This window comes from Thalassophryne amazonica, chromosome 23 (genome assembly GCF_902500255.1).
Source record: "Thalassophryne amazonica chromosome 23, fThaAma1.1, whole genome shotgun sequence".
Lineage (NCBI taxonomy): Eukaryota > Metazoa > Chordata > Actinopteri > Batrachoidiformes > Batrachoididae > Thalassophryne > Thalassophryne amazonica.
The window spans coordinates 1,591,112-1,663,200 of record NC_047125.1 but is presented as its reverse complement, the minus strand read 5'-3'; the positions used below and the strand labels follow the sequence as shown (position 1 = coordinate 1,663,200).

The window sequence follows — 72,089 nt, the reverse complement described above, 5'->3', positions numbered from 1 at the left end:
GTGAGATTTTAGCTGATCTGATACGATCCTCAGTAATCACTGATCTGGATGATTCTTGGCACTTTATGAAACAACAGAATGAGTCTGCTTTCAGCAGAGTCTTTAACATGCTGATGCACTGTGAAGATAAATGCGGAGATTTTGCTGAGTGCAAACAAACACACAGTCACACAGTTCTTGTGTGTGTGTTTTTAGATTCTGAAGTCCAAACTGTCCACATGCAGTCAGAACTTGTTGCTCGGTGCTTCGTGTCCTGTGGTGTGTCACATTTATCACAGTCTTGTTTGGTCTTCACGCTGTGCGCCGTCTCCTCCCAGGTTTTGGAGCAGACCGGGTGAAGTGAAGGCTGATGGGAAATGTTCTGAAATCAAAAGTATATTACGGCTTTAAGAAGGACCTGAGTAAAAGTAGAAACAGGTTTCCATCAGGAAGGTGAAAAGTTTATCGGTGGCCAGCAGCTGAATTCCAACCCCATTTATAAAATAGATGATTGATATTTGAGGATCAATTTCACAGCACATGACTGTAAACATCTAAATCCACTGAAGAATCATGTTGGACTATATAAAAACACTTTGTGTCCAAAGCTGGTTTCTGGATCCTGTCTGAGGTGCAGAACGATCTGAACCTTTGCATGACGACACAAATCTGTTTCTTGTTGATTTTGTCTTCAGGCTGAGTTTGTGTGATCTGTCAGAGAGAAGCTGTGAAGTTCTGAGCTCAGTTCTCAGCTCTCAGTCCTCCAGTCTGAGAGAACTGGACCTGAGTAACAACGATCTGCAGGATTCAGGAGTGAAGCTGCTGTCTGCTGGACTGGAGAGTCCACACTGTCACCTGGAGACTCTCAGGTCAGGACTCATCCATGTGTGCAGCAGCTCCATAAATCAGAGTGAAGCTGCAGCTTTGCTCCCTGTCATGTTGTGTGAGTGTTGATGGATCTCAGTGTTTGAACCACAGTCATGAGCTCATCCTGCAGCAGACATCAGTGTGTCCGTGCTGCTGCAAAGTGGGGACGTCCTGACACTGTCCTCACATTGTGTCTGCTTGTTTGTGTGTCTGCAGGCTGTCAGGCTGTCTGATCACACATGAAGGCTGTGCTTCTCTGGCCTCAGCTCTGACCTCCAACCCCTCCCATCTCAGAGAGCTGGACCTGAGCTACAACCATCCAGGAGACTCAGTCAAGCTGCTGGATCCACTCCGGACTCTGGACTCTCTCAGGTATGGACTGGGTCTGGTGGAAGAGCTCCGTGTGGTTCCTGTGGACCTGACACACCGAGCTGACCTCAAACACTTCACACTGACAAACAGCGACTCAGCAAACTCTCTGTGCCGACTCATTGTTCCTGTTTGACATGAACACGTGACAGAGATCCAGCTGATGGTCAGCTGACCTCTAACATACATGTGTGTATGTTCTGCTCACGTGTTTGAGGAAATCATTTGTTAGTCGTTCACACATTCTGGTGCAAAGACAAAGAAAAACAGTCGTCGATCATTTTCACTGTCAGTCTGTTCAGAGTCACATGTTTCAAAGAGGAATGGAGACAAAAAGCTTCATTTCTCTGAAGCAGGAGTCACCAACTTGCTCCTGGAGATCACCTCTCACAGGCGTCACATGAAAGAGCTTCAGAAAAGCTTCTTCATGGAACATCTCTGAGCTCCAACAAAACTTTGAGTTTTTAGGCTGAAGAATTCAAAGTTTGAGGTTTGTGTCTCCAAATTACTGCAGTTTTTCAGCTTCTGGACCATTAAAGGTTCACTTGTTCTGGATGATAGAAAATCTTCAAGTACCATCAGTGGTTCTGCAGTAAATCATTAGTTTCACAGCCAGTTTTCTTTGGAGATGAACACGAACATTTTCTTGGACTTCATTTCCATCAATCCTTCAGAAATCCAAACAGTCTGATACTGTGGAGTAAATCTGTGTGCAGCAGGCAGCTCTCAAAAACTGAGTGACTGAGAGTGAGGGAAGCCACCAAGACACCCAGACAGCTCTGAAGGACTTATAGGCTTCTGTGGCTGTGATTGGAGAAACTGTGCAGAGTCAAACATTTTTCTGAGACAGAAAATCTGATCTGGTCTGTCTGTGGACTCGTGGACACCGCCATCTTACAAAGGGATCACTCACTAATACTGCATGCTGATTGGTCCAAATCAATGTGGACGTCATTCTGCACCAACTGGAACGAAAAAGCACCAAATTTAAAACAAGATTTTTTTAAATAAAAACTGCAGAAAATAATTTTTTCAAACATAAAACTTAAATTTAGTTCTTGATGATCTTTGAAACATGTAGTTTTAGTTCTGGAGGATCTGCTCCAATATGAGGGGACATGTAACGCCTGCAGCTGATTGGCTGAACACACCTGACTTAATGAGCAGTAGGCGGAGCCTGGAGAGTCAGGTGACCTCCAGGAGCAGGGTTGGTGAGCCCTGATTGGTTAAATCCACTTCAACAGATTTTCACCAGAATCTTCAAACCTGAAAAAGCCAAAAGTTGTTGTTTGCTGCTGATCAGCACAGTTAGAGGTGATCAATAATCAATTATCCATTTGGAGCGATGAGTGTGTTAGAAGAGAAGAACTAAAGTGTGTGGATGAGATCAATGTCATGTTGATGTTTCCATGATTAAAGACCATGTGTTGCTCCGCCCCCTCCTCCTTTCAGGGTGGATCCTGGTGGAGTCCGATGGCTGAGACCAGGTCTGAGGAAGTGTAAGTGTCTTTGTACTTTGATCCATCTGTTTCCATAGAAACCACCCTCTGTGACATCACTCATTCAAGTCCTACTGACACTGAAGCAGAGTTCAACATGGAGGCTGCTACAAACCATAAATTGATCACTCTGACTGTGTCGTGGTGTCGATTGATGAACTGATCGATTGATAACTGTGTCGTGGTGTTGATCGATTGATGAACTGATCGATTGATAACTGTGTCGTGGTGTTGATCGATGAACTGATCGATTGATAACTGTGTCGTGGTGTCGATCGATCGATGAACTGATCGATTGATAACTGTGTCGTGGTGTCGATCGATCGATGAACTGATCGATTGATAACTGTGTCGTGGTGTCGATCGATCGATGAACTGATCGATTGATAACTGTGTCGTGGTGTCGATCGATCGATGAACTGATCGATTGATAACTGTGTCGTGGTGTCGATCGATCGATGAACTGATCGATTGATAACTGTGTCGTGGTGTCGATCGATTGATGAACTGATCGATTGATAACTGTGTTGTGGTGTTGATTGATGAACTGATCGATTGATAACTGTGTTGTGGTGTTGATTGATGAACTGATCGATTGATAACTGTGTTGTGGTGTTGATTGATGACCTGATCGATTGATAACTGTGTTGTGGTGTTGACTGATGACCTGATCGATTGATAACTGTGTTGTGGTGTTGATTGATGAACTGATCAATTGATAACTGTGTTGTGGTGTTGATTGATGAACTGATCGATTGATAACTGTGTTGTGGTGTTGATTGATGAATTGATTGATTGATAACTGTGTTGTGGTGTTGATTGATGAATTGATCGATTGATAACTGTGTTGTGTTTTGTTCCATCAGATTTCTCTGAACTCTCTCTGGATCCAAACTCAGCGAACAGAAAACTCAAACTGTCCAAAAATAACACAAAGGTGGAACATGTGGACGAGGATCAATCATATCCTGATCATCCAGACAGATTTGACCTTTGCCCTCAGGTCCTGTCTTCAACTGGTCTGACTGGTCGCTGTTACTGGGAGGTCAAGAGGAGAGGAGAGGTTTTTATATCAGTGACTTACAGAAGAATCAGAAGGAAAGGAGACAGAGAGGACTGTGAGTTTGGACATAATGATCAGTCCTGGATTCTGTTCTGCTCTGATCATTATTACTTTGTCCGACACAATAACAGACAAACAGTCCTTCCTCGCTTCCCTTCGTCCTCTCACAGAGTCTCAGTGTTTGTGGACTGTCCTGCTGGCACTCTGTCCTTCTATGAAGTCTCCTCTGACTCTCTGATCCACCTCCACACCTTCTGCTGCACGTTCACTGAACCTCTGTGTGCAGGGTTCAGGTTTGGGTTCTGGTCTGGTTCTGGTTCCTCTGTGTGGACTGTAGGACGGAGAGTCTCCTCCTGTGGACACAAACACTCGATCATGAGTGTTTGGACAGTAAATGTCCAGCTGGTTTGTCTTTAATGTCTTAGTGGTTGTAAACTAACGTGATCTTTGGCGCCCCCTTCTGGCTGACGTATGATCCAGACACCGACGTGTTTTTGGTTCTGTGTCAGCGATATTGTGCCTTTAAAACGTACAGCTAGCCTGTGCAGTGTTACCACACAGTCCAGACCAAAATCTGGACATTGGCAGAGTCCACACTGTGTCAAAACCCAGCTTGCTGGACTTGGACTTCTTCAAACAACTGAACCGAGTTAATTACAGCCGACAAGAGACGGCAGCTCCGGATACACGTGAGCGCCGATGCCGACGGAGCTATTCACGGAACGTCGGAAGAGGATGAGAGAGAAAAGAGAGGCCGGTTCAAGGCTAGAGCTAAAAGACCACAGCTGCCTAGTCTGTTAGTAGCTCGAGTCTGCTCATAGGTTAAAACCTAGAACTACCAGATCACAGTCTAGTTTCTTACCAGCTGATGTCCACTCCTCGGCTAAAGCTAAAAAAATTGATTTCAGCTGCAGAATCAATCACTGTCGATCTGAGTGTTTGACCTATTTTTGTGTTTTATAGTTTTTAACCATCAAGTACTCAAAGAAAATAGAACAGTGCTGTTTCATGTTTTTTTTAATATATTTTAAGAAATATATTTCTTGACCCACATTAGAAACATAATTTGTTGAATGAATTAATCTTCCGGTACTACCTTAAACAGTTTCTAATGTAAGAAAAGTTTTTTAACTTCAAAATGTACAGTAATCAGAAATTAATGTTGAATTAAAAACATACAAGGTCTATTAGAAAAGAAACCGACCTTTTTATTTTTTCAAAAACTATATGGATTTGAATCACGTGCGATTACATCAGACAAGCTTGAACCCTCGTGTGCATGCGTGAGTTTTTTCACACCTGTCGGTTGCGTCATTCGCCTGTGGGCAGGCTTTGAGTGAGCACTGGTCCACCCGCCTCCTTGGAATTCCTTTGTCTGACTTCTTCCTGAGAGACTGGCGCTTTGCTAACCCTCCTAACCCTCTCTTGCTTGCCTCTACTGGTGGTTGGCTCTCACTGCGGTATTGTATCACTTCCTGTTCCGGAGCACAGCTGTGTTTTTCTGTATCTGTTAGCTGTTTAATCTGCGCAGTTAGATTGGTCTAGTTATCTAGATTACGATTTGTTTCCCAGTGTAATCTTTACATGCCTTAACTAAAGCACTCCTTCTGCTGAATCACCTCTAAATTATTTACACATTATTCACTTTGCGTGTTTTTAGGAATCCGCTAGCTTAGCGTAGCTACTAGCTCTTAGCCGATTTAGCATGGCGGCTTCTCCTGTCTCTCCCGCACTTTTCTGCTCTGGGTGTGAAATGTTTAGTTATTCCTCGGCCTCCTTTAGCAGTAATGGTACTTGTAATAAGTGTAGCTTATTCGTAGCTTTGGAGGCCAGGCTGGGCGAATTGGAGACTCGGCTCCGCACCGTGGAAAATTCTACAGCTAGCCAGGCCCCTGTAGTCGGTGCGGGCCGACTGGGTGACTGTGAGGAGGAAGCGTAGCCCTAAACAGAAGCCCCGTGTACACCGCCAACCCGTTCACATCTCTAACCGTTTTTCCCCACTCGACGACACACCCGCCGAGGATCAAACTCTGGTTATTGGCGACTCTGTTTTGAGAAATGTGAAGTTAGCGACACCAGCAACCATAGTCAATTGTCTTCCGGGGGCCAGAGCAGGCGACATTGAAGGAAATTTGAAACTGCTGGCTAAGGCTAAGCGTAAATTTGGTAAGATTGTAATTCACGTCGGCAGTAATGACACCCGGTTACGCCAATCGGAGGTCACTAAAATTAACATTAAATCGGTGTGTAACTTTGCAAAAACAATGTCGGACTCTGTAGTTTTCTCTGGACCCCTCCCCAATCGGACCGGGAGTGACATGTTTAGCCGCATGTTCTCCTTGAATTGCTGGCTGTCTGAGTGGTGTCCAAAAAATGAGGTGGGCTTCATAGATAATTGGCAAAGCTTCTGGGGAAAACCTGGTCTTGTTAGGAGAGACGGCATCCATCCCACTTTGGATGGAGCAGCTCTCATTTCTAGAAATCTGGCCAATTTTCTTAAATCCTCCAAACCGTGACTATCCAGGGTTGGGACCAGGAAGCAGAGTTGTAGTCTTACACACCTCTCTGCAGCTTCTCTCCCCCTGCCATCCCCTCATTACCCCATCCCCGTAGAGACGGTGCCTGCTCCCAGACTACCAATAACCAGCAAAAATCTATTTAAGCATAAAAATTCAAAAAGAAAAAATAATATAGCACCTTCAACTGCACCACAGACTAAAACAGTTAAATGTGGTCTATTAAACATTAGGTCTCTCTCTTCTAAGTCCCTGTTGGTAAATGATATAATAATTGATCAACATATTGATTTATTCTGCCTTACAGAAACCTGGTTACAGCAGGATGAATATGTTAGTTTAAATGAGTCAACACCCCCGAGTCACACTAACTGTCAGAATGCTCGTAGCACGGGCCGGGGTGGAGGATTAGCAGCAATCTTCCATTCCATCTTATTAATTAATCCAAAACCCAGACAGAGCTTTAATTCATTTGAAAGCTTGTCTCTTAGTCTTGTCCATCCAAATTGGAAGTCCCAAAAACCAGTTTTATTTGTTATTATCTATCGTCCACCTGGTCGTTACTGTGAGTTTCTCTGTGAATTTTCAGACCTTTTGTCTGACTTAGTGCTTAGCTCAGATAAGATAATTATAGTGGGCGATTTTAACATCCACACAGATGCTGAGAATGACAGCCTCAACACTGCATTTAATCTATTATTAGACTCTATTGGCTTTGCTCAAAAAGTAAATGAGTCCACCCACCACTTTAATCATATCTTAGATCTTGTTCTGACTTATGGTATGGAAATAGAAGACTTAACAGTATTCCCTGAAAACTCCCTTCTGTCTGATCATTTCTTAATAACATTTACATTTACTCTGATGGACTACCCAGCAGTGGGGAATAAGTTTCATTACACTAGAAGTCTTTCAGAAAGTGCTGTAACTAGGTTTAAGGATATGATTCCTTCTTTATGTTCTCTAATGCCATATACCAACACAGTGCAGAGTAGCTACCTAAACTCTGTAAGGGAGATAGAGTATCTCGTCAATAGTTTTACATCCTCATTGAAGACAACTTTGGATGCTGTAGCTCCTCTGAAAAAGAGAGCTTTAAATCAGAAGTGTCTGACTCCGTGGTATAACTCACAAACTCGTAGCTTAAAGCAGATAACCCGTAAGTTGGAGAGGAAATGGCGTCTCACTAATTTAGAAGATCTTCACTTAGCCTGGAAAAAGAGTCTGTTGCTCTATAAAAAAGCCCTCCGTAAAGCTAGGACATCTTTCTACTCATCACTAATTGAAGAAAATAAGAACAACCCCAGGTTTCTTTTCAGCACTGTAGCCAGGCTGACAGAGTCAGAGCTCTATTGAGCTGAGTATTCCATTAACTTTAACTAGTAATGACTTCATGACTTTCTTTGCTAACAAAATTTTAACTATTAGAGAAAAAATTACTCATAACCATCCCAAAGACGTATCGTTATCTTTGGCTGCTTTCAGTGATGCCGGTATTTGGTTAGACTCTTTCTCTCCGATTGTTCTGTCTGAGTTATTCTCATTAGTTACTTCATCCAAACCATCAACATGTTTATTAGACCCCATTCCTACCAGGCTGCTCAAGGAAGCCCTACCATTATTTAATGCTTCGATCTTAAATATGATCAATCTATCTTTGTTAGTTGGCTATGTACCACAGGCTTTTAAGGTGGCAGTAATTAAACCATTACTTAAAAAGCCATCACTTGACCCAGCTATCTTAGCTAATTATAGGCCAATCTCCAACCTTCCTTTTCTCTCAAAAATTCTTGAAAGGGTAGTTGTAAAACAGCTAACTGATCATCTGCAGAGGAATGGTCTATTTGAAGAGTTTCAGTCAGGTTTTAGAATTCATCATAGTACAGAAACAGCATTAGTGAAGGTTACAAATGATCTTCTTATGGCCTCGGACAGTGGACTCATCTCTGTGCTTGTTCTGTTAGACCTCAGTGCTGCTTTTGATACTGTTGACCATAAAATTTTATTACAGAGATTAGAGCATGCCATAGGTATTAAAGGCACTGCGCTGCGGTGGTTTGAATCATATTTGTCTAATAGATTACAATTTGTTCATGTAAATGGGGAATCTTCTTCACAGACTAAAGTTAATTATGGAGTTCCACAAGGTTCTGTGCTAGGACCAATTTTATTCACTTTATACATGCTTCCCTTAGGCAGTATTATTAGACGGTATTGCTTAAATTTTCATTGTTACGCAGATGATACCCAGCTTTATCTATCCATGAAGCCAGAGGACACACACCAATTAGCTAAACTGCAGGATTGTCTTACAGACATAAAGACATGGATGACCTCTAATTTCCTGCTTTTAAACTCAGATAAAACTGAAGTTATTGTACTTGGCCCCACAAATCTTAGAAACATGGTGTCTAACCAGATCCTTACTCTGGATGGCATTACCCTGACCTCTAGTAATACTGTGAGAAATCCTGGAGTCATTTTTGATCAGGATATGTCATTCAAAGCGCATATTAAACAAATATGTAGGACAGCTTTTTTGCATTTACGCAATATCTCTAAAATCAGAAAGGTCTTGTCTCAGAGTGATGCTGAAAAACTAATTCATGCATTTATTTCCTCTAGGCTGGACTATTGTAATTCATTATTATCAGGTTGTCCTAAAAGTTCCCTAAAAAGCCTTCAGTTAATTCAAAATGCTGCAGCTAGAGTACTGACGGGGACTAGAAGGAGAGAGCATATCTCACCCATATTGGCCTCTCTTCATTGGCTTCCTGTTAATTCTAGAATAGAATTTAAAATTCTTCTTCTTACTTATAAGGTTTTGAATAATCAGGTCCCATCTTATCTTAGGGACCTCGTAGTACCATATCACCCCAATAGAGCGCTTCGCTCTCAGACTGCAGGCTTACTTGTAGTTCCTAGGGTTTGTAAGAGTAGAATGGGAGGCAGAGCCTTCAGCTTTCAGGCTCCTCTCCTGTGGAACCAGCTCCCAATTCAGATCAGGGAGACAGACACCCTCTCTACTTTTAAGATTAGGCTTAAAACTTTCCTTTTTGCTAAAGCTTATAGTTAGGGCTGGATCAGGTGACCCTGAACCATCCCTTAGTTATGCTGCTATAGACGTAGACTGCTGGGGGGTTCCCATGATGCACTGTTTCTTTCTCTTTTTGCTCTGTATGCACCACTCTGCATTTAATCATTAGTGATCGATCTCTGCTCCCCTCCACAGCATGTCTTTTTCCTGGTTCTCTCCCTCAGCCCCAACCAGTCCCAGCAGAAGACTGCCCCTCCCTGAGCCTGGTTCTGCTGGAGGTTTCTTCCTGTTAAAAGGGAGTTTTTCCTTCCCACTGTAGCCAAGTGCTTGCTCACAGGGGGTCGTTTTGACCGTTGGGGTTTTACATAATTATTGTATGGCCTTGCCTTACAATATAAAGCGCCTTGGGGCAACTGTTTGTTGTGATTTGGCGCTATATAAAAAAATTGATTGATTGATTGATTGCTTGCTTGATCAAAATTTTTTCAGAAACTGTAAGGCACATCCAAGTGGACACCATTCGAGAAATTCAGACGGTTTTCTGTGAAAATTTTAACGGCTGATGAGAGATTAAGGAGTGTTACTATCGCTTTAAGGACAGCCCACGGCGCTGGACGGTGCGCCACGCCCTGAGCCGCCGTCGTCAGCCTGTTTCGAGCTGAAAACTTCAAAATTTAAGCCTCTGTTGACCCAGGATGTCGTGAGAGAAGAGAAGTTTCAGAAGAGGTCGGGATCAGCAGTTTATCCGGACATTCCACTGTTAAAGGAGATTTTGTAATGAAAGACGTGCGGACAGATTCGCGCGTCGGCACCCAGCCGCTCATGGCGCGGCACCCAGCCGCTCATGGCGCGGCACCACAGCAAAACACCTCAGTTGGAAGCATTACAGGACAAGTTTGAACATGCCCAGCTGTTAAACAATTTCTCGGATACTCACTTGACTGAAAGCCATCAAAAACCACCTGAATCTTACGGATGGTTATCAACACAGAGGTGTTTTGCTGTGGTGCCGCGCCATGAGCGGCTGGGTGCCGACGCGCGAATCCGTCCGCACGTCTTCCATTACAAAATCTCCTTTAACAGTGGAATGTCCGGATAAACTGCTGATCCCGACCTCTTCTGAAACTTCTCTGTTCTCTCACAACCTGTACCTGTGTTCTTGTTCCTGCCTGCCTCATAGTGTGTACCTGACGACCTGCCTGTTGTTTTGACCACGCAATTTTGCCTGATGATTTCTGTACTGCTGCTTTTGTTGGACTGCCTGCTCCTGTACCTACCTCTGCATTTTCCTTTAGTAAAGACCACTAACAAACAGAGCTGTCTGCCGGAGCTGTGCATTTGTGTCCTACCATCCCTGTGCATCCCGCCTGTCAGTACAAACTGGCCAACGATGACACAGCTGGCTCCGACCCATTTTGGTCAGCGGTACGCTGTCACAGTAAGCAGCTCACACAGCAGCAAGACCATCTCACTGCTCTGACTTCCGGGTTTAGCGATCTCGCTAAACGTCAAGACTCGTTTATGGAGTCGGTAAGCACTCACATGAATCAGTTGTTAACCAGACTTGATCATCAGGCTTCCCTCATGACGACCACCGACAGTACCAGTCCGTCACCACTGGGGTTGTCAGCACCTGCTTCTACACCTGCACCTGAGTACTGCAACCTGCTCTCTCCCCCAGAACACTTCTCAGACGAATCAGGTGACGTCAGACTGTTTATAACGCAGTGTGAGTTGAACTTTGAGCTCATGGCCTGTAAGTTCCCGTCCGACAGGACGAAGATAGCTTACATCATCACTCACCTGACTGGTCGTGCGTTGGCGTGGGCAACAGCTGAGTGGGGTCGTAAATCCGCCATCTGCTTCTCTCTTCCGGCTTTCACCACCGCTTTGCAGTTGGTTTTCCAGCACACGTCTCCGGGCCGTGAAGTGGCTTGATCCCTCATGAGGCTGAGGCAGGGAAAACGTCGAGTGTCCGATTACGCGATAGACTTCCGCATCCTGGCTGCTAAAAGTGACTGGAATCTCGCAGCTCTTCAGGACATCTTTTTCCAGGGCTTGGCTGAAGAGATTCAGGATCGGCTGGTGTCTGTGAATCTCCCCGACGACCTGGATCGGACCGACCGGCGCCTGCAAGACCTTCCACGGCGCGCCATCTGGCACCCAGCCAGCCGCTCCGTATCTCCCCCTCTCTGCACCTCCTCCAGTAAGGTCGACGCTGATTCTCCGTGTCGCAGCACGAAGGAGCCCGTGCAGCTGGGCCGCATTCACCTCTCCTCCGCTGAGAAGCAGCGTCGTCGTGACAATGGACTTTGTTTTTACTGTGGAGATTCAGGACACATGATTAGTCATTGCCTAGCCAGGGGTGCCACCTTGCGGCCAAAGTCAGACATATGGGCGAGTCTAAATTCTATTTCTCCATCCACAGCACAAAATGTTATTCCTGTGAGGCTCTCCTCTGAGCATTCCTCTGTTTCCTTGTCGGCCTTCTAGATGATCAATCTATCTTTATTAGTTGGCTATGTACCACAGGCTTTTAAGGTGGCAGTAATTAAACCATTACTTAAAAAGCCATCACCTGACCCAGCTATCTTAGCTAATTATAGGCCAATCTCCAACCTTCCTTTTCTCTCAAAAATTCTTGAAAGGGTAGTTGTAAAACAGCTAACTGATCATCTGCAGAGGAATGGTCTATTTGAAGAGTTTCAGTCAGGTTTTAGAATTCATCATAGTACAGAAACAGCATTAGTGAAGGTTACAAATGATCTTCTTATGGCCTCAGACAGTGGACTCATCTCTGTGCTTGTTCTGTTAGACCTCAGTGCTGCTTTTGATACTGTTGACCATAAAATTTTATTACAGAGATTATAGCATGCCATAGGTATTAAAGGCACTGCGCTGCGGTAGTTTGAATCATATTTATCTAATAGATTACAATTTGTTCATGTAAATGGGGAATCTTCTTCACAGACTAAAGTTAATTATGGAGTTCCACAAGGTTCTGTGCTAGGACCAATTTTATTCACTTTATACATGTTTCCCTTAGGCAGTATTATTAGACGGCATTGCTTAAATTTTCATTGATACGCAGATGATACCCAGCTTTATCTATCCATGAAGCCAGAGGACACACACCAATTAGCTAAACTGCAGGATTGTCTTACAGACATAAAGACATGGATGACCTCTAATTTCCTGCTTTTAAACTCAGATAAAACTGAAGTTATTGTACTTGGCCCCACAAATCTTAGAAACATGGTGTCTAACCAGATCCTTACTCTGGATGGCATTACCCTGACCTCTAGTAATACTGTGAGAAATCTTGGAGTCATTTTTGATCAGGATATGTCTTTCAAAGCGCATATTAAACAAATATGTAGGACTGCTTTTTTGCATTTACGCAATATCTCTAAAATTAGAAAGGTCTTGTCTCAGAGTGATGCTGAAAAACTAATTCATGCATTTATTTCCTCTAGGCTGGACTATTGTAATTCATTATTATCAGGTTGTCCTAAAAGTTCCCTGAAAAGCCTTCAGTTGCTCCCCTCCACAGCATGTCTTTTTCCTGGTTCTCTCCCTCAGCCCCAACCAGTCCCAGCAGAAGACTGCCCCTCCCTGAGCCTGGTTCTGCTGGAGGTTTCTTCCTGTTAAAAGGGAGTTTTTCCTTCCCACTGTCGCCAACTGCTTGCTCACAGGGGGTCGTTTTGACCGTTGGGGTTTTTACGTAATTATTGTATGGCCTTGCCTTACAATATAAAGCGCCTTGGGGCAACTGTTTGTTGTGATTTGGCGCTATATAAATAAAATTGATTGATTGATAAATGCACCTATTGTTCCATTTGAATTGATACTGAGAATTATTACTATTTTGGAGTTTTTTGAATTGTCATTTCTTTTTCGGTGTAGTATGTTTGTTTATTGAAGGTTGGTAGCACAATACAAGTTGTGTGAAAAGACTGTGGTTGAAAAAAATGACCTGACTCAAAAAAAAATATATATACATTTTTGGAGATTTTTTAGTGGGTAAATAGACCTGAAAATGCACTAGAATGCATCTGAGTTCAAATTTTACTGGCGGAGAACCCCGAGACCCCCCCTCAAGGGCCTTCGGGCCTTTGGCCCTTGCCAAAAATTTTCAGGTTTATCTTCACTGAGGCATTGATGTTGTGAAAGTGTAATGACACAGACTCACAACAGGGGGCGTAAATGAACGGACAATGGAAATGCCAAAATCTAACAGTTTAATGTTGTGAAATGTGCACAACGGAATACAGATGCTGCTTTTAAGTAACAGTCAATTAAATCACAGGTGACGTGTGGGCAGGCTCGAGGATAGGAGACGCCTGTCCAGAGAAGAGCCGGGCCCCACACGGCTGCCACCGCCAACGGAGACCTGCAACACACTGGAGCCGCCACGTCCTAAGTCCCCAGGTGGCCGCTGCCTCCAGCTGTCAGATCTGGTACTGCTGGTGGGAAGAACAAACAGGTTATGGTGGGTGTGCGAACACCCAGCAAACAGTCAGCAAAATTACAGTTCCTTTCTGAGGGGAAAAACCTCCACCTCCAAACACAGGAACTCAGAGTACGTGCAGTGCCTTATGTAACACTTAATCAAGTCAGGAGTGAGGAGTGGGTATGCCAACTCCTTCCAACTTCCACAAACTCTGCTACAAGCTGTAAGTGTACAAAAAGTTATGACTGCAAAAAGCTCTGCTGCAAAAATGTGTGCGTACGGCACAGAACGGCTGAGAACGTTTACCTGTCGGGTAAGCTGATATCTCAGCAGGGAGGTGGAGTCACTGCCCGGCTTATGTAGATGGAGGTGACGATGGTGATGTGTGACAGCTGTCATCCGATGCTCCTGGTTGCTCTTGAGAGGCGACTGCGCCCTCTGGTACCTGAAGCCCGCCTTCAGGCAGGGCGCCCTCTGGTGTTGGGCCAGCAGTACCTCCTCTTCTGGCGGCCCACACAACAATTGATGTGTAAAGCCTAGTCTGATACAGATATAAATCCAATGAGCTATATAAATGCAGTCCATTTACCATTTAGCTGCCTAGTCTGTTACTAGCTGATGTCTGCTCGTAGGCTAAAGGCTAGACCTACCAGACAGCAGCTGCCTAGTCTGTTACTAGCTGATGTCCGCTCATAGGCTAAAGGCTAGACCTACCAGACAGCAGCTGCCTAGTCTGTTACTAGCTGATGTCCGCTCATAGGCTAAAGGCTAGACCTACCAGACACCAGCTGCCTAGTCTGTTACTAGCTGATTTCTGCTCGTAGGCTAAAGGCTAGACCTACCAGACAGCAGCTGCCTAGTCTGTTACTAGCTGATGTCCGCTCATAGTCTAAAGGCTAGACCTACCAGACAGCAGCTGCCTCGTCTGTTACTAGCTGATGTCCGCTCATAAGCTAAAGGCTAGACCAACCACACTGCAGCTGCCTAGTCTGTTACTAGCTGATTTCTGCTCGTAGGCTAAAGGCTAGACCTACCAGACAGCAGCTGCCTAGTCTGTTACTAGCTGATGTCCGCTCATAGGCTAAAGGCTAGACCTACCAGACAGCAGCTGCCTAGTCTGTTACTAGCTGATTTCTGCTCGTAGGCTAAAGGCTAGACCTACCAGACAGCAGCTGCCTAGTCTGTTACTAGCTGATGTCCGCTCATAGTCTAAAGGCTAGACCTACCAGACAGCAGCTGCCTCGTCTGTTACTAGCTGATGTCCGCTCATAAGCTAAAGGCTAGACCTACCAGACAGCAGCTGCCTAGTCTGTTACTAGCTGATGTCTGCTTGTAGGCAAAAGACTAGACCTACCAGATAGCAGCTGCCTAGTCTGTTACAAGCTGATGTCTGCTCGTAGGCTAAATGTTAGACCAACCACACTGCAGCTGCCTAGTCTGTTACTAGCTGATGGCCACTCGTAGGCTAAAGGCTAGACCTACCAGACCGCAGCTGCCTGGTCTGTTACTAGCTGATGTCTGCTTGTAGGCAAAAGACTAGACCTACCAGACAGCAGCTGCCTAGTCTGTTACTAGCTGATGTCTGCTTGTAGGCAAAAGACTAGACCTACCAGACTGCAGCTGCCTGGTCTGTTACTAGCTGATGTCTGCTCATAGGCTAAATGCTAAACCTACCACACCGCAGCTGCCTAGTCTGTTACTAGCTGATTTCTGCTCGTAGGCTAAAGGCTAGACCTACCAGACTGCAACTGCCTAGTCTGTTACAAGCTGATGTCTGCTCATAGGGTAAAGGCTAGACCTACCAGACTGCAACTGCCTAGTCTGTTACAAGCTGATGTCTGCTCATAGGGTAAAGGCTAGACATACCAGACTGCAGCTGCCTTGTCTGTTACAAGCTGATGTCTGCTCGTAGGCTAAAGGCTTGAACTACCAGACCGCAGCTGTCTAGTCTGTTGCTAGCTGATGTCCGCCCCTAGGCTATGGGCTCATGTAACCCAGTAGAGAAAATGACCCTTTTCCCCCCCTTTCTGTTGTCAATGCATTTGTGTAATTTTATTTTGAAAAAATGTTTATTTTAAAAGAAGTGTAATTGTCTGTCTCTTTACTTTCGTTCCTGTTCTCACGGTCACATGGGGTAATAATGACCTCCTCACTGGTTAAGAGTGATAGTCTCGCCTTCCAAGCAGCGAACAAAATTGCGCCTTAATTTATCGGTCATTTGCACTCGGAGAAGGAACGAGAAAGGTTGTAGACGGTCCGTGCTGTCAAGATTCGGGTCGTCTCGGTGAGTTTAATGCAGAATGTGAACAAATAATTTCTCTACTCAAAGGCTAACTTGAAGCATTTACTGTGTTAGTTGAGTTCACACGAGTTCCAGGGGCCGTGTGGTTCTGTACTTTGTCATGCGCGAGCTGTTACTTGTTCTTCCTGAGTTGAGACCATGTGCTTGCTGAAGGAAACATGCTAAAATTAGCGTTATGCTAATCACAAGTGGATTTTTCTTTTCCGTTTCAAGCAATGAAAACAGACAACAGTTCAACGCGCATTCTCATTGGTCAAAAAATGAGGCCTCGCTCTCGCTGCCTCCGATGCGCTTACAGAGTCTGCGGAACACTCAGAATTAAGATTGTTTTGTTGTCAACAAGGAATGATCAGACAGAATTGTCTCTTCAATTTTACATTCTTGTATTCTGTATAGATCTACTTTGTTCATGAAAATATAATCAATTCGAGAATAACTTTTGTTTGGTGCGGAGTAATGCGTATAACCTCTTTTATCTGTGTTCAATTCCCGCCAAGTGTCTGCAATCCAGAATTCCTCAAGACAGGTATTTTTTTTGTGACAGGAATTTTTAACTTTTTATTATTTGTGGTGTTGAGCTTGTTGTTCATCAGCATATTGAAATCACCACCCCAAATCAATATTCCTTCTGATTCTGCAACTATTTTATTGGTGAGATTTCTAAAAAAAAAGGCTTGCCACTATTAGGCGGGGTGTAAATATTAACCATTGTATTGCATTTTCTAGTAAGCATTTTACAATAATATATCTCCCTTCCTTATCACAAATTTTCTGGGCGCACTCAAATTTTACAGTATTATGCACGAGTATTGTTACTCCTCTTTTGCATCCATGTCTAAAGGTACTGTAATACAGTTTAGTATAACCGAATCCCTTTAATTTGTCATTTTCTTGTCTGGATAGATGAGTTTCTTGTAAATAAACAATTTGTGCCTTTTCTTTCTTAAGCATAGACCTGACTTTCTTTCATTTTATAGGGTTATTCAAACTATTTACATTCAACGAACACTATCTTAACGTTATTATCCATTATTTATAACATGTCAAGAGTACCCTTTGTTTCCTTCCCCATGCCCCAAATGAGAACAGAAAAAAAACAAAAAACAAACAAACAAAAAAACCTGAACATCATGAACACAGAACAGTTGAACTTCCGAAAAGATGGATTACACAAATCCCTGTTGGTCTCTGTTGGTGGGGTGAGGGTATAGCACCTCTTACTTGCGGAGGCCCTCTCTAGTAAAAGAAAATCCCAAACCTGTGGTAATCCTCCCATACTAGAAATGTCCAACATTTAGTGAGGCCCTAGTCGGTGCTCTTAATGTTCTTCTCCAATTTCTCAACTAAACCTATCAATATTGTAACGATTTAAGTGTATTTGTCTCTTAAACAACCTGTATTGTTTTAACTCACTTCACATCCACCGTCCTTTATTATGAAATAATTTTAAATTATAAAATTAAATTGTTAAATTATAAGATAACTTTCATATCTGCCTTGTTTACGTGTATATACTTATTTCAAACTGATTGACGTTGAAACTCGGTGAGCTTCTCCTTAGCGTGATGTCCCACGCCGTCTGCCACACACCTCCACGGAATCAGCTCCTCCGCCGCTTTATGGCGATCCGCTCTCTTCATCCACGTTAGTTTAAGTCCTCTCCTAATCAAATTCTGCGCCGCCTCATCTGCGCTGTCATAGATCAGTAGTCTCTCTCTCATCTTCAACCGCTTAGTCCAATTAAGGGTCCCAGCAGTCATAGAGCGTGAGGCGAGGTACACCCAGGACAGGACACCAGTCTGTTGCAGGGCCACAAACAGACAAAGACACACCCACACGCACACATACAGACAATTTAAAGATTCCAATCCACCTAACCCACGTTTTTGGATGTGGGAGGAAACCGGAGCATCCAGAGGAAACCCACACAAACACGGGGAGAACATGCAAACTCCACACAGAAAGGCCACAGGTGGGAATTGAACCCATGACCTTCTAGATCCGTAGTCCAGAGTCCCAAAACACTCATCTTTGTGTATGGCATCTGAAATCTAACGCCCCTTTCTTTCAATGCAGCTTTTATTGGGCCATATGCTTTGCGTTTTTCAATAGTGTCAGATGCATAGTCATTGTCAAAATACAGCCGTTTGCCATCAGTCTCAATTCTCGTTTGCCATGCCTTTCTGAACACCATTTCTTTGACTTTAAACTGCAAAAGTGAACAATTATTGATCTTGGTGCTGCTGGAGGGGCCGGTTTTGGGATCAGTGCTCTATGGGCTCACTGTATTTGGAGCTGGACTCCATCTGGTAGCTTAATGTGTGTTTTTATCAGCTCTGACACAAAGTCCACGACAGATTTGCCCTCTTTTTCTTCTGCAATGCCATATATTCGAAGATTATTTCTTCTACCACGGCTCTTCTCCTGCATGTCGTTTTGTCTAATGGAGGAAAGCAGCGTTTCTTTCATCACCACACATGCGGCTTCTAGATCTTTAATGCGTGACTGGGCCTCGGCAATGTTAGCTTTCTGGCTCTCAAAGTTTAACATCTCTGAAGTCATCTTTCATAGTCTTCTGCATTTCCCCTTTAAAGCCACCGAGCTCCTGCTTTGTCTCTCTCTTGAAATCCAGTATCTCTTTCGTGAGTGAGGAGATGTTTGCTAACAATGTATCAGGTCTTTTTTTTTTTAAAGAAAATCCAGGCTGCCTCAAATCTTTTTCCTTGTGGATTTATATCAGATCAGCAAGACATAAATATGACACACACACACACACACACACACACACATATGTAAAATACATTACAGAACACTATGGAAATTAAGACAAATAAAAGTGTCTTCAGACATGATTTTGGAAACGTACGCAGAAATGTCAACAAGCACACGCTCAGTCCACTTTGTGAGGGGTTACACAATCTGAGGACAGACTCATCACTGTCTCATCTCTTGTCCCTCTGCTGTATCTCAACGGGAAATACAGGATTTCAGTGATTTTGACTATAAAAATGATCTAAACTCATTTGTACAACCACATCGAAATTACATTTAAAACATCCTCATGTGAAGCTCCTTGAGGAAGATCTGTTGTGGTCAAGGGGGGGGGAGTGGAACTGCAGATTGGGATCAAAGACAAAAGTGGCTTCAGCAGGGATGGTTGGAAGGGGGAGGGGCAGGTTTGGCCTCCCTCTTCTCCTCCTGCCTGGTGTCTCCATCCTCAGCATCCTTCTCTCTATATAACCTGGCTCCCTCATCTGCACATCCAAACTATCTCAGTCTCACCTTTCTGACTTTGTCTCCAAACCGTCCCGTCCCGCTGATATGTTTATTCCTAATGTGACCGTATGACCTTCGTGGCCGGGAACCCCGGACGGCTCACACTAAAGACCATTCCTCTACCAGGTCAGCCAAAGGGGAATTCCCCGTTAGCCAAGCTAGTGGGAATGTCTGACCCGGGACCTTCATCCTGCTACACTAATCCTGTCTAGGGTTGGGTATCAAGAACCGGTTCTTTTCAGGTATCATTAATAAATGATTCGATCAACCGATATCAATAGTCTTTTTACTTAATTCCCTTATCGGTCCATCAGAGCGGCCATTGTTTTTGAGGGTGTTTGTCAGGAAAATGATCATTTGCAGTGGCTCTGTAATCAACCAGTTATGCAGCGCGACTCCACTTTGAAGCGTGAACCAATGAAGCATTGCTTCGATCCACTGGTTCGCTGGTCTTTGTTTTATTTCACTTTATCTTAATTTTTCCCTCTAAAACCCTAAAGAGCATATCTGTGAGTAATATTTACCTTTATGTTAAACCAACCTGTTATGGTCTTCTGAAAGAGTTGATAGATGTATTTTATAACTTAAAAATGGGACAGATGCTAACGCATTAGCATGTATATGGCATTTTCAATGTTAAAGTTAACATTAGCTGTTCGCATCTCAGCACATTTGTGTGCATTTGTTTCCTGTATAATAATGAATGGCTCAGTCATAAAAGAGTCAAATGTATTAAAAATTGTAATTTTTTACATTTATTTTTATTTATATATTCATAATAGCAACAACAACTCTTCAGAAGCAGCAAATCGACTTCTTAACTCCTCTCAAAGCCATTAAAATGTGTCAATCGTGAGTCACTCTTGTGTGGATTAAAGTCACTAACTGGGACTCTTGTCTTGTTGCAGTGAAGAAATGAGAATCGTGCTCCGTTCCATTAGCACAGCTCCAAACGTTGCGCAGCTCTCTGCCGAGACAGAGACCGGTTGGAATTAATAACTTCAACACAAATTATCGCTTTAAGGGTGATTCTTAGACTACGGGCACTTATGTCCTTTGATCATATTGTATGAAAAACAGAAAAAAGGGGAAATTTCACACTTTTATAGTTATCTTTACAATGAAAGTGTGTTAAGAAATTTGTTCTAGTAGTCTATGATGACTTTTTCACCTTTTTTCAGCATCATTATATGCAAATATTGCCGTTTTGTGCTTGTCCCACACCCAGACTTTTGATCTTCAATGATAAAAATGAATGGTAAAGAAACATTTCTCATGTTTTAAAATATCTCTGAATAAAATAGCAGTACAATAATCAAAACATAATTGGAGTATTCAATGTCATACAACTGTTGTGATTTTTTTTTTTAAACAAAATGTAGTTGTCCCACACTATTGCCGTAATTTCCACCACAACACTGTAATGTCCCTTTAAACAGTTTGTATGGAAGATTGTTTGGGTAGTTTCTATGGAGATAAACAGTGACATCAGAGCACATGTATATAGCGCCAAATCACAACAAACAGTTGCCCCAAGGCGCTTTATATTGTAAGGCAATGGTGTGGTGGAAATTACATTTACAAGGCCAATAGTGCCCGTAGTTAAAGAATCACCCTTAAAGTGCGCCCCTAGAACGGATTGGATGAACCAAATGGCTATCAGGGGAGAGACAGTACTCCTCATGCTACATTCTACCCCCGCCTTTTTCATTGTCGCCCCGACGATGCATCGATTCAACCTAATCTCAAGGTCTAAAAAGTGCAATCATTGCATTGGACACTGGGCCAGAACCACCCACCATTCCATCCACTGCTTGACCCACGGGCCTAGGTAGGTGGTACTTATTGGAGTGCTGGCCTGCTGTTGACCGTGCAGTTCACCTAACTGCTCCCCCACCGGCATCCAAAGGCGCAGTTTGTGAACCTGCCAATGGGGCAGGTGGCAAATCAGTGGCCTCAGGGGCAGGAGGAACTAACCCCTGCCCTGGAAGAACTGCACCACCCCGCAAAAGTGAGGTGCTTGACATCACTGCCACCATGCGACTAGGGATCCCAGGACCAATTTCACGGGTCACCACAAACAGATCACTTTCTGGGGATTCCTCCTTCAGGAGAAAGAGGACCAGGGTCCGCAGGGGTACCAATTCCAGCCACTGCCTTCAACAGGGTTCTGTGGACCGTTTTAATTTTGGAGTGGTCTTACGCAGGGGCAATAGTATCCACAGAGCCCCCGTCTTTTGGTGCTTTCAGGACTTGATACCAAACAGAACTCCAAAAATCCTGAATTTTGTTACGGCCCTTTACACTACAGTCCCGCAACAACACCAACTGCCCCTCCTGCAGAGGAACATCCTGAACTTGCCGATTGTAGTTGTCTCGTCGATGCTCCATTGCCAATCTCAACCTCTCTCTGGCACCCTCAAATGCTATCCACAACCGGGCTTGGTGCTCCTGGATCCATTCAGAAACACCACCACGAACTGGACTTTGGATGCGGGCCAACAAAAAGTCAACTGGGAGCCTAGGCTCTTGTCCAAACATTAAAAAGAATGGAGATTCACCTGTTGACTGATGGGGGGTGGTGTTATACGAGTAAAGAGGAGTTGAGGTAGGCAGGAGTGCCACTCATGTTTCCAAGAGGCGGGAAAAGTACGCAGCAGGTTGTGGAGGGTTCGATTAAACCGCTCACCGTTGCCAGCTGGGTGGTATGGCGTTGTACGGGACTTTTGAACACCATAAAGACTGCAAAGCTGCTGGACCAGTAAGCTCTCAAAGTTACGACCCTGATCAGAGTGAATACGAGCAGGAACCCCAAACTTACAAAACTATTCTGTAACTAAAACTTGTGCCACCGTAGATGCACGTTGGTCATGGGTGGGAATGGCCAGTGTGTATTTACTAAAGACGTCCATCATGACGAGGACATTCTCAAGACCTGTAGCAGTAGGTTCCAGTACCGTAAAATCCATGGCCGAGATCTCATTTGGCCGAGATGCAAGCAGGTCCCCCATAAAGCTGAGAGCGACTGGTTGAGTGTTTTTGGCAACCTGGCACCTATCACAGGACTGTCACCACTGTGCCACGTCAGCGGACATGCCTGGCCAGTAACAGTGTAAACGCAATAGCTCTAAGGTCCTGTCAACACCCTGATGCCCATGTCTCTGGTATACTTCAGTTAATACCTCTTCATTTAATGCCGCAGGCAACACCAACTGCAACACCCCCTCGGTACCATCAGGGCGGAAGGCCCGCCGATACAACATGCCCCCCTTCTCCACCAAGCGGTCCCACTGATGGAGCAGAACCAAGGCGGGGTGGGAGAGTTGTTTGCGCTCCACATAAGTTGGACACCAAAAAGCCAAAAGTTCTTGGATAACCGGGTCGGCCTGTTGGAGTTGGGAAAGATCCCGGGGGGCATAATGAGGTAGAGCAACAACAGCACCCTGAATTGCTTCCACTGCACTAGGCTGCAATACCTGCTGTAAGGCTACAGGAACCGCTGTAGCAGGCAGCATAGCCTCCAGGTCTAATGGACCAGGAGGATATTGACGGGACAACGCATCAGCGTTCCTATTAACCCGACCAGTCCGATAGCAAATGTCAAAATTGAACTGCGCAAGTTGAGCTGCCCTGCGCTGTTCTGTGGCACCAAGCTTAGCTAAGAAAAGGTGGCTCAAGGGATTGTTGTCAGTACTTTCACAGCAGCAGAATGGCCAGATTAGGCCAATCGCTTATGCCAGCAGAGGTCTACGGCCCACTGAGCGCAATATGGAGGTGGGGTTTCCCCGCACAGGTTCGAATCCTGTTCGTGACGCCAGATTGTGGCAACCCCTACAGGTCACCACCACCACCACCAAAAAAAAAAAAAAAAGATTCTCAAACTAGGGTAAGAAAGACAAGCAGAGACGTGGCCCCAATTACAATAATTTACAGTTTTATTTCCAAATAATAAAAAAAAATGGACAAATTGTATTGTGGTTAAATGTAATTAACACATGCTCGCCAAACATTGAGGGATTGACCAACAATGAGGGCTTATCGGTGAGAAGGAGGCACCAGCAGTGATGGTCCCTAAAGAAAAAGATAAGCACCCCAGTGACACGCACACCACAATCACACTGGGCCACATGTATCAATGTTGCGCACTTGTGGCGTAAATTTACGGCGTAAACTTGAAATACACCAAAGTCGCTGTGACATGTATCAAGCAGTGCGCACCTGCCCATTTCTGGCGTACGCCTGATGTGATCTTGATAAATGCGGCGGGTGGAAACGATCATAATTATAATAAACACGCCCATAAATATTCAGACTCCGCTTCAGACACACCCTCATTTTACGACATGGAAGCCGGAAAGACGGCAATGAAAAAGAACTCCACCAATCACGACGCGTGCCAATAGAGTGTCAAAAGCGGCCGTCGTATTAATTGTTTTGTAGTATATAATCAATAGTGTTACAGTGGTCCCTCATTAATCGCTGGAGTTACGTTCTAAAAAATAGCCCGTAATATGCGAAACCGCAACGTAGTCAGCGTTATTTTTTACAATTATTATAGATGTTTCAAAGCTGTAAAACCCCTCACTACACAGTTTATACACTTTCTCAATCAGGCATGAACATTTTCTCACTTTTCTCTCGTGTGTAAACACTCTCAAAGTTCAAACCTTAGTAGGAAAATAATACCAAACTGTTTTCAGGCCCAAACATTTGTTTGAGAAATAAAAATAGAACGTTTTCCTATAAATAATTATGATGGCATTTAGAACTAAGAAATTAATTTTAACGATCAACGAACGAGGTCGGACACATAATTATTAATAGTGACTGACCAGTATGTCACAGATCGGGCCTCTGCGTCCTGACGCTGCGCCTTTTCTCACTCACATCTCGCTGCAGCAGGTGTTTGTTTCCGAGTGACAAACACAGTTATGAGTAGTTGTTGGCACTCTTTTCTCTTCTGGGCAACAAGATTCTTATAAACAGATACACAGAACATTGTAAAAAAAAAAAGAAAGGCATGCAAAATTGGACTAAATACTCCGCGAGACTCCGAGGCTACGACAGGTGAACGGCGTTATAGCGAGGGACCACTGTATTCTCTTTTCACGTCAATAATTCTTGACGTGGATATTTGCTCGCTCAATTAATAAGACACGCCTAATCTGTCAGATTTCTTTATTTTTAAAATGTATTTCTGTATTTATTTTATTGTGACAACCGAATGGAGACGACAAAACCTGGTTGCAGCACGAGCGAATTAAGGGAATGACGAAACTAGTTATCAATTTCATAGTCTAAAACGATCACACCACATGAAGTTAAGTCAGCGCTGTAGCCACGGATCATGCTCCATAACAATCCCGCAAAGGCGGGATTTGTATTGATTATTATGTAGTATAATCAGGAAAGTGTTATTTATGTAACATATGCATTGATTGGTATAATGGCACTGTTTATCATGTTGATCATCTTCATTTTTATGTGGATTCCAGCGCTGGTTCATTTTGGTGTATAATTTACGCCACCTCTCAACCTGCTGTATATTTTCAGCGCAGCGTACGCCAACAACCACATTGATAAATGCCAAGTAGCACAGCCATTTTGGCGTACACCCCATATACGCTCAAATATCGCCGTACGCAACGTTGATACATGAGGCCCACTGTGAGGATCCAGCTGAATGGCAGCGTTGTAAATCTGGACACCCTGTTGTCCTCAGTTCATGTCCGTCTCTTCTGTCATGTTGATCTTCCAGCATTTCTGCTGCCAAATTGTCTTCATGACAGAATCAGAAACGCCGCTGATTCAGGAAAAATGTTGTTCCCCTTTAAGACACTCCTCGTTCCACCTCCACCATCGACCTCTGACCTTACAGGTACAGCAGCAGACATCATGAACCGGTTCTAGTTAATAACCAGAGCTCACCCGGGTTTATTCTCCTAATTATTTCCCTGCACTATGCAGGTGAGGAAAATGATGACACACCCCAAATAAAATATTTACCAACAGCTGTAAATTCTGTAAGAGTCATTTTAGTGTTTACACTATTGTGTAAATAGAATTTGAATGAAACCTGAAGTAGCAGCTGAAATGTTGACAGCAGTGTGTCGACTGGATCAGAGGACAGAAATTTACTGGAAATATTTGGGCTGGAAGTTGAGATTCTCCTCCAAAAATTCAATGACTGTTTAAAATTCCTTGAATACCATCTTGTGGTGACTTTTTTTTTCTCCCTCTCATGCAGTTTTGGAATTTGTACAACTGCGGGTGAATTTCATGGTTTTTCATGACCAAATGTTGTCATTCAAAATTCAACAGGGAAGAACAGAACTTCAAACAAAACCAAATTCACCAGTTTGGTGAATTTTATTGTTTTCCAAACACACAATATTTGTTTTCAACAAAAATCATAATTTTGTGAAGAAGAACTGAGAACAGTGTAAAAAAAAAAAAAACAATCAACCTAATATGAAACAAAGTGAAAACTTTTGCATGAATTGCATGAACAAAACCAACAGAATTAAAATCTATCAGAAACAAAAAGAGAAAAAAAGTTTTGGTGAATTTCACTATTTTCACCATAAAAAAATTTCTACAATTTCCAAAACAATTCAAAAGTTCAATATTGTGTGAGGAAGGATTGTAAATCAGTGTTTAGATGAAACAAACAAAAACAATCAAAATCCATCAAGAACTGAAGGAAAAAATTTGGTCAAATTTCAGTTTTCACCCTAAAAAGTCCATAATTTCCTAACAACTTACAATTCCAACATTAATACATTACACTCAGAGAAACTGATATGGCGTCATATCGGTGCCAAAACCACTCATGTAAAAAAAAAAAATAAAAAAAAAATGCATGCAAGCGTATATTATTTCACATGCGTAGATATTAACTGTGTCCAAAGATGTCATGCCAAAAACAGAAAGCATCTTCAATGTAGCTCCCTTCATCAAACTGTATGTTTTCTGTTTTTGTCTTTTTACTTTTTTTGATTGTGTATTTTGAGCATTTATCCAGTCCAAATTCCATACCAATGTCTTTGGAGAACTTAGTTTTCACGAGTGGAATGAGTCACTTTTTTGTGTTGGCATAGATTTTCAAATCATCCATGAACAGCAGATGGTTCACAAGTTTTTTGATTTTTCCTTCCTCTGCCTTTACTTAAATCATACCTGATGTCTTGCTCCTTCAGGATCTTGCTGAGTGGGTTTATGATTAAACAGAATAAAAGTGGTGAGAGTCTGTCTCCCTGAAATATTCCTCTCTGAACTCGTATGTCTGGGATTGTTATTTGTCCCTCTGTGTGATTGAGGGTGATGGTCGTGTTCCACTTGTTCATTTGTGCTCTCAGGAAAGATCTTATTTCCTCATTGATGTTGTAGAGTTCTAAGCACCTCATGATCCAGGAGTGTGGTACACTGTCAAATGCCTTTTTGTAGTCAATCCAAGCCATGCTGAGGTTCCTCCTGTTTTTGCAGTCCTCCAGGATAGATTTGTCTGTCAGTAACTGGTCTTTAGCTCCTAATTTTCTTCTGGAACAACCTTTCTGTTCATTTTCCAGGTAGCCACCAGTGTCCAGATGTTCATAAATGGCACCAGTTATGATTCCTGTCAGTCATTTGTATGTTGTTGTTAGGCAGCAGATGGGTCTGTACTTGTTGGGAAGCTGTGTTTCCTTGGTCTTTGGTAGTAGGCTTGTGTTCCCAGTCATTATCCAGTCTGGTGTGTCCTCTTCTCCGTTCAATATTTTTGTGAAGGTCACAGCATAATGTTGGTGTAATGCTGTCAGTCTTTTCAGCAAAAAATCTGGGATTTTGTCGATGCCAGGTGCCTTGAAGTTACTGTATTCACTCATTTTCTTTCTGATCTCTTCTTCATTGATTACAATTGCTGGCATTTGTTGTTTGTTTTTCTGTTGTATTTTTTCAATCCACTCAGCCTCTTGGTGTTGTTTTGGGTCTTCAAAGAGTGGTCTCCAGAATTTTTCAATTTCCTCTCTTTCAGGTGGCTGTTGTACTTCTATTGTGTTGTTTGCCAGCTTTCTGTACACTAGTCTGGGATTTTTTTGCAAATAGTTTATCTGTTTTGCTTGTATTTTCTTGTCTTTGTTCCTAATTTGTGCTGCGAAAGCTTTTACTAAGGCTTGATGTTCACCCAGCCTTCCACCTAGCAGTTTGTCTTCAACATTGTATTTTCTTTTAATGCGATTTATTTTTTAAAGAAGATTCTTTTTGTGGTTCTTGTTACCCAAAAATATGGCCATTTGGGAGATCTCTGCTCTTAGGCGGCTAATTTTTTGTTGTAATTTCTTTTTCCATCGTGGCATGGTATTCTTTTTCTTATTTGTGGTGCCGTTTCTCTCCAAATCTTGTGGGGCTAATTTACTTTGTATGTACCATGCTGCTCCATAATTTACAGAGTTTAACTCTGTCAATGTGGCTCTTTTTGGGACCAGTTTGGTCAGTCCTATGTTAACTTTTTGAAGGATATTTTTGAATTTTTTATTCTCCTTTAGTCAGCTTTGGGCGCTCTCTCATGTCCATTTTTCTTGTTTCTTCAATCTTATTTGCCAATTCCTCTTCTAGTTCCTGCTGTTCTGGGTCTGTGTTTTTCTGTTTTATTTTTTCAATCCATTCAGCCTCTTGGTGTTGTTTTGGGTATTCAAAGAGAGGTCTCCAGAATTTTTTAATTTCTTCTCTCTCAGGTGGCTGTTGTACTTCTATTGTGTCGTTTGCCAGCTTTCTGTACACTAGTCTGTTTTTTCTGGGGTTTTTTGCAAATAGTTTATCTGTTTTGCTTGTATTTTCTTGTCTTTGTTCCTAATTTGTGCTGCGAAAGCTTTTACTAAGACTTGATGTTCAGCCTCCCACCCAGCTGTTTTTCTTCAACATTGTATTTTCTTTTAATGCGATTTACTTTTTTAAGAAGATTCTTTTTGTGGTTCTTGTTTCCCAAAAATGTGGCCATTTGGGAGATCTCTGCTCTTAGGTGGCTGATTTTGTTGAAATTTCTTTTTCCATTGTGGCACAGTATTCTTTTTCATAATTGTGGTTCCTTTTCTCTCCAAATCTTGTGGGGCTAATTTACTTTGTATGTACCATGTCACTCCATAATTTACACACTTTAAATCTGTGAATGTGGTTCCTTCTGGGACCAGTTTAGTAAGTCCCAGGTTAACTTTTTGCAGGATAGTTTTGAATTTTTTCTTTATTCTCCTTTAATTTAATCAGTTTTGGAAGCTCTTTCATGTCTATTTTTCTTGTTTCTTCAATCTTATTTGCCAATTCTTTTTCTAGTGCCTGCTGTTCTGCATCTGTGTGCACCTGTATATTTTTTAGTAGATGAGATGGTGCATGGCTCTTTTTTTTGGGGGGGGGGGGGGGGGAGAGACAGTGAATGACTGAATTATCATGTGTTTGTTCAGAGTGTCCTTCTGTTTCTTTTACTCTTTTCAGAACAGCTAAATGGTGTGTCTGCTATGAATCATCATGTGTGTTTTCAGGTTGCCCTTTTGTCCAAATCTTTGACCACACTCAGAACAGACAAATGCTTTTTGTCCTGTATGAATCATCATGTGTCTGTTCAGGGTGCCCTTTAGTCCAAACCTTTGACCACACTCAGAACAGACAAATGCTTTTTGCCTTGTATGAATTATCATGTGTGTTTTCAGGTGGCCCTTTCGTCCAAATCTTTGACCACACTCAGAACAGACAAATTCTTTTTGTCCTGTATGAATCATCATGTGTCTGTTCAGGGTTCCCGTTTCTGAAAACCTTTTACCACACTCAGAACAGACAAATGCTTTTTGTCCTGTATGAATCATCATGTGTCTGTTCAGGGTGCCCTTTTCTGCAAACCTTTTACCACACTCGGAACAGACAAATGCTTTTTGTCCTGGATGAATTATCATGTGTGTTTTCAGGCTGCCCCTATGTCGAAACCTTTGACCACACTCAGAACAGACAAATGCTTTTTGTCCTGTATGAATTATCATGTGTGTTTTCAGGGTGCCCCTATGTCCAAACCTTTGACCACACTCAGAACAGACAAATGCTTTTTGTCCTGTATGAATTATCATGTGTGTTTTCAGTGTGCCCCTATGTCCAAACCTTTGACCACACTCAGAACAGACAAATGCTTTTTGTCCTGTATGAATTATCATGTGTGTTTTCAGGTTGCTCTTATGTCCAAACCTTTGACCACACTCAGAACAGACAAATGCTTTTTCTCCTGTATGAATTATCATGTGTGTTTTCAGGTTGCTCTTTTGTCCAAATCTTTGACTACACTCAGAACAGTCAAATGTTTTTTGTCGTGTCTGAATTCTAATGTGTTTGTTCAGCGTGCTCTGTTTCTGTCCTTTACTCCCATCAGAACAGATAAATGGTTTTCTGCTTGCTTTCCTCCCCTTTTGTTGCTTTGAGTTGTTCATGTGACCAGATGCTTTTCCATATTTAGAGCCTTTAAATTGTTTTTCATCAGCGTTGCCTGAATGAACAATATTGGTATTTTTCTGACAGTTAAAACTTGACTGAGGTTCTCTTGTCTGTTTCCAGTCATCACTGTCATCAGTCTCACTTACAGAACTGTCTGAACTCCTGCCACTGGTATATGGTTGTAAATGACTGTTTGGACCTGAATTGCTGGCTGGTTGTGGTCCTCCATCGTCCTCTCCATCACCTTCTGCAGTCAGTGTTCTGTGTACAGATGAGCTGCTGGCTACAGGCTCAGCCTCTGTGCCCTCATCACTTCGGCTTTGATGAAGCTGTGATGACTCTGGTTTTTCATCATCATTTTCACTCTTCACAGGGACGGCAGTGAAACCAAACTTGGTGAGATCTGCCTCCTCCAGCTGCTGAAGCTGCTCTCCCTGCTGACTTATCCACAGCTTCTCTTCTTCTTTAATGTCCTCCTGGTCAACACTCAGATTCCATTCCTGGTGTTCAGGGAGAGTTTCTTCTTTAATCACCAACAACGGCTGCATGTCTGCAAAGAAACAAATGAACAATAAATATTAGGACTTCCGCTATGGCGTTGAGGTGAGCAGATGTGCTGAACAAGAGCTCCCAACGCGGTTGGCCAACTTTCCTACGCTAGAACTGTATTAACCTTCTGGAATCCATATACTTATGATGAAAAAGGGAAAGACAACAAAACGTAACAGCAGACCGAACCAGAAGCAGGAAATTGGCGAGAGGGACTCTAAAGAAAAGACCGACGAGGAGGCATTTGACCAACACATGGCTATGTAGGGGCTGCAAGTTAGCATCGTAACTATCCACAAAGAGATTTTAGCTATAGGTTAAGATGTCAAATAAGAACTAAGATGCTTTTGTGATAACCTCTCTGGTGACATGAAGAGAGACTTAAATAATTTTAGGGAGGAGGTTAATGAAAAGCTAAACGAAATTGTGGCTGACATGAAAGAGACCAAGGCAGCAGGAGGTGGTAAAATCACAAGTCAGAATTTCAATACATCAACTTGGGAAAAGATTCACAATATTAATACCAGCATTTTGGCATCAAAATTAATCCTATATCTTGAAAATAACCCCCCACCCCTTGCACGTAACAAAGTATGGTCTATTTTCAATTATCTGACTATTCTGTTTGTGTAAACAATGTCCATGCTCTTCAAAAACTTAATAAACACAATTCTTTCACAAAGGTTTTATTTCAGTCAAACTGTGTGAATAACAGAACTTCAAAAGCTTTAAAAACATAAACCACTGCAGGGCTCGAGATACATTTTTAACCTACTTGCACTGGTGCTAGTAAAAAAAAAAAAAAAAAAATTACTTGCACCAAAAAAAGTTAATAGCACAACCAAAAGTCACTTTAGTCACTTTCACACCGGGCCCACTTTGAGTTGCATCTGAAATGCTATCGTTTTTGGTATCTCTTCAAGAGACGAACCAAGAATTGTGCTGAACAATACCTTGCTGTTAGCGAAATATTTTATACATACATGTAAATGTAAGAAAGTAAAGCCCATTTTCACAGTTTAAAAAAAAAAACAAATGCAAGATAACTATGTTAAATCCCTGAATCAGATGACATGTAAAAATGCACGCTGTCTGATGGAAGCCATAGAAGATCTACAAACCTCTAATGTTTGTATATGGATGCATATCTTTTGTGTGTGTGTGTGTGTAGGATGTATCCCCCCCCTTTTTTCCTCTCTTTCTTCTTTTCTTAAGTTACCAGTGCCTTGTAAACTGCACAAGAATGTTTCAAATTGTTAAATGCCATGATGTTTTGTACATTTAATTCATAAAAAAAAAAAAGTTGCTTCTTCATGCGGCATCATGAGTTCTGTTATACAACCCCTGGCAAAAATTATGGAATCACCGGCGTTGGAGGATGTTCATTCAGTTGTTTAATTTTGTAGAAAAAAAAGCAGATCACAGACATGACACAAAACTAAAGTCATTTCAAATGGCAACTTTCTGGCTTTAAGAAACACTATAAGAAATCAGGAAAAAAAATTGTGGCAGTCAGTAACGGTTACTTTTTTAGACCAAGCAGAGGGAAAAAATATGGACTCACTCAATTCTGAGGAAAAAATTATGGAATCATGAAAAACGAAAGAACGCTCCAACACATCACTAGTATTTTATTGCACCACCTCTGGCTTTTATAACAGCTTGCAGTCTCTGAGGCATGGACTTAATGAGTGACAAACAGTACTCTTCATCAATCTGGCTCCAACTTTCTCTGATTGCTGTTGCCAGATCAGCTTTGCAGGTTGGAGCCTTGTCATGGACCATTTTCTTCAACTTCCACCAAAGATTTTCAATTGGATTAAGATCCGGACTATTTGCAGGCCATGACATTGACCCTATGTGTCTTTTTGCAAGGAATGTTTTCACAGTTTTTGCTCTATGGCAAGATGCATTATCATTTTGAAAAATGATTTCATCATCCCCAAACATCCTTTCAATTGATGGGATAAGAAAAGTGTCCAAAATATCAACGTAAACTTGTGCATTTATTGATGATGTAATAACAGCCATCTCCCCAGTGCCTTTACCTGACATGCAGCCCCATATCATCAATGACTGTGGAAATTTACATGTTCTCTTCAGGCAGTCATCTTTAAAAATCTCATTGGAACGGCACCAAACAAAAGTTCCAGCATCATCATCTTGCCCAATGCACATTCGAGATTCATCACTGAATATGACTTTCATCCAGTTATCCACAGCCCATGATTGCTTTTCCTTAGCCCATTGTAACCTTGGTCGTGTTGGAGCCATGATTCATGTCCGTCCACTTGGTGCAACAGCTCTCCAAGGTGTGATTACTCCTTTTTAGATGCAGACTAATGAGCAGATCTGATTTGATGCAGGTGTTAGTTTTGGGGATGAAAATTTACAGGGTGAGTCCATAATTTATTCCTCAGAATTGAGTGAGTCCATATTTTTTTCCTCTGCTTGGTCTAAAAAAGTAACCGTTACTGACTGCCACAATTTTTTTTCCTGATTTCTTATAGTGTTTCTTAAAGCCAGAAAGTTGCCATTTGAAATGACTTTAGTTTTGTGTCATGTCTGTGATCTGCTTTTTTTCTACAAAATTAAACAACTGAATGAACATCCTCCGAGGCCGGTGATTCCATAATTATTGCCAGGGGTTGTAATTTATCTATCATCCTGTGACCGCGAGAACGAACCGTCCGTGAGTAAATGTGGAGATGACTGGAGTTATACTTCATGTGGACATGTCCTTTCTCTGGCAATCAGTCTGTGAGCAGGACTTATGTCCTTTTTTAAAACAATGATGAGAGAGTTTGGGCGGAGAGCAAGAAACTAACAGCCTACACTCAGTTTTTTTACGTGTGCGCGTGAACGAATCGACACAACTCCTCGCTCAGGGAAGACAAAGATAACACACTGGAAATTGTTTTTTCCTTATTTATTCTTTTATTGGTTCATTGTACTGGTGCTTAGAGTTGATAAAACTTGGATAAAGTTACTTGCACCAGTGCAAGTGGAGTATAAAATTACGTGCACCGCTCAAATAATACGTGCACAAACTAGCACATGCACGTACTATTTCGAGCCCTGCAAAAAAATCCAAAATGTGCCCACACTTTTAGATTTAAAATGTGATGGTGGAGGTTTTATTCCCGCACCATTCTGCGAGTTGTCCGCCATTCTCCGCTTTCAATTTAAGTTCATTTATTCCCCCGCAGATGGACTTGACGTTGCATTGCCAGGTAGAGAGTCAATAAAAAAACATTTCGCCCCCTGCTGGAGAAAAGCAGTAACTTCTTCCAACCTGGCTGATAAATGTAGTCAAAATGGAAGCATTCAAATTTAAAAAAATAAATATTTTTGTTTAAAAAAACAAAACTGCAATACTTGTGAATCAATTTTTTTCTCCCACCCCTAATACATACATACACACACACACACAAATAAGTACAATGATTAGATTCAGCAGGGTTTTGTCACTTAATTACCAGCTCACACCTGAAAATAACTTCTACAACACATTGAATAAGCGGACAACGCGGGATGTCCCCAAACAATCCCAGCGTGCACTGCGCCAAATCCAAAATGGAGGTACCCGTTGAGCTACAATGGAAACAAGTGCAAAGGGTTGGGTATCCAGTTCTTTTCAGGTATCGTTAAGAAATTATTCGATCTGCTGACATCATTAGCCTTTTTCCTTAACGATTCCCTTATCGGTCCTTCAGAGCGGCCGCTGTTTTTGAAGGTGTTTGTCAGGAAAATTATCATTTGTCTGAAATGCTTTTGATAAAAACTACAGATTTTATTTCTATTTATGTCCAGAGATCAAGGATCCAGTGACCAATTTCATATTTACTTATTTTAAGACTAAATAAAATGTTGTTGACATAGAAAACCTGTAAAGCCTACTTTTAATACACAGAAAATTCACAGGAGGTATCAATAAGGAATCGGAATACCCATCCCTACAAGCGCATTTGTCACTTTATGTGTGTTACCCTGCATTTTCATGTTTTCTTGTTATTATAGAACTCAAATGGAATCCCCTCTCACTATCCCACGGTGTTCTGGCCTGGAGATCGGGGTAGAAGTTCCCCGCGGCCTCGAAGGACGAAGCTCAGGGCTGAAAGCTTCGTCTTTAGACGGCGGAGCTAAACTAAAGCTAACAGGCCCGCTAGCCGACCAGACACTAAGCTGGTCTGGAGTGTCCGTGATATCTAACGCCTCTGAACTCAGAAGCTGCTCTACCTTACGGACACGGCTCTCTCAGAGGGCCACCCTGTCTGACAACATCACACAAGTTATTTTAAAGTGTTGAGCACCAAGAAAAGAACAAGCGAGGAGCGACAGCTAGCACATGCTAAGTGCTAACGAGAAGCTAACCATCGCTAGGACTCACACAGCAGCAAATTAATGAGCTAAAGTCCGTAGCTGTTGCATTTAAAGACTAACAAAAATAATGCACAGTTAATTAAGATAAAAGAAACGATTCCAACCTTGTAATCTGTAGAAGAGCGAAGAGAAATCGAGTACCCGAGGAGTCAGTCGATTCACAGGGGCGAGAGCGGGCCGCCTGCTCTTCCTGCAATCTGATTGGCCACCCTGTATGCTTCTCAAATTGTCATTGGCTGTTGGTTATGTCAATCATTGTGCTATATATGTAAGCCACCGTTGTGTGATCAAACGGAAACAAAACTGAAACCTAGTATAAGACTGCACCGTGTATGAAACAATACAGACCATTTATTTTGACAATTTCAGGAAGTGGTTCTGCAGCTGCGCCGATTAGCTTCACCGATCACGGACTTTCCTCGTATTGACAGCATCACATCAGCGCGCGCGCGAAGTTAAGCGGTATTTCCATCATCTCTATAAATATTCCTGAGAATTGTCAAATTGAAAAGCGTGGACATGCTTTTCACTGTTACAGCACAAGTCATGTGTTGCTTTCAGTGTGTTTGTGGACTGATTGATTGATTGATTGATTGAGTGTATTTTGTAAAATCAATATAAACATACAGAGGTGAATATATCAATGATATACGGATAACAATAAACAAACGATTATTTCCATTGTGGTCTTTGTGAAACTATCACGTGACAAAATAGAGGGGCTTGAATGAAAATGTGAAACTTGTAAATAAGACAATAGGATCTTAATAATTAATGTAAATAACTATATATATAGTTTGCACTGGAATACCAATTAAACAAGTCCAAATAGTAAAGAAAACAATAAGATCTTAGTTAATGTAAATGGTAACTTTATACCTATAGATATTTAAACACAACAACACTGATCACTGTGTTGTGAATATTTTTACTTCAAATAAAAAGATAATTTGGAATGTTTTTGGTCTCCAGTCACTTTAAATAAATAGGAGGAGATTATTAAAGATTATTAAAATGATTCAGGTGGTAAAGTCATACAGAACTCGGGTAAAGGCCTCACAGTGACGGTGAGAACAAGTCCAGGGCCACACCTACAACATCATGGTGATGAACCCTTGTTGGAGGCCCCACTGTGAACTTTTGTTAAGGGCCCCTACAGACTCCAGAATTCCCACTGTTCTCCTGGTGTCTGACTTTCCTCTGGGCACTCCAACATCTCCACATCTGGAGTTGGTCCCTGTGCTCTGGACTATGGCTGCACACGGCTCCTCCTGGTTGGATTGTGTCTCACTGGAATTAAGATGGTTAAATGCAGTAATTTTTTTTTTATCAACATTAATTCTGGAAATGAAGCTGTGTGTGAGAAACTTAGTTTCCCATAAATCATAGTTTTTCTCATCTCCATCGAAACATAACCTGTTCCATCAGCTTCCAAACTCCTTCCTGGGTCCATAACCTGTTGATGTTGCATCATAAAAGCACTGGAATACTGTGTCTTAACATAATGGAGGAACAAACTCACACACAACCTTCTGTTTGTTTGACTGGCAGGAAAACTGCTCACAGGAGCAAAGTCACAGTCATTTATTGATTATCTGCTGCACTCTGACAATGACAGCAGAGAGAAGAGCACATTGAAGAACACAACAGTTCAACATCTTTGAATTACAGGAGTGATGGAGCGAATATAGCTTTTTTCATTCTTTTTCTTTGGTCTCTGCCAGTCACTTGTCCATACTCCAGTCCAGTAGGTGGCGGTAAATACAACAATAAGTTCGTCAGCGTCATTAGACTCCAACGAAGAAGAACTGTTTCCTGTTGTTGTCTGAGGCTAAAGCTAGTTAGCTGGAGACGCTGGAATCTCTTCTCTGAACAGATCAAACTTCACTCTGTGATCCTCGAATGTGTTTTTTGAAGAGCTCCAGAAGCACAAAGGTCGACAGTAAACTGGAAGAAGAAGAAGAAAAGGTGAAGTTAGTGTGAAAAGGTGGAAGAGCTGAGAAGGTTGTTTAAACAGCGGCTAACTGCTGCTAATGCTGAGATATTTGAGTTGGTAGAAACAAACAGATCGCAGAGCAGCAAGAAGAAACGAGTGGATTTAAAGAAGAGAAGAAACTACTCAACGTGCTGGAAGCTGTTTTCAAGCCTGAAGTTCTCTGATCCAGAGCAGGTTTGTCCACTAAACTTTATTTCAGAGCAACTCCACCACATCCAAATGATAACTGTTAGTTTGTGTTGGAGTTCTGATTATAGACTGAACACCAAATATCAGCAAAAATAAATAAGACAAACTGATGATAAATGGACAGTTCAGCTTGGTGATGGACTGATGAAGCCGATCAATCGATATGATTGATTACAGTTTTTCCTCATTTTATATACACAAAAAGGGAACAATGCACACAATTTCATAAAATCTGAAGGTCGTGAATCAACATCATGACTCCATACTGCTGAACTTTGAGCACACTGACCCCCACGCTGCCCACAATAACCATATTAGAAGAAAATAAAAATTAAAGATCTATCCAGATAAGACGACTTTAAAAACCTCTTTAACACTGAGGGCGAATTATGGCTCCTGATAGTGTTGATAAAATCACACATACAAATGATTTCTGAGAGTGGAAGAGTTCTGAGAGACAGTAGGTGCAGACAAGATGCCGCTGCCGCAAAATGCACCTGCCCTTGCTGAGAGTTCTTGGACATGTGAGCAGCTGCAGACATGTTACAACCCCAATTCCAATGAAGTTGGGATGTTGTGTAAAATGTAAATAAAACAAAATTCAATGATTTTCAAATCCTCTTCAACCTACATTCAATTGAATACACCACAAAGACAAGATATTTAATGTTCAAACTGATAGACTTTATTGTTTTGTGCAAATATTTGCTCATTTTGAAATGGATGCCTGCAACATGTTCCAACAAAGCTGGGACAGTGGTATGTTTACCACTGTGTTACATCACCTTTCCTTCTAACAACACTCAATAAACGTTTGGGAACTGAGGACACTAATTGTTGAAGCTTTGTAGGTGGAATTCTTTCCCATTCTTGCTTTATGTACGACTTCAGTTGTTCAACAGTCTGAGGTCTCTGTTGTTGTATTTTGCGCTTCATAATGCGCCACACATTTTCAATAGGCGACAGGTCTGGACTGCAGGCAGGCCAGTCTAGTACCTGCACTCTTTTATTATGAAGCCACGCTGTTGTAACACGTGCAGAATGTGGCTTGGCATTGTCTTCATGAAATAAGCAGGAATGTCCCTGTAAAAGACGTTGCTTGGATGGCAGCATGTGTTGCTCCAAAACCTGGATGTACCTTTCAGCATTGATGGTGCCATCACAGATGTGTAAGTTGTCCAAGCCGTGGGCACTAACACACCCCCATACCATCACAGGTGCTGGCTTTTGAACTTTGTGCTGGTAACAGTCTGGATGGGCTTTTTCCTTCTTGTCCAGAAGACATGATGTCCATGATTTCCAAAAACAATTTGAAATGTGGACTCATCAGACCACAGCACACTTTTCCACTTTGTATCTGTCCATTTCAAATGAGCTCGGCCCCAGAGTAGGTGGTCGCGCTTCTGGGTGTTGTTGATGTATGGCTTTCACTTTGGATGGTAGAGTTTTTTTTTATCTTGCACCTGTAGATGTGGCGACGAACTGTGTTAACTGACAATGGTTTTCTGAAGTGTTCCTGAGCCCACACGGTAAGATCCTTTACACAATGATGGGTCATTCCATGTCAATTCAACGAAGGCCTCACGCACTTTGTCTCAGATTATAATCAAATATTCCCAGACTATTCAGAATAACAGATCTGAAGTTTGAGGCCTGTAGGCCAAGTCGTTTCTGTGATATGACCAATTTAGTGTGTATGGGGTATGCTATTTTTAGGCAAAAATTATGGCTGTCATTTCTGGAGCCATGTTCAAGGTAGAATATCTCAGCAATTAATGAACTTAGAGGCCTGAAATTTTCTGTGGCAGTTGTCATGGACACCCAGACTTGGACTATAGTCAAACAACATACATTGATACTAAACTGTGAAGTTTATTGTTACAAAATTGTGAATATACTTATCAATTTATAATGTCTTTATTCTGTTTTCACATATACATATTGAGTGTCTGTGTGATTCTGCTTGCCTTTACTTTTCAAATTAACTACTGAACACTTCACACGGTAAAGTGACCTCTTGCTGCCTTGGAATGTGTGAGAGCGTAAATCTTGTTTACTGAGCACAGTAGTACATTTTAATTAGCAGATCGGCCTTGAGCAGGAACGCTGCGCCCCATTCACACCAGCTCAGACTGGTCTTGTTTTGTTTCTGTTTTAGGATCTCATAATATCAATATTATATCTATATGAGAACAGACTGTGTGACTCCAAGATGTTTTTGTGTTATGTCCCTGCATCTGCCTGTATTCATTTTTGCTTCAATAAAACACAGTAGGGTGGGGGCCTCCAGAGCTGACTGGTGAGTGACGGAGTGAGGAGGTCTCGCTGTCCGTTTTCTCCTGCACAGGAAAAGAATTACAGTGTTTCTGTGTGGTCATTCTCTGTCATAAATTGAGTTGTCTATTTCAGCAGATTCAACTCTGACATTTATGTATGCTCAAACTATGGAAAATATTATCCATGTTTGAGACACTGAAGCATACCATTACACTCAAAGAAGCCTCTCCATTGGCCTTGGCTTTTTAATGCCAGCTATACTGGCTATGAAATATGTACATTTGGCATATCTATGGTAAACAGTTATTGTGGGAGAAACCTCTGAAATCTGAAAAAAATATTTTGTGGTTGAATTTCATCAGAAGAAACACAGCACACATCCTCTCTTGTAGGCCACTTGAAGGACTGAGCTGGTCCATGGGGGTGCATGAAGCACACCAGAACATCATGCTCCTCATCCTATCCCTTACTATGCCTACCCACCATTTCTCATCATACATACAGCATACAAACTTGCCAGTGTCACAGTGTTGCAGAGTTAGTTGTGTTCTGGGAGTTGCAGTAATAGCTGGTGCTGGATTGGAAACAGATGATGCTGCAGGTGCTGGCTCTTTGAGAATATCAACATCAACACCATCTTTATCCCTTGACACCCGTTTCATCAGCAGTTTCCACCCAATGCATGGAATGTAGCAATGATGTCTACGGGTACCAGGCACAGATTTGGCGGTGACAAAGCTCTCTTGCTTTGAATCCTCATGGGCAGCAACATCTTTACTCACAAAGAAGAACAAGGTCAGATGAAGAGCATGATGTTCTGGATGGTCAAGGAAACCCTGGAACTTGGTTGCAGGTTCCGTGACCCATGGCATTTTTTCTTTAACCAGTGGGACATTGAAAAAGCCTTCCTTAGCACAAAAGTACACAAGAGTTGTAGACAGTATCTGCGGCCACGTACTAAAATCTTGTGCAAAAGAGCTGAGTCCAGTTTTTTTTTTTAAATCATATTTTTAACCAGTCTTTGGAAACGCAGCATGTTCCCAAAGTCAATCAATCAATCAATCAATTTTTTTATATAGCGCCAAATCACAACAAACAGTTGCCCCAAGGCGCTTTATATTGTAAGGCAAGGCCATACAATAATTATGTAAAACCCCAACGGTCAAAACGACCCCCTGTGAGCAAGCACTTGGCTACAGTGGGAAGGAAAAACTCCCTTTTAACAGGAAGAAACCTCCAAAGTGTGGAAAGATGCTGTTGTGGTCCCAGTTCCTATATCCAGTGATCCCACAACTTTGAATGATTTTAGGCCTGTTGCCCAAACATCAACTCTGATGGAAAGCTTTGAGAAATTGGTACAGTCTGAACTGCTAAAAAGCACCTATGCATGTACTTGATCTGTTACAGTTTGCTTACAGGCCTAACAGAGGAGTGGAGGACGCCACACTCACTCTGCTTAATCTGCTTTTTAGACATCTGGAGGGAAGTGGGTGTCTTTTATTTATTGACTTCTCCTCAGCTTTTAACACAGTTCAACCTTGTATTTTAACCCAAAGGCTTTTACAACATTTAAAACTAAGCAACAATCTTGTGGGCTGGATTTTAGACTTTTAAACAAACAGAACACAGAAAGTCAGAGTGAACGGGCTTTTAACAAACACATTGTGTTCTTCTCCTGGCCCACCAAAAGGGTGTGTGCTCTCACCTTTATTTATTCTTTACACCAGTATGTGTCAGAGCACTTTTATAAACAGGTTCATTTTAAAATATGCAGATGACACAGTGATTGTCAGTCTGCTGCGGGACAGTGAGAGCAGCCGCGGCCCTGTTGTCAGAATTTTATCTGGTAAAAGAGACAGCTCAAATTATTACAGAGAATGACCACGCAGGAAACTGAGTTTCTTTCCTGATCAGGGAGAGCCGGCCTGACCCTTCGTCACTGTCAGTCAGTCCGCTCTGAAGGGTCTGCCCACTCTGCTCCTGGATTTATTCGAAGCAAGTTGCACACAGACATATTACAAAAACAATATTCAAAAGCACTGCTTTGTTCTTCAGTCAGTTGATATTTGTATCACTTTGCACCTGAAGGCACCTTGTGGTCTGCTCAGACAGATAGTAATTGTTCTTCAAATTGAAACATTACAGCGCCAGCCTTGAGCTCGTGTACAGGCTGTGTTGTTCTCTGCTCAAGGCTGACTCCTTAATTAAAATGTACATCTGTGCTCAGCAAAAACAAGGCTTACATTCATAGTTTTCATGTAAGCAAAAGGTCATTCTACAGTTGTGAACAGTTCAGTGATTAACTAAGAAAGTAATATTCAGATGAAATCACACACACACACACATATATATATATATATATATATATATAAACAGAATCAAAGACATTAATCATTGATAAGTATCTTTAAAATTCTTTAACATTGTAGTTGACCATTTTGTTAAATGGTGTGAGGACTCATATCTTAAGCTCAATACTTTAAAAACGAAAGATATGGTCATTGATTTTAGGAAGCCCGCCAGCACACCTGACAGCACAATAATTAATGGTCAACCAGTTGAAATTGTGCAAACTTATAAATACCTTGGGACGATCATTGATAATTTGCTAAAGTGTGAGGCAAAGTGTGCAGGAAGGGACACCAGCGTTTGTTCTGCCTCAGGAAGCTTTCCTGCTTCCGTATCAGTCAAACCATGTTAACACTATGTTTTTATTGAATCTGGTTTATCTTTCTCTTTGGTGGCCTGGTTTGGCAGTCTGACACTGAAGGACAGGAACAGACTGGATCAGATTATTAATGGTCCAGTCGGCTGATTGGTGAGTCTCAGCTGAGTTTAGAGTCCCTGTACACCAAACAATTACAGTGGATAACCAGCTGCATCACAATTGATGACTCCCACCCTCTGGCTAATGAATTTCAACTCCTACTTTCTGGATGTAGGTTCAAAGTCCCATGGTGTACGACAAAACGTTACAGGAGTAGTTTTGCTCCAGCTGCAATTGTGCATTTGAACAAATCTTAGCAGGATTTGCACAAATTTCTATATTTATTTATTTATTTGCCTTTTGCACATCAATTTTAATGCTCACTGTCTTTTAGTGGTTTCTACTGATTCTTGTTTTTATTGGTTTAGTGAGCTTGTGAGTGCCCGGCTGTGTTTGTGTTATACTTTTGTTTTGCATATGTTCTTTGTTAGTGTTTTCATTGTTATTGTTGTGCCTGACTAACATGGACGCCCTTTTCTGTTTGCTGGAAGTCAAATCTAGCTACGGGTACAAATAAAGTCACCTGAACCTGATATATAAATGTAACGTAATGGTTTTAGGAGCCGCGCGTTGCCTGACACAGCAGCTTGGAACAGATCAGATCTGTGTAACTTTCAACACTAATATTTGGGAATGTGTGGATGTCAGAGTAAGTTTAATACTTTCCTGACATGATTTAATATTAATTTTACTGGCTCGACCTCCAGGTCAGAATGGCATTTTAACACATTTTGTGAGCGTTTTTCTGGGTGTGTTCAGTCGTGAATCTCCATTAAAAATGGATTAACATCTGGGAACTTCGTCAATATTTTTGCCCGGTTAGGAGGCGTCATGTCTCTGTCCATGAAGGGACATTCGCGTTTAGTGGGCAGCATTGGGAGCGAGGACTCTAGTTTTCGTAATGTCACTATAGATGTTTTCATATCATATTTGATATATAACAGCTTGGGACTCTGATGAGGGCGGTCGCATCTCCTCCACTCTCCCTTATCTCTCTGCTCTCTGCTTTAATCTTCAAGTCCCTACTTCACCATACTGTGAATTCCTCAAATTATATTGTATACTGGATCTGTTGGACTACTATTGGATTAACACTACTATGCTGTTTACTTCCGGGGGCGTGGCCTGCTGCTGACCCTGCGCTCACTGTTTGTTTCACTGTTTGTCTGTTAGCGTTACTAAATTTGTTTTAACGTATTTTTTTAAGCAGTTCATTGGTTTAATGTGGATGTGACCTGTCAGAACTTCACTGCACTTTGCACCTTATCGTCGCAATGAAAATCGCACTGCTGTGGATCATTTTCTGCCTATCAGCGTTTGCACACGGGAGCTGCCTCACAAGCCGGCAAAGCTTCCTTACTTACACCAGAGAGCATCTTTTGTCACTTCGCTCACCTGGTGGGGTTCCTTCAGTTTGTCTACCTGCGGACTGTCAGGAAATCCGACGGCCTCTTAAATGTCTGGGGAAGAGGAAAAAGCGTGGCTTCAGGGGAGGCGTGAGGCACCGACTCTGGAGACGCCGCAGCAGATTCCCGCTGCCTGTCATCACTCTGTCTAACGTCCGCTCGGTAAGCAATAAACTCGATGAACTTGTGCTGAGAGCCGAGCATGACAGTGAATTTAGACAGAGTAATCTTGTGTGTTTGACGGAAACATGGCTTAAAGATCATCACGATACACCGAGCCTGTCAGGCTACACCGCTGTCAGAGCGGACAGGGACGCGCGCACTGCGCACAAATCCATCGGAGGGGGTCTGTGTTTGTTTGTGGATAACAGCTGGGCCACTCAATACAGCATACGAGAGCAAGTATGCACACCTGACTATGAGATACTGACTGTATCTTTTAGACCCTTTTATCTTCCGCGGGAGTTCGGACAGATCACTGTCATTCTCGTATTCGTGTCCGGTCCAGATGACGACGCAGCAGGAGAGAGAAGAGCAGAGAGCTGTAATAATGCACTCACCCGCTCTGCTGACCAGCCCGTTTTCATTCTGGGTGACTTTAACTCCTGCAGTCTGTCTGACCACCTGCCCACTCTACAGCAGTATGTAGACTGTCCCACACGTCTGCATCGCACGCTTGACCGTTGCTATGGCAACATCCCAGAGGCTTATAAAGCGGTATGCAGACCGCCTCTTAGAAAATCTGACCACAATGTGATTCATCTTTTGCCTAAATACAAAGCTGTGGTCAAAAGAATTAAAACAGTTAATAAGCAGGTACAGGTGTGGTCCGAGGAAAGCAAAGAGCAACTCAGAGACTGTTTTGATGAAACAAACTGGGACATTTTCTTTGAATCCTGTCTGGATGGAGACGAACTCACTGACACCATCACATCTTATATTAAGTTCTGTGAGGATAACGTGTCAGAGACTAAAACTGTGAAAATATTCCCAAATAACAAACCCTGGGTGTCCAAACAATTGAAAATCTGTCTTAATGAAAAGAAGGCAGCCTTCTGCTCTGGTAATGTGCAATTAATGCAGGAAGAAAGGAGACAGCTGAGAGGGAATATATTTAAGGCAAAAATTGAGTACAAGAATAAAGTAGAAAGTAAATTTTTCAGTGGCAATATAAAACAAGCCTGGGAAGGTCTAAATACACTGATGGGCAAATCCAGTAAGAAATGTGATGCTCTTACAACCATTAATCAATGTTTTGTTGATGAGTTAAACCGTTTCTTCTGTAGATTTGATAAAGTGGATGATAAACAGGAATGTGATGAGATCTGTAAAAATCTTCCAGCAGGAGCCCCCACAGCCATCACTGAGGATGACGTGGCTAAAAGTCTTTCTAAACTGAAGCCAAACAAAGCCACTGGCCCAGATGGCCTGAAAGCCCGTCTACTCAAAGACTGTGCTCCTCAATTAAAAGGAGTCCTTTCCAGATTGTTTAATTCCCTTCTTGTCACAGGAGTGCCCAAATCTTGGAAATTCTCCATAATAAGGCCTATACCAAAAAAGCCAGGGGCAAGCAAACCTGAAGATAACCTCCATATTATGTAAAACTATGGAGAGAGTTTTAGTTGACGTCCTGACCACCACAGTGGTCAGTGAACTAGACCCTCTGCAGTTTGCCTATAAGAGGGACAGAGGTACTGATGATGCCGGATTGATCTTGCTGGACATGATACACTCGGGTTTTGTTTGTAGACTTCAGTGCAGCTTTTAATTCTATGAAATTACATATTGTTCTGAAAAGGCTGGCTGATTTAAATGTTGAAAAGGGCCTGATGCTCTGGATCAGAGACTTTCTGTCTTGTCACCCTCAAAGAGTTTGTCCTAACAACATTCTGTCAGGAGAGCTCATCATAAGCACTGGCTGCCCACAGGGTAGCGTTCTTTCACCTCTGCGCTTCTCTCTTTTTACAAACGAATTTGCAGTTAATGACACAAACTTTAAACTGATTAAATACGCGGATGACATGGCCCTAGTCGGCCTGCTACAGAAGTGTGACTCCTCTGGTGAAGCCTCCTATCTCGCTCACATTAAGGCTCTTGAAGCTTGGTGTCTCGACAGCCAGCTGGAAATCAATGTGTCTAAGACAAAGGAGCTTGTTTTTTCACACAAAGCAAGAACTGACAGTGCAGCCAGTTTCACTCGATGGCCAGCTTGTTGAAACGGTTGAAACTTTTAAATATCTTGGTACAGTTCTTGATAGTCACTTGAGCTTCTTTGAAAACACTGATTTTATCTTTAAGAAATGCTCACAGCGACTCAGTCTTCTCAGAAGATTGAGTTGTCTTGGTGTTAATCTGCAGATTTTAGAGCTTGTGTATTCTGCACATATTGAGAGTATTTTAACATTTCATCTTTGTGTTTGGTCACTTGAGTTGTAAAAGTAAGGACAAATTAAATAGAATTGTAAAAATGGTGGGGAAAATTGTGGGAAAACCCCAGAAGACTCTGGCCCACATTTACACTGACAGGATGAGGAGGAAAGCTGAGAGAGTCCTGGCAGACAGCTCTCATCCTCTGTCCTGTCAGTTTGAGCTCTTGAAGTCTGGGAGGCGCTACAGAGCTCCTCTGGCCAAAGGTTCTTTCAAAAAATCTTTTATACCAAATGCCGTCACCATAATGAACTTAAAAAAGTGACCACTCCACAAATTAAACCTGAACTGCTTTACTTCTGTTTTATTTGATTTTATTAGATCTTACTGTACGTTTTATTTATCTTACTAGGTCTTATTCTATTTCTTCTTTTACTTCCATGTATTTTATGTATCTTATTTTTGTTTTATTTGTGTGTTTGTATGAATGTTTTATGACTGGTTTTTTTTTTTGTCTTTTTTGTGCTGGTGAGCCAAAGACAATTTTCCACATCGGTGGACAATAAAGAATTATTCTATTCTATTCTGTTCTAACCATGGAATTGATCAGCTGGTCTCTGAATGCTATTGACACCATCTTTTCTATAAGAAGGTCAGGACCAGGGGATTCTACCTGCCCAGATGGAACGTATCCTGCGGGCTATGTTCTCGACTCTTGGGGGTCGTGGCGTTTGGCATGCTTTGCACCTTTTTCTGTGAAGGACGTCGAGGATTTATTCGTATTTGGTCTTATGGTAGCAGGGCTGGCACTTTCTGGCTTATCTGCTGCCCTGATCTACTGGAAAATTGGCAAGACGGCGGCATCAAGAACCACAGCCCCTCGCTTGTCCGTCATGATTAATGAGCTGGGCAAAGCAATGCATTCTCAGACTGCGATGACTCTTGAACTCGGACGCAAATTGGATGACATCTTGAAGCAGATGTGTGCTTTGCAGGTGAAGATGAAGATTTCGGAGGCTGGGGAATATTATTGATTCAAAATTGGGAATATTCTTAATTCATAATTGGGATTCGGTTGTTCAGTGAAGCTGTAAAAAGTGTTTTTCACTGCTCAAACCACAACACAGCAGGCATATCAGCCTGAAGGACAAATTGCCCTTGCTGTGTTCCTCCAGAGGAATGTCTTTGGCCTTGGTGAACATTTGGCTGTTTTCTTATCTCAACTCACAGACAATAAACTGTCTCACAGGACTGAAGCATGCTCCATCCCCTATCCCCACCCCCCTCCTCTCCCCCATCACATACCCCCCAACTCCCTTTTGCCCTCCGGGGCCACTCAATTTGGAAAATGGGCTGTTTCAAGTTTAGTGAACATAAACAATGTCAAATGTATATGTGTTGTCTTCATTCTGAATGTATGCCATTATTACGGTAAACAAGTAATAATTGTGGCTAAATTGCTGTATCCTGTGGAAATGTGAGTGTGGATGTAATTTTGTTGTTGTTGCACTTATAATGACAATGACAATAAATCTCATCCATCCATTTGGTGACTTCTGACATCTTGTTCGAGTGCCATGTATTTAGTAATAATCATCCATCTTCTGTACCCGCTTACTCCAGTTAAGGGTCATCAGGGGTCGGAGCCCATTCCAGCTGTCATGGAGCGTGAGGCGGGTACACCCTGGACAGAACGAACGAACGAACGAACGAACGAACGAACGAACGAACACACACACACACACACACACACACACACACACACACACACACACACACACACACACACACACACACACACACACACACACACACACACACACACACACACACACACACACACACACACCACACCCACACCCCCAGGGGTCAATTTACAGTTTTCAGTAAACCAAACATGTAGGTCTTTGGATGTGGAAGGAAGATGCAGCACTCAGAGAGAACCCACACAAACACAGGGAGAACATGCAAACTCCACACAAAAAGGCCACAGGTGGGAATCGATCCCATGACTTTCTTGCTGTGAGGCAACAGTGTGACCCACTAATCCACCGTGCTGCCCTAAATAATAATAATACATTTGTAAAACATTTTCAATGAAGGAAAAACTCAACAAAGTGCTGAATATAGTTGCAGACGAACATGAAACAAAGATCCCCATATCCCAAAATAAAAACAAAAAAGAAAACAATTAAATACAAGAAAAAATAAAAGATGAAAAACCTTAGAACTAATTACAGAAAATATTTTTTAAAAATAGTCTTAGTCAAATTTCAAATGCCAACAGGCAGCCTGTTCCACAAGATCCGACCACGGCAAAAAAAGGCTCTGAAGCCTGCTGACTTCTTTTTAACCCTTGAGACACAGAGCAAGTCTGCATCCAAGGACCACAGGGCACAAGGAGGCACATAAGGCTGAACAAGTTCAGCAAGATAGTTGAGTTCTTGACTGTTTAGAGCCTGAAATGTCTAACAAAATCTTGAAATCTAGTCCTCGAGTCAGTGAAGGGAAGCCAGAATGTCTGTGATCAAACCTCCTGGTTTTCATCAAAACTCGAGCAACAGTAATTCTGTACCATCTGTAGACATCCTACACTATTTTATAGCAATCCAGAAAATAAAACACTGCAATAATCAGTTGTGGAAAACAAGGACGTGAATTACAATTTGTGAAATTTAAAACAAATGCTGATGTACATTTCTACTTTATCAGTTCCCTCAGTGCAATAACTTACTGTCATCAGGTCAAACTCACCACTGATACTTTATTTTAGTGACTGTTGTTCTAACATTTATTGTTAAATTAATTGTATTGTTTCTTTGCAGACATGCAGCCGTTGTTGGTGATTAAAGAAGAAACTCTCCCAGAACACCAGGAATGGAATCTGAGTGTTGACCAGGAGGACATTAAAGAAGAAGAGAAGCTGTGGATAAGTCAGCAGGGAGAGCAGCTTCAGCAGCTGGAGGAGGCAGATCTCACCAAATTTGGTTTCACTGCCGTCCCTGTGAAGAGTGAAAATGATAATGAAAAACCAGAGTCATCACAGCTTCATCAAAGCCGAAGTGATGAGAGCACAGAGGCTGAGCCTGTAGCCAGCAGCTCATCTGTACACAGAACACTGATAGCAGAAGATGATGGAGAGGACGATGGAGGACCACAACCAGCCACCAACTCAGGTCCAAACAGTCATTTACAACCAGATACCAGTGGCAGGAGTTCAGACAGTTCTGGAACTGAGACTGATGACAGTGATGACTGGAAACAGACCAGAGAACTTCAGTCAAGTTTTAATTGTTGGAAAAATACCAATATTGTTCGTTCAGGGAACACTGATGAGAAACAATTTAAACGCTGTAAATATGGAAAAGCATCTGGTCACATGAACATCTCAGAGCAACAAAAGGAGAGGAAAGCAAGTGGAAAACCATTCAGCTGTTCTGATCAGAGTAAAAGACAGAAACAAAAGGGCACTCTGAACAAAGACATTAGAATTCAGACAGGACAAAAAACATTTGACTGTTCTGAGTGTAGTCAAAGATTTGGACAAAAGAGCGCCCTGAAAACACACATGATAATTCATACAGGGCAGAAAGCATTTGTCTGTTCTGAGTGTGGTAAAAGATTTGGAGAAAAGGGCAACCTAAACAGACACATGATAATTCATACAGGACAAAAAGCATTTGTCTGTTCTGAGTGTGGTAAAAGATTTGGACAAAAGAGCGCCCTGAAAACACACATGATAATTCATACAGGACAAAAAGCATTTGTCTGTTCTGAGTGTGGTAAAAGATTTGGAGAAAAGGGCATCCTGAAGAGACACATGATAATTCATACAGGGAAAAAAGCATTTGTATGTTCTGAGTGTGGTAAAAGATTTGGACACAAGAGCGCCCTGAAAACACACATGATAATTCATACAGGGCAAAAAGCATTTGTCTGTTCTCAGTGTGGTCAAAGGTTTGGACAAAAGGGCCACCTGAAAATACACATGATAATTCATACAGGACAAAAAGCATTTGTCTGTTCTGAGTGTGGTAAAAGATTTGGAGAAAAGGGCAACCTGAAAAGACACATGATAATTCATACAGGGCAAAAAGCATTTGTCTGTTCTGAGTGTGGTAAAAGATTTGGAGAAAATGGCATCCTGAACAGACACATGATAACTCATACAGGACAAAAAGCATTTGTGTGTTCTGAGTGTGGTAAAAGATTTGGAGAAAAGGGCACCCTGAAAACACACATGATAATTCATACAGGGCAAAAAGCATTTGTCTGTTCTGAGTGTGGTCAAAGGTTTGGACGAAAGGGCACTCTGAAAACACACATGATAATTCATACAGGACAAAAAGCATTTGTCTGTTCTGAGTGTGGTAAAAGATTTGGCGAAAAGGGCACCCTGAAGAGACACATGAGAATTCATGCCAGACACCATTTAGCTGTTCTGATCAGAGTAAAAGACAAACAGAAAGGCACTCTGAACAAACACATAATTCATAGTCATTCACTGCCCTCCCAAAAAATGAGCCATTCACCAGCTCATCTACAAAACAATATACAGGTGCACCCAGATGCAGAACAGCAGGAACTAGAAGAGGAATTAGCAAATAAGATTGAAGAAACAAGAAAAATGGACATGAAAGAGTATCCAAAACACTAAAATAAAGGAGAATAAAAAAAAAAAAAATTCAAAACTATCCTGCAAAAAGTTAACCTGGGATTGACTAAACTGGTCCCAGAAGGAACCACATTGACAGATTTAAACTGTGTAAATTATGGAGCAGCATGGTACATACAATGTAAATTAGTCCCACAAGATTTGGAGAGAAAAGGAACCACAATTAAGAAAAAGAATACCATGCCATAATGGAAAAAGAAATTACAACAAAAAAATCAGCCGCCTAAGAGCAGAGATCTCCCAAATGGCAACATTTTTGGGAGGTTAAAACCATAAAAGGAATCTCCTTAAAAAAGTAAATTGCATTAAAAGAAAATACAATGTTGAAGATAAACAGCTGGGTGGGAGGCTGAACATCAAGCCTTAGTGAAAGATTTTGTGGCACAGATTAGGAACAAAGACAAGAAAATACAAGTAAAACAGATAAACAAGCAATGTGCAAAAAAAAAAGAAGCCCAGACTAGTGTACAGGAAGTTAGCAAACGACACAATAGAAGTACAACAACCACCTGAGAGAGAATAAATTGAAAAATTCTGGAGGCCACTCTTTGAAGACCCAAAACAACACCAAGAGGCTGAGTGGATTGAAAAAATAAAACAGAAAAAGACAAACAACAAATGCCAGCAATTGTAATCAATGATCAGAAAGAAAATGAGTGAATACAGTAACTTCAAGGCACCTGGCATCGACAAAATCCCAAATTTTTGGCTGAAAAGACTGACAGCATTACACCAACATTATGCTGTGACCTTCACAAAAATATTGAACAGAGAAGAGGACACACCAGACTGGATAACGACAGGGAACACAAACCTACTACCAAAGACCAAGGAAACACAGCTTCCCAACAAGTACAGACCCATCTGCTGCCTAACAACAACATACAAATGGCTGACAGGAATCATAACTGATGACATTTATGAACATCTGGACACTGGTGGCTACCTGGAAAATGAACAGAAAGGTTGTTCCAGAAGAAGATTAGGAGCTAAAGACCAGTTACTGACAGACAAATCTATCCTGGAGGACTGCAAAAAAGGAGGAGGAACCTCAGCATGGCTTGGATTGATTACAAAAAGGCATTTGACAGTGTACCACACTCCTGGATCATGAGGTGCTTAGAACTATACAACATCAATGAGGAAATAAGATCTTTCCTGAGAGCACAAATGAACAAGTGGAACACGACCATCACCCTCAATCACACAGAGAGACAAATAACAATCCCAGACATACGAGTTCAGAGAGGAATATTTCAGGGAGACAGACTCTCACCACTTTTATTCTGTTTAATCATAGACCCGCTCAGCAAGATCCTGTTCATGGATGATTTGTAAATCTCTGCCAACACAAAAAAAGCACTCACTCAGCTCATGGAAACTGTCCATAAGTTCTCCAAAGACATTGGTATTGAATTTGGACTGGATAAATGCTCAAAATACACAATCAAAAAAGGTAAAAAGACAAAAACAGAGAATATACAGTTAGATGAAGGGAGCTACATTGAAGATACATTGGGATACTTTCTGTTTTTGGCATGACATCTTTGGGCGCGCAGTTAATATCTACATGTATGAAATAATATAATACGCCTGCATGCATTTTTTTTTTTAACATGACAGTGGTTTTGGCATCGATCTGACACCATATCTGTTTCTCTGAGTGTAATAATGTCTTAATGTTGGAATTGTAAGTTTTAGGGAAAATAAGAACTTTTTAGGGTGAAAACTGAAATTCACCCAAATATTTTCCTTCAGTTCTTGATGGATTTTGATGATTGTTTTTGTTTGTTTCATCTAAACACTGATTTACAATCCTTCCTCACACAATATTGAACTTTTGAATTGTTTTGGAAATTGTAGAAATTTTTTATGGTGAAAATAGTGATATTTACCAAAACAGTTTTTTCCTCTTTCAGTTTCTGATATATTTTTAATTCTGGTGGTTTTGTTTGATTCTTCTAAACACTGTTCATAATTCATCCTTGTGGATATATGAAATAATAAATTTTTGTAAAAAATGGATTTCATTAAGGTGAAATTCATGCAAAAGTTTTCATTTTGATTCATATTAGGTTGATTTATTTAAACACTGTTCTGTTCTTCTTCACAAAATTATGATTTTTGTTGAAAACAAATATTGTGTGTTTGGAAAACAATTAAATTCACCAAACTGGTGAATTTGGTTTTGTTTGAAGTTCTGTTCTTCCCTGTTGAATTTTGAATGACAACTTTTGGTCATGAAAAACCATGAAATTCACCCGCAGCTGTACAAGTTCCCAAATTGCATGAGAGAGAGAAAAATCACAACAAGATGACATTCAAGGAATTTTAAACAGTCATTGAATTTTTGGAGGAGAATCTCAACTTCCAGCAAAAATATTTCCAGTAAATTTCTGTCCTCTGATCCAGTCGACACACTGCTGTCAACATTTCAGCTGCTACTTCAGGTTTCATTCAAAAGTCTATTTACACAATAGTTACAAGCTGATGTCTGCTCGTAGGCTAAAGCCTAGCCCTACCAGACCTCAGCTGTCTAGTCTGTTACTAGCTGATGTTCAGTCTCTTGAAAACCAGATGATGAGCTGAGAACCAGACTAACCACCAGATCAGCTGTCCTTTTATTTTGTCTTAAACCTGGTCCTGGGACAGTCCGCTGGATTCGGCTCTGCAGCTGCACACACTCAGTGCACCGTGGCGACCGCAAGCCCACCTCCGGGACACACAGAGGAGGAGGTGTCTGCATGGATGTGGACAACAGATGGTGTTTTGGACGTTCAGGTCGTCGAAAAACACTGTTCTGACATCAAACTGTTGATTGGGACGTGCTGACTGTTTGACCTACCAGGACAGATCAGTGCCGTGTGTCTGCTGTCTGTGGATGGATCTTGTGACTGCACCGGGGACACTGCAGGACGTCCTCAGCAGACATGAGACTGCCCACCCTGATGCTGTCTTTGTCCTGGCTGGTGATTGTTGAGGAAGGATATCGTGTCCTACAGATCAGTCATCTGCAGACGTCACCGTCCGTGGAGACGCGTCTGCAGCGGCTTCAGTCCACAGTGTCCTCAGTCCACTTGTTGTCTGTCCTCTGACAGCCAGCTAACGTCTTGCCGAACATCAAGCCTCTGAAGGCTGTTGTCTTTTGTCCACAGGTTTGTTGACGTTTCAAGGAAAGTGTGAAAGTGAAACATCCAAAAACAAAGTCATTAACATATTTTCAGCTTCAAACTGTCATGTAATTTTTTTTTTCATGTCATCGATTTTCCATTTGTTCATATCTGTTGATCTTTTCTTCATATGAGTTTTAAATACCAACATTTGACACAGCAGAAACAACTTCAGGCCTTGTTTTGTTTTTAAGAAATAAATGAATCAAACATCATGTAACTGAGACCAAAATAATGGACAGCAGTGAAGACAAACTGGTCTTCTGCAAAGCTCTAGTGACACCTAGTGGCCAAGAAGACAAACAGCAGCTTTATTGTGGGAAATAATGAAAAAAAAAAAACCTCTGTTGGAAAACTTAACTGGAATTGTAAGAGTTTGAAAGTAATTATGTTTTAATAAATGACTTGGAGTCACGTTAAATCTTTGTGAGTGTTAAATTACAGTGTCATCTGCATAAAAGCTGTGATTTACATGTGATGCTCCTACAGCAAGTCTGTTTATACAAACTAACAATTTATGGGTCTAAAACAGCCCTGAGGGACGCCCTTTGAAATACTCAACAAGACAAATATGAGATCTTCCACCTGGACACACTGAAATTTGTTTAAACATCTGGGATTAGGTTAATTCTGGATCACTTATAATTATATAAATTAATTTAAAACATTTCGTTCATCACTCATCTTCAACCGCTTTTCTGGGTTCGGGTCACGGGGGCAACAGCTCCAGCAGGGGACCCCAGACTTCCCTTTCCTGTGCCACCTTGACCACCTCTGACTGGAGGATTCCAAGGCATCCCAGACCAGTGTGGAGATATAATCTCTCCACCTAGTCCTGGGTCTTCCCCAAAGTCTCCTCCCAGATGGATGTGCCTGGAACACCTCCCTTGGGAGGCGCCCAGGATGCATCCTTACCAGATGCCTGAACCACCTCAGCTGGCTCATTTCACCACGAAGGAGCAGTGACTCTATTCTGAGCTCCCCACGGATGACTGAATTTAAAAAGAGCAAAAAAAAAAATTGTGGTTCATTTTGCACAAACATAATTTATAAAATCTGCTGCCTTTGAGCATTTCACCAAAATAAAATAAATAAATTGCTGGAACAACAAAATGTTCTTCCAGAATCCAAATGAGTGTAAACGGTTAATCTGGATTCTAATGACATCAGATTGACCCCTGAATATTTACATTTATTATTATTTATTTATAATATTATTATTTATGTTTGATCCAGTTCCTCCACGTGAGAGAGACACAATCCAGAATTCTATTTGTGAATGGCAGCAGACCCACCTGCATCGTGGGTCTAGAGGGGGTTTAGGGGGTTCAGAACCACCCCCACCCCCCAACCTGAATGTAGATCCGTCCCTGGCCTGGAGTCACTAGATGAAGCTCCCAAAGAGCTGCTGCATAGTGCTGACTTATCAAATCAGATTGACTCAAAAACACAATGGATCATCTGGACCAGCAGAAGAACTGGCTGGAGCCCTTCAATACCACAAAGTCTTCAAGAAGAACCGGCTGCAGCAGCTCTGCCTCTGGACTAAACCCTATCACCGGGACACAGGACCATGTCCAGGTCCACCTCAACAAGTGTGGATGTAATTATGGACAACAAAAACCCTTCAGATAGACCCCCATCACACATACTACAAATGAGGCCAAATGAAAAATCGACCCACATTCAGGAGGTGTCAAGGTGCATTTGGAAAACATGGGACAGCAGGATCAGAGCAGTCGACACAGTCAGGCTCATCACAGGACTAAAGGGGGCAGAAACATGACCACACACAAAAAGATGCCACTTCTACATCACTGTCATAATTAACAATCCTCTTCATAAAGGCTTCTTCTATGATGTCATAGAGTGTGTGTGGTCCTTTGAATAGTGAGGATGGAGAGTGTGTTGAAGACAGAGGGAAGATTTTTGGTGTTTGTCTGTGTCCAAAAAAACAAAATAAAATCACTCCTGTTAGAGCAGCATTCTTGAATAATGTTTAAAAAGGAAATAAAAAAATTAAAGGCAGTCCAACAGTTTTTATGAATATATTTTCTCACAGCAGCTCAGATCTGAAATTAATACATAAATTAACATTTTATATTTTAATGTGTTTCTATTTTCATCACAATTAAATGACTGTTACAGATTAAATGTGGACAATGTGGAATAAGGTTAAATATTATTAGCACTAATATGGGCAGCACATATGACCTGCTTAAAGGAACATTCTCTGGGTTTTCTGGTGGTAGATGAGTCCAAAGGTGAAAGCCAGATGGTTCCAGCCAACACAGCACTGGAGCATCCAACAGCCAGCAACCACCCGGCACCCCCCGTGCAGTACATAACCAGCGATGACTCCCACGGAGATCTCTATGAACAAAACCATTCACATAAGCACGTTAACAGTACACACTTCAACACACACACAGCCGTGGCCGCACCTACCTGCCTTCACAGGAACACAGAAGTGGAACCATCAAACAGACACCTGCAGCAAACCTCCACAAGAGAGAAAGAAGAGCTCTCTGCCCCTTTTATGAGAACACCCTCCTGCACTGATGGGCTGAAATCCAACAACCAGCTGAAGATAATTAAGCTCAATCACACTGTTACACAAGCAATAGTGCACAATAACAAACAATGACAAAACTGGCAAAAATATATTCTTTTAAAGAGCCTTTAAAGCCGACTAAGGTACCAAGTAATTTAATATTATCAGGACAATTTTTCCAAATATTTACACCTTTGATGGAAACAGTGACTTTTTACAGTAGTACAAGATCTTTAATTTCTCAAATAATAATATTCCTCTCAAACTGTAGCTGGAGTCCCTCATTTTAAACAGATCCTGGACATGTTGAGGCAAAAGTTTTTAACTTTGTACATAATTTGTATTGTGATATAATCAACCAAGTCCCAGAATTTTAAAATTTGTAACCAAGCAAATAACGGATTCATTGGCTCACGATATGGTTTATTACTGATCATTCTTATAGCTTTCTTTGGCAACAGAAATACTGGTTTAGTATTAGTTCTTTAAATTCAATATTGAGGCTGTGGGGAGAAAACTAATAGGTGCACATTAGAGCATGGACCAGAACATCAGACTGACAGTGTGCTGGTGGTCTGGAAGCTCCGCCTTAAAGGGAGGAGTTTTCAGGTGATGATCAGAAGAGCCGCGTTGTGGTGACGTGGTGCACCAGGTTTATCATTTATAAAACTAATATTTGGACAATATTGATATTCTGAATGTGGCTGCAGCTAAAACTGTAAATTACCAAAAAGTTTCAAAACAAAGTTTGGCATTCCACCTGCTGAAATCAGTCACGACCTAGTGAAAAAAAAACAACAATATACTGAAAAATACAACAACGTTCTCAATAGAGGTGCACCGATCGATCGGCCACCGATCATTATCGGCCGATCACGCCTTGATCGGTTTGATCAGTGATTGGCAAAATGCGCCGATCAAAAGGACTGCAGCAAGGGCAGAGGTGCAGTTTGCGGCAGCAGCATCTTGTCTCAGCACTTTCTGTGTCATCTGCGTGTGTTCCGGCAGCTGCCGCTCTTTCGTTGGCAGCTGCAAAGAGGATTGAGAGAATCATAGCTCCACCCAGAGGTGGTGATATTATTAAAAACTCATGCAGAGAAGCATTTTGGATTTGCACTTTAGGCACCTTGGAACCTTTTGGTCTGAATGAAAATCTAAAATCTACTTGCTTTCTCTAAGAATTGTTTTTTTAGTCTGGTTTTAGCTTGTGTGTTTTTGGGACAGAGTGTTTCTAATCATGAATTGATTACTAATTGAGTGAGTGTTGTGTTTGACAGATGGTCATGCCCCTTTGGAAGCATTAGGACACCTGCTTCTTATTAATATTTAAGCTGAACCATCTCTGTCTTTGCAGGACTCTGAGGAAGATGTGACTTTCACATCGAAACGTTAGTCCCATTGTACATTTTTGCTCATTTAGCAGAGGCGCTGTCCTGTGAGCGCTGGTGGTAACCTCGCGCAGCCGCGCTGTCAAGTGATTTTTGCGAGGTATTTATTCACAGTTTGTCTCTGAATGTGAAGAGCAAGTGCAACTTTCTGAATAGTTCTTATTTTAATCACCTAGCTACCTATCAGTAAACACAGTACATTGCTCTACAATTTAGTGTGCGCTGTGCGTGGTCAAATGTAAGATTGATTTGGTGTTGTCTTTTTTTTTTTCAAGTAAATCCTCTTGTCAGCTATTAAATGGTGCTCGACCTTCAATCTGTGTAGCTTCCATGAACAAATCCCTCTCCTACATCAAATACCATGTACACAGATCTGACCTTAAATGCTTAGTTAAGGTCCTTGACTAAGCATTTAAGAATTAAGACAGTAAACTTTACCACAAAGTTTAATGCAGAGCATAATAATAAGTGAATAATTTAAATTCCTGCTAAAAAGGCATAAATCATAAAACTCATTTTGTATTTTATTTGTTGGCAGTAAGTGGCAAACCAAGCCTGCAGTGCAGTGATGGATATCAGAGCATTTTTTTCAAAAGCAACAAAAGCTTCAGGTGAAGTTTGTGCGCTCTATAGAGCTTATGTGATAGTAGATATGGACATTGAGAATAGCAAAGGATGGAACTGAAGCTCAGGGTAAATTGAATATGTGTATTAGACTGTGGAGGTGTCTTACTTGTGTTACTGGTGTTTTGGTATTAATTCTGACTTTTAAGTCATACTTTTATTTTTCTTACTTTTAAGGACTTCATTAGATCTTGTCTGTTCTTTCTATGCTTTGCTGTTAATTCAATCAATAATTCATATTCATATATTTCTTGTCCTGAACCCATTTATGTGCAGTATAACATCTGTGTTCTCCATCCAGCCTTATAGTGGAGTGCTGCTGTAGCTGTGCTAAACCAGGTCCTCCTGCACACGGCACTAAACCTCACTGATCAGACCAACTGCAACTACTGTATTTTTAAACTAGGTTTAAGGATATGATTCCTTCTTTATGTTCTCTAATGCCATATACCAACACAGTGCAGAGTAGCTACCTAAACTCTGTAAGTGAGATAGAGTATCTCATCAATAGTTTTACATCCTCATTGAAGACAACTTTGGATGCTGTAGCTCCTCTAAAAAAGAGAGCTTTAAATCAGAAGTGCCTGACTCCGTGGTATAACTCACAAACTCGTAGCTTAAAGCAGATAACCCGTAAGTTGGAGAGGAAATGGCGTCTCACTAATTTAGAAGATCTTCACTTAGCCTGGAAAAAGAGTCTGTTGCTCTATAAAAAAAGCCCTCCGTAAAGCTAGGACATCTTTCTACTCATCACTAATTGAAGAAAATAAGAACAACCCCAGGTTTCTTTTCAGCACTGTAGCCAGGCTGACAAAAAGTCAGAGCTCTATTGAGCTGAGTATTCCATTAACTTTAACTAGTAATGACTTCATGACTTTCTTTGCTAACAAAATTTTAACTATTAGAGAAAAAATTACTCATAACCATCCCAAAGACGTATCGTTATCTTTGGCTGCTTTCAGTGATGCCGGTATTTGGTTAGACTCTTTCTCTCCGATTGTTCTGTCTGAGTTATTTTCATTAGTTACTTCATCCAAACCATCAACATGTTTATTAGACCCCATTCCTACCAGGCTGCTCAAGGAAGCCCTACCATTATTTAATGCTTCGATCTTAAATATGATCAATCTATCTTTGTTAGTTGGCTATGTACCACAGGCTTTTAAGGTGGCAGTAATTAAACCATTACTTAAAAAGCCATCACTTGACCCAGCTATCTTAGCTAATTATAGGCCAATCTCCAACCTTCCTTTTCTCTCAAAAATTCTTGAAAGGGTAGTTGTAAAACAGCTAACTGATCATCTGCAGAGGAATGATCTATTTGAAGAGTTTCAGTCAGGTTTTAGAATTCATCATAGTACAGAAACAGCATTAGTGAAGGTTACAAATGATCTTCTTATGGCCTCAGAGAGTGGACTCATCTCTGTGCTTGTTCTATTAGACCTCAGTGCTGCTTTTGATACTATTGACCATAAAATTTTATTACAGAGATTAGAGCATGCCATAGGTATTAAAGGCACTGCGCTGCGGTGGTTTGAATCATATTTGTCTAATAGATTACAATTTGTTCATGTAAATGGGGAATCTTCTTCACAGACTAAGGTTAATTATGGAGTTCCACAAGGTTCTGTGCTAGGACCAATTTTATTCACTTTATACATGCTTCCCTTAGGCAGTATTATTAGAAAGCATTGCTTAAATTTTCATTGTTATGCAGATGATACCCAGCTTTATCTATCCATGAAGCCAGAGGACACACACCAATTAGTTAAACTGCAGGAATGTCTTACAGACATAAAGACATGGATGACCTCTAATTTCCTGCTTCTAAATTCAGATAAAACTGAAGTTATTGTACTTGGCCCCACAAATCTTAGAAACATGGTGTCTAACCAGATCCTTACTGTGGATGGCATTACCCTGACCTCTAGTAATACTGTGAGAAATCTTGGAGTCATTTTTGATCAGGATATGTCATTCAAAGCGCATATTGGCACATTGGCTTCCTGTTCATTCTAGAATAGAATTTAAAATTCTTCTTCTTACTTATAAGGTTTTGAATAATCAGATCCCATCTTATCTTAGGGACCTCATAGTACCATATCACCCCAATAGAGTGCTTCGCTCTCAGACTGCAGGCTTACTTGTAGTTCCTAGGGTTTGTAAGAGTAGAATGGGAGGCAGAGCCTTCAGCTTTCAGGCTCCTCTCCTGTGGAACCAGCTCCCAATTCAGATCAGGGAGACAGACACCCTCTCTACTTTTAAGATTAGGCTTAAAACTTTCCTTTTTGCTAAAGCTTATAGTTAGGGCTGGATCAGGTGACCCTGAACCATCCCTTAGTTATGCTGCTATAGACATAGACTGCTGGGGGGTTCCCATGAACCCCACATGCACAATGTTTCTTTCTCTTTTTGCTCTGTATGCATATTTTTGCTCTGTATGCATTTAATCATTAGTGATTGATCTATGCTCTCTTCCACAGCATGTCTTTTTCCTGATTCTCTCCCTCAGCCCCAACCAGTCCCAGCAGAAGAATGCCCCTCCCTGAGCCTGGTTCTGCTGGAGGTTTCTTCCTGTTAAAAAGGAGTTTTTCCTTCCCACTGTTGCCAAGTGCTTGCTCACAGGGGGTCGTTTTGACCATTGTGGTTTTTCCGTAATTATTGTATGGCCTTGCCTTACAATATAAAGCGCCTTGGGGCAACTGTCTGTTGTGATTTAGCGCTATATAAATAAAATTGATTTGATTTAACAACCTGCACCTTATTTCTGGCATAAAATATGGTCGTTTACTCACCAACAAGGTTGGGTAGGATTACTTTGAAATGTAATCCAAAAGTAATCAGATTACAAGTAATCCAAATGTATGTACATACATACATGTAATCCACATGTATTCTTTCAAAGTAATCCTACCCAACCTTGCTCACCAATATAAGTTTGGTGTGATTAGAAGTCCATCCATGGTTGAAATGATGTGTTGAGTTCAAATCTGAGGCAAACATTTTTCTTTTTCTGCCAAGATGGATTAGCACTTTTTTGTGGTACACAGCACCAACTACTGGACAGGAGGAACCCAGCGGTCAATGTGACTCACTCATTTCAAAACGGAGCTCTTTTCAACCAGACGTGTGGTGCTGTGACATGTCAATCAGCTGTGTCCAGTCAGATTTCAGGGGAGTCCAGTGCAACACTGGCCTCCACTCTAGCTCCACCCATGCCAGGAAGTGTTCAACATTTGATATTTTTTGTTTCAGTGTGAATTTTCCACTAAGTTCCCCCAACATTCCATAGGATCTCATCTGTCAATCCAGGAAGTGTTTGACATTTTTAGTTTCACTGTGCCTGAAAATTTGCACTGCCTGTTTGAGTGTTAGCTTGCCACTGAGTTCCTGCGAGATTCCATAGGATCTCATCTGTCAATCCATGACGTGTTTGACATTTCCTGTTTCACTGTGGATTAAGAATTTGGTGCTTCTGTTTGGGCCAGAGTGTACCATGAGCAAGTGACATGGTGCTTTGCTCGTATAAATGTAGTCTGAGGTGCAAATGAAAACAATTCCTCGTGGACTTGGCCGCCTGTCTATCGAGTCTGGTGTTTTCTGCCTACTGGTCTGTGTGCATGCACGGAAAGTTGAAAGTAACCAACAGTGTTCTCTTCTGTATATTGAACCAAATGTCATTTATTTTCTTCTCGAGGTCATGTAAAAAATCTTGGGCTGTAGAAGGAAAGTAACTTACAGGTGGTTGTCCATGAATAGGTGTTGCCACTGTGTTGAAGAGGAACTTTGAATTATATTTTTTTTGTTGTTCTTTTTTTCTGATCACATCAAAATAATAGCCACGCTTTGTAGCCAGTTGTACATGCTTATAGTCTCGAATAGCATTGTACCACATGAGGTGGAATACTTCTAGTTTTGAACTCCATTTTTTGTTCTACTCCTCTGGCTTTATGCTTGAGGCCACATAGGTAATCATTGAACCAAGGCATTTGTGCTTTGGGTGGGGGGTGGTTTTAATACAGGTGGAGCAATGGTGACAAGTATGGTTGTGAGCGCTGAGTTTAAACTGTCCACACTACTGAATGGTCATTTTCCAAAAGTGATGCTAATATATCAGGTTCCAAGTTGAATCGTAGTTGAAGAGGTGATGTGTCACCACACTGTTAAATAAGGTTCTTGTTCCAGTAAACGTAACAGTGAGATTGTAGACTTAAGTGATCTGAGACCACTCACACAAGAAGCATGATGCCAATATTTGTGACAGCAATACCGCGGACGGGGAACAAATTCAGGGTATTTCCACTAATGTGTGTCAAATCCTGAATGCATTGCTGCAATCTTATTATCCATAATGTTCATAAATGATTTGCAGGTGATGCAGGGATGTTCCATGGAATATCTCTGCTAACACCGGACTGATTTTTATGTCTGGTGCAGCTCTCTTTTTATAAGTGACAATTCCTTTAACACAGGTGTGATCTATTAGTAGTATGAGTTGAACATAGACATAAAGAGGAGACGCTGCATCGACCGCTGCTGTCTATTGGCACTGATGAGCCGTGGGGTCACCATGTTGGAGCGGTCATCCGACCCGCTGCACTCAGTGCTGTTCAACACACTGGACACCTCTGCTTGTTTACTTTGATGGACGACCAGCTCAAGAAGTCTCCCTGTGAACAGATAAGTTTGTTGTGGTGGTCGCATTCAAACTTGTTTATCTGGGCCCACACATCCCCACCCAGAAATGTAATGAATTTAATGGTCTTAAACACAACATCATACTGCTTTACTATGGAGTGAGCAGCTACAGTAATAATTAAACAAGTGAATTCTTTACTTTCGCCAGCTTAAATAAATGGGGTTTATTTTTTTATTTTTTGTATTCTAGTTTCATCAGATATGTCATTTGTGACATGTCTATAAGCTTGTGTATTATGGTTTTGACTTCTGGTTGTCACTTGTTTTAGATTCTATTTTCATTTGATTTTGTTTTACTTATACAGAATAGAGGATCATGGTTTGGGAGGAGGGAGGGAGTTATGGGGTTCTGTTTGGTTTTTGTCATGGGGCGAGGAGGGATGAAACTGTATTTTTGTACCTTAAGACTGACTTGCATTTAAAAATATTAAATAATTTTATATATTAACTCAGCCACATGGGGTGTGCAGTCAGTACATTCTGAGTGCCGGTCCCAAGCCCGGATAAATGAGGAGGGTTGCGTCAGGAAGGGCATCCGGCGTAAAACAAGCCAACCCAACTATGCAGACTCAGAATCGAATTCCCATACCGGATCGGTTGCGGCCCAGGTTAACAAAGTCTGCCACCGGCGCTATTGCCCAACAGGGTGCCGGTGGAAATTGGGCTACTGCTGGGCGAAGACGACGAAGAAGAGGAGGAAAACGTTGCCACGAACAGCGGGAGAAGAAAATTAGAAGGGTGGAAATGAGAGTGGGGACTTTGAATGTTGGTAGTATGACTGGTAAAGGGAGAGAGCTGGCTGGTATGATGGAGAGGAGAAAGGTAGACATATTGTGTGTGCAAGAGACCAAGTGGAAGGGAAGTAAGAGCAGGAGCATCGGCGGTGGGTACAAGTTGTTGTACCATGGTGAGGACAGGAAGAGAAATGGTGTTGGGGTCATTTTAAAGGAAGAGTTTGTTAAAAGTGTGTTGGAGGTTAAGCGAGTGTATGACAGGGTGATGAGTGTGAAGTTGGAAATTGAAGGGGTGATGATGAATATCATCAGTGCATATGCCCCAAAGGTAGGTTGTGAGATGGAGAAAGAAGATTTCTGGAGTGTGTTAGATGAGGGGGTGGAGAGTGTGCCCAAGCATGAAAGAGTGGTGATAGGAGCAGACTTCAATGGGCATGTTGGTGAAGGGAACAGAGGTGATGAGGAAGTAATGGGTAGATATGGTATCAAGGATAGGAATGGGGAAGGACGGATGGTATTTGATTTTGCAAAAAGGATGGAAATGGCTGTGGTGAATACCTACTTTAAGAAAAGGGAGGAGCACAGGGTAACATAAGAGTGAAGGAAGGTGCACACAGGTGGACTACATTCTTTATAGGAGATGCAAGCTAAAAGAAATCACAGACTGTAAGGTGGTAGCAGGAGAGAGTGTCACTAGACAGCATAGGATGGTTGTTTGTAGGATGACTTTAGAGGTAAAGAAGAAGAAGAGAGTGAGAGCTCAACAAAGGATCAGATGGTGAAAGCTGAAGGAGGAAGACTGTTGTGTGAAATTTAGCAAGCAGGTGAGAAGCACTAATTGGAGGGGAAGCAATTTTGTACAACTGGAAAAGTACTGCAGATGTGGTGAGGGAGACAGCTAGAGCAGTACTGGGTATGACATCTGGACAGTGGAAGGAAGACAAGGAGACTCGGTGGTGGAATGAAGAGGTCCAGGAAAGCATAAGGAGAAAGAGGTTGGCGAAAAAGTTTTGGGATAGTCGGAGAGACGAAGAAAGTAGACAGGAGTACAAGGAGATGTGGCGTAAGGCAAGAACAGAAGTGGCAAAAGCAAAGGAAAAGGCATATTGCGAGCTGTACAAGAAGTTGAATAGTAAGGAAGGAGAAAAGGACTTGTACCGATTGGCCAGACAAAGGGACAGAGCTGGAAAGGATGTGCAGCAGGTTAGGGTGGTAAAAGATGCACATGGTAATGTGCTGACAAGTGAGGAGTGTGTGCTGAGAAGGTGGAGGGAATATTTTGAAGAGTTGATGAATAAAGAAAATGAGCGAGAGAAAAGGCTGGATGATGTGGTGAGAGTAAATCAGGAAGTAAAAGAGATTAGCAAGGAAGAAGTGAGGGCTGCTATGAAGGGGATGAAGAGTGGAAAGGCAGTTGGTCCAGATTGACATTCCAATGGAGGCATGGAAATGTCTAGGAGAGATGGCAAGTAGAGTTCTAACCAGATTGTTTAATAAAATCTTGGAAAGTGACAGGATGCCTGAGGAGTGGAGACGAAGTGTGCTGGTTCCTATTTTCAAGAACAAGGGTGATGTGCAGAGCTGCAGTAACTACAGAGACATAAAGCTGATCAGCCACAACATGAAGTTATGGGAAAGAGTAGTAGAAGCTAGGGTTAGAAAAACAGGTGAAGATCTGTGAGCAGCAATATGGTTTCATGCCGAGGAAAGAGCACTACAGATGCAACGTTTGCTCTGAGAATACTATGGAAAAGTACAGAGAGGACAGAAAGAGTTACATTGTGTGTTTGTGGACTTAGAAAAAGCTTATGATAGGGTGCCAAGAGAAGAGCTGTGGTATTGTATGAGGAAGTCTGGAGTGGCAGAGAAGTATGTTAGGGTAGTGCAGGACATGTACAAGAATAGTGTGACAGCGGTGAGATGCGCAGTCGGAATGACAGACTCATTCAAGGTGGAGGTGGGATTACACCAAGGATCAGCTCTGAGTCCTTTCTTGTTTGCAGTGGTGATGGACAGGTTGACAGATGAGATCAGACAGGAGTCCCCATGACTATGATGTTGCAGATGACATTGTGATCTGTAGTGAGAGTAGAGAGCAAGTTGAGTCTAGTTGGAGAAGTGGAGATAGCTTTGGAGAGGAAGGGGAATGAAAGTCAGTAGAAGCAAGACTGAGTACATGTGTGTGAATGAGAGGGAGCCCAGTGGAATAGTGCAGTTACAAGGAGTAGAAGTGGTGAAAGTAGATGAGTTTAAATATTTGGAGTCAACTGTTCAAAGTAATGGAGAGTGTGGTAGAGAGGTGAAGAAGAGTGCAGGCAGGGTGGAGTGGGTGGAGAAAGGTGGCAGGAGTGATTTGTGACCGAAGAACATCAGCAAGAGTGAAGGGAAAGTTTCAAAACAGTAGTGAGACCAGCTATGTTGTATGGTTTAGAGACAGTGGCACTAACAAAAAGACAGGAGGCAGAGCTGGAGGTGGCAGAGCTGAAGATGTTGAGATTCTCTTTGGGAGTGACAAGAATGGACAAGATTAGGAATGAACATATCAGAGGGACAGTTCAGGTGGGACGGTTTGGAGACAAAGTCAGAGAGGCGAGATTGAGATGATTTGGACATGTGCAGAGGAGGGACTCAGGGTATATAGGGAGAAGGATGCTGAGGATGGAGCCACCAGGCAGGATGAGAAGAGGGAGACCAAAGAGGAGGTCATGGATGTGCTGAGGGAGGGACATGCAGCTGGTTGGTGTGGACAGAGGAAGATACAGAGGACAGGGTGAGATGGAAATGATTGATCTGCTGTGGCGACCCCTAACGGGAACAGCCGAAAGACAAGAAGAAATAATTTTATATATTAATATGAATAAATATATATATATATATAAATATATATACACACACATATATATATAAAACAAACATCTTATGGACATTACTATAATCTCTCTTGAATCAGCTGGTTGCAGAAGGTACATAAAGAAAGCGGACATGTCAGGTGATCTCTGGGATCAGGGTTGGTGTCTCCTGCTTTAGGACGTCTGTCCCAGGACAGGGACTTTTCGGTGTTGTCTCACACTTGTGATTGGGCAGCAGAGCAGCAGCAGATGATTAAATCAGCCTGTTTTTAGTTTTTCTTCCCACTTTGTCATTGATGCTGTCTTTCTTTTCTGTGTGTTATAGTCTTTCTACAAACATGTCTGGAGTCCAACAGCTGAGGTACATGTTGAAACTACAGCGAACACCTGCTGATGAAGGAATGATCACAGACCAGGAGGAAGAAATGTGTCATTTAAAAGAAGAGAACAAAAGAGGTAAAGGGCTGGATGCTGTTTTTGATTCTTCAAATCTCTGGTTTGTTCACTCAGCTTTGTTTGTGTTACTGATACTTTATAACATGTTGTTGTAGTGGTCAAAAATTTCCTCATGGGTAGGGATGGGTATTGATAAGATTTTATCAGTTCGATTCCCTCATCGATACCTCTTGTGAATTTTCTGTGTACTAAAAGTAGGCTTTACAGGTTTTCTATGTCAACAACATTTTAAATTGGTCACTGGATCCTTGATCTCTGGACATAAATATAAATAAATAAAATCTGTAGTTTTTTTTGTCAAAAACATTTCCTTTCAGACATTTTGGTATGAACATCACTCCGTACCTCTGAGCTGAGCTCAGCCGGCTGCTGCACGTCAGCGCAGGACGTCTCATTTTGGGAGGAAAAATGTTTTGATCGATTGCAGTTTGTTTGTATTACAACATTTGGAAAGAGGTGTCAGTTGATTTACACTGTGTTTCACTTTGAAGTTATTAATTCTGACTGGACTCTATTGTTCTAACTTGACTCGGCAGAGAGCTGCGCAGCGTTTGGAGCTGTGTGAACAGAACGGAGGACGATTCTCGTTTCTTTCTCCAACAAGACAGGAGTCCCAGTTAGTGACCTTTAATCCGCACAAAAGTGACTCATGATTGACATATTTAGGGATGAAAGTGGTGAAAAACAAAAAAAAGCTGAAACGCAAAATTACCCACCAACACCACCCACACGAAAATGTTTGAATTCTAGAAGCTCAGAAATGCAATCTGGGACTATTCCAGATAATAAACTGCAGTGAGTGCAGCATCCATTTTGGTGAGGGGAAAAAAAAAAACAACTTATTCAGATTCATTCGAGTAGTATTCTGCTCTTACTAGGATGCAGCAGTTTTATATTTTCTGTAGTGTTTTCAAACAGGTTCTTTTTGTCGCTTTCTCTAAAATTGTATTGGAGCAGTGTTCCCAGCTGGATGCCGTTCTTTCTTCCACCGCCTGCCACGTGCTCTGTGCTAGTATTTTTACATTGAAAAGACATTCAAAGTGAAAGATTTTTCAGTCTGTTTGTAGACATTGAACATTTGTGTTTAGACTGTTTTTAACTGGCATTTTCAATAGTGTCATTTTCCCCCAATAGTAAGTCCCTTCGGCTGCTCTCTTGTTTTGCACTCGGGGTCGCCACAGCAAATACAAGGTGGATCTGCATGTTGAACTGGCACAGGTTTTACGCTGGATGCCCTTCCTGACGCAACTCCACATTACATGGAGAGATGTGGCAGGGGTGGGATTTGAACCCAGAACCTTCTGAACTGAAACCAAGCGCATTAACCACTTTTTCCCCTCTGAGCTGACCCAATTTACAAAGAGTAAATTGTAGAATAATGTTGGAGCCAAAGAGGTTATATATGAGAACTAGAGTCTGCGCTCGCACTGAGCCGTGTCCAGGCAAGGTGTGGTCACAATTTTAACTCCGGGCAATTTACTGAGCACCGCTCATAGAATTTTAATTAGTTGCATCAAGAAACAGGCTGGAAAGCTGCGCATGTTGGCAGTATCCAGGTCAAAATGGCATTTTACCACAAATTTTGCGAGCGTTTTTGTGAGTGTGTTCAGTCATGAATCCCCATTTAAAATGCATTAACATCTGGGAACTTCGTCAATATTTTGTCCGGTTAGGAGGCGTCATGTCGCTGTTCATGAAGGGGCATTCATTTTTAATTGACAGCATTGGGAGTGTGGACTCTAGTTCTCATATACGAGGTCTATTAGAAAAGAAACCGACAGTTTTTTTTTTTTAAATTATATGGATTTGAATCACGTGTGACTACATCAGCCAAACTTGAACCCTCGTGCGCATGCGTGAGTTTTTTCACGCCTGTCGGTGACGTCATTCACCTGTGAGCACGCCTTGTGGAAGGAGTGGTCCAGCCCCCTCGTCGGATTTTCATTGTCTGAGAAGTTGCTGAGAGACTGGCGCTGTGCTTGATCAAAATTTTTTCAAGAACTGTGAGGCACATCCAAGTGGAGACCATTCAATAAATTCAGCTGGTTTTCGGTGTAAATTTTAATGGCTGATGAGAGATTTTGCATTGTTTCTATCGCTTTAAGGACTTCCCACGGAGCGGGACGTCGCTCAGCACTCCGAGGCGATGTTGTCATCCTGTTTCAAGCTGAAAACCTCCAAATTTAAGCCTCTGTTGACCCAGGACGTAATGAGAGAACAGAGAACTTTCAGAAGAGGTCGGAATCAGCAGTTTATCCGGACATTCCACTGTTAAAGATTTTTTTTTAATGAAAGACGTGCGGACGGATTGGCGCGTCGGCTGGCGCCCGCCACAGCAAAGACACCTCCGTGTTGATAACCATTTATAAAATCCAGGCGGCTTTTGGTGGCTTTCAGTTGAGTGAGTATCTGAGAAATTGTTTAACAGCAGGGCATGTTCCAACTTGTCCTTAAGGCTTCCAACAGAGGTGTTTTTCCTGTGGCGGGCACGCACGTCCGTCCGCACGTCTTTCATTAAAAAAAATCTCCCTGGATCAAAGGATGCAGTGATATCAAAACAGAAATAAAACCATTTTGCTGTTGTCTTTGGAAATTAAGATAAAACAGCAATTTCATCACTGAACAAATTTGGTTCAATGAACACACACACAGGACGTCGAGAAAACATTATTTGCTTCATGAAAATTTGGATAAAAGGATGCAGTGTTATCAAAACAGAAATAAAACCATTTTGCTGTTCTTTGTGGAAATTATTAGGATGAAACAGCAAGTTCAGAGGTGAACAAAGGTGGATCCACGCACACACACACTGTATGTGGAGAAACCATTTCATTGGTTGCTTTATAACAAAGTTGGATGAAAGCACTTTGTGCCATCAAAACAGAAATGAAACCAGAAACAGAAATCTATTCTTTTAAAACCCTGTTAACTCAACAACTCTAACTTAACTCTAATAATTTGCATCACGTTTTACCAAAATTGAAGCAACTTTAACTTTTGATCCCTGTACAAACTGAAAGTGACCCTTGTCACCATTTTTGCTGTTTTTACCCCATAACTCCTGATCATTCAGTCATAGATAGTCCAAACTATAAGTTTTTGGAATTTTTACGATCAAATAAATAATGTATAGTTTTCAAAACGATTTGAGCATTTTTAATTTTGACCCCTGTGTAATACTTCAACTGACCCCTACCTGGCCGCCTATTGAAAATTCAACTGGCCACTCGGTTTGTTCAAAAGAGTAATGTCTAAGGAGTATTTGTGCCAACTTTGGTACTTGTATCACCATTTGCATGATTTTACTCTAAATATGCTCTTAGTTGCTGCACTATAGTCAATAACCAGAGCTCACCCGGGTTTATTCTCCTAATTATTTCTCTGCACTATGCAGGTGAGGAAAATGATGACACACCCCAAATAAAATTCTTTACCAACGGCTGTAAATTCTGTAAGAGTCATTTTAGTGTTTACACTATTGTGTAAATACACTTTTGAATGAAACCTGAAGTAGCAGCTGAAATGTTGACAGCAGTGTGTCGACTGGATCAGAGGACAGAAATTTACTGGAAATATTTTTGTTGGAAGTTGAGATTCTCCTCCAAAAATTCAATGACTGTTTAAAATTCCTTGAATACCATCTTGTGGTGATTTTTCTCTCCTGCAATTTGAGAACTTTGGTTTTTCATGACCAAAAGTTGGCATTCAAAATTCAACAGGGAAGAACAGAACTTCAAACAAAACCAAATTCACCAGTTTGGTGAATTTTATTGTTTTCCAAACACACAATATTTGTTTTCAACAAAAATCACAGAAAAAAAAGTGTGTTTAAATAAATCAACCTAATATGAATCCAAATGAAAACTTTTGCATGAATTTCACCTTAATGAAATCTATATTTTTACTGAAATTTATTATTTCATATATCCACAAGGATGAATTATGAACAGTGTTTAGAAGAATCAAACAAAACCAAAATAATTAAAATCTATTAGAAAGTGAAAGAGAAAAAAAAAAGTGTTTTGGTGAATTTCACTATTTTCACCATAAAAATTTTCTACAATTTCCAAAACAATTCAAAAGTTCAATATTGTGTGAGGAAGGATTGTAAATCGGTGTTTAGATGAAACAAACAAAAACAATAATCAAAATCCATCAAGAACTGAAGGAAAAAATTTGGGTGAATTTCAGTTTTCACCTGAAAGTTAATATTTTCCTAAAAACTTACAATTCCAACATTAAGACATTATTACACTCAAAGAAACAAATATGGCATCAGATCGGTGCCAAAACCTCTCTCATGTTAAAAAAAAAATGCGTTCAGGCGTATTACACACACGTAGACATAAACTGTGCGTGCAAGATGTCATGCCAAAAACAGAAAGTATCCCAATGTATCTTCAATGTAGCTCCCTTCATCCAACTGTATGTTTTCTGTTTTGTCTTTTTACTTTTTTTTGATTGTGTATTTTGAGCGTTTATCCAGTCCAAATTCCATACCAATGTCTTTTGAGAACTTATGGACAGTTTCCAAGAGCTGAGTCCCTTTTTTGTGTAGGCAGAGATTTTCAAATCATCCATGAACAGCAGCCATTTGTACGTTGTTGTTAGGCAGCAAATGGGTCTGTATTTGTTGGGAAGCTGTGTTTCCTTCGTCTTTGGTAGTAGGCTTGTGTTCCCTGTCGTTATCCAGTCTGGTGTGTCCTCTTCTCTGTTCAATATTTTTGTCAAACTCACAGCATAATGTTGGTGTAATGCTGTCAGTCTTTTCAGCCAAAAATTTGGGATTTTGTCGATGCCAGGTGCCTTTAAGTTACTGTATTCACTCAGTCTTTCTGATCTCCTCTTCAGTGATTACAATTGCTGGCATTTGCTGTTTGTCTTTGTTTTTCTGTTTTATTTTTTTCAATCCACTCTGCCTCTTGGTGTTGTTTTGGGTCTTCAAAGAGTGGTCTCCAGAATTTTCAATTTCTTCTCTCTCAGGTGGTTGTACTTTTACTGTATCGTTTGCCAACTTCCTGTACACAAGCCTGGGGGTTTTTGCAAACCGTGTATCTGTTTTGCTTGTACACTCAACAAAAATATAAACGCAACACTTTTGGTTTTGCTCCCATTTTGTATGAGATAAACTCAAAGATCTAAAACTTTTTCCACATACACAATATCACCATTTCCCTCAAATATTGTTCACAAACCAGTCTAA

The 72,089-nt window shown here is 41.5% G+C and overlaps 1 protein-coding gene and 1 long non-coding RNA gene across 2 annotated transcripts in view; both read left to right on the top strand.

Annotated features, from left to right (window-relative positions):
- The window catches only part of LOC117505364 (NLR family CARD domain-containing protein 3-like), a 10,669-nt gene extending 6,192 nt beyond the window's left edge, over nucleotides 1–4,477 (top strand). The window contains exons 5-8 of the mRNA XM_034165008.1: nucleotides 675–848; nucleotides 1,063–1,218; nucleotides 2,668–2,714; nucleotides 3,581–4,477. Coding sequence (XP_034020899.1) covers nucleotides 675–848; nucleotides 1,063–1,218; nucleotides 2,668–2,714; nucleotides 3,581–4,194 — 991 coding nt within the window. The 3' untranslated portion in view covers nucleotides 4,195–4,477. The remainder of the gene's footprint in view (nucleotides 1–674; nucleotides 849–1,062; nucleotides 1,219–2,667; nucleotides 2,715–3,580) is intronic.
- Nucleotides 4,478–15,216: 10,739 nt separating this feature from the next.
- On the top strand, nucleotides 15,217–53,939 carry LOC117504890. The gene is made up of 3 exons (XR_004558949.1): nucleotides 15,217–15,371; nucleotides 42,792–42,793; nucleotides 53,477–53,939. It is a non-coding gene; the product is annotated as an uncharacterized LOC117504890 (long non-coding RNA).
- Nucleotides 53,940–72,089: the final 18,150 nt, after the last annotated feature.